This window comes from Lepisma saccharinum, chromosome 10, assembly GCF_977018435.1.
Source record: "Lepisma saccharinum chromosome 10, izLepSacc3.1, whole genome shotgun sequence".
Lineage (NCBI taxonomy): Eukaryota > Metazoa > Arthropoda > Insecta > Zygentoma > Lepismatidae > Lepisma > Lepisma saccharinum.
The window spans coordinates 26358709-26430797 of NC_139238.1; the positions used below are offsets into that span (position 1 = coordinate 26358709).

Consider the following 72089-nt stretch of genomic DNA (forward strand, 5'->3'; position numbering starts at 1 on the left):
ACACTCTGACATTCTTTACATTTCACTTCGTAGATAATCCCTTCCTCTTCCTCTTCTCTGTTTTCCTTTTTCTTGTTAGCATTCCTCGCTATTCCTAAGATGCTTCTCCCTCCCTTCCTGTAAGTTTTAATTCCCGCTTTCCTAAGCACTTTGCATATCTTTTCTGTGGTCTTCCCCATACTCCTTATTCCAAACCTTCTCTCCTCTTTTTCTTTCTCTTCCAATTCTCCCCTCCCGTTTTCTTAGTTCCTCTGTTTATGTCCAGTCTATCCTGCTTCTCATAGCCATTCTTTTCCAGCTGTTTCCATAGGCTATTTATTTTGCCTTCTTTTTCACATTCTTTCATGCATATTTTCTTGATTCTGTCCTCCATATTCTTTATAAAATTTATTTTTGTCACCTCACTTACATCACTTCTTTTGTGGCAGAATACCCCTGCTGCACACTTCTTCTGATGCCAAGCGGTTCCAATTTCTTGTCCTCTTTTCCTTTTCATCAATATATCTAGATAGCTTAACTTGTCTTCTTCTTCTATTTCAAGTTCTAATAATATCCCTCTTTCTTCATCTTGAATTTCTTTGGCAAAAATGTCAAGCTGCCTCTTCGTTCCCTTCCATATGCCAAAACAGTCGTCCACATATCTGCAAAACAGAATTATTTTTGTCACCTCCCTTTTCTATCACTTTCTTTTCCCATTCATTCATAACCAATTCAGCCAATGCTGGGCTTAGACTGAAACCTATATTTAGTCCTTCACTCATTAACATTATTTTATCTCCCATTATACTGTAACCGTTATTCCAAATGGTTTCCAGCGCCTTCACTACCCTTTCACTATCCCATTCTCCTATAATTTCCTGTCCCATTCTCTTTTTAATAATGTCCAAAACGTGTCCCCTCTTGATGCTCGGGAACATACCTTTCACGTCTAAGCTAAACATTGTCGTCTTCATCTCATTCAACTTAAGTCCTTTTATGAGGTCTACTACTTGTTCACTGTTCTTAACTTCTCTGCTTTCTTGCTGTGTTACTAACACGTCAATAACTAACGTTACGTTAGTTTATGTTTTTAATAAAATAAATTACTGCCTTGGTCAGCATATTTAGTTTTTCATAATCATGGAAACAAGGCTTAATGGTGTTATAATTGGTATACAAGCAGCAGAATTGCAATGCAGGTTGGGTTGTCTAGTCACAAGGCGCTTGGTGGTGAGACATGGATGGCTTGCTTCAGTGCTTCTTCAATAGGGTCGTTACAACCCAGCAGTGTCCGTGACTGTACATTAACATCTTTCTAATTTTTAATTGGCATTGATTCATTTAGTTCATAATTTTTAGTATATCGGAACAATCAACTCCTCTCTTTTGATCATGACAAGTTTTCAAGTTTTAAATTTTGAACCTTATACATTTTTCAAATTGATTTATCAACTTTATCAAATAAAGAAAGGGCGTAAAAATAGGTAAAGTGTTCCCCTGTGCTTAGCACCACGCCATGAAGGCGTATAGGGGGGGTGGGGGTAACGCGTAACAAAGTACACTAATTAACAAGACGTTTGTGATAGTGTAAGTACGAAAGGATTGTTGCTGAGAAAATAGTATTGTCAAACTCTGAAAAGTCCGGAATGATACTTATCTATTGCTAGTGTAGGAAAAATGCAGCCCAAGCGTGCAGGCTGTATGCGTGACGGCATTTGCGCTCGGCTCTGCCGGCAGGCATAGTGAAGGATGCGCCTTCACGCTCAACTTCAGGTTACATTTACTTGAGAACTACTTGACGTATTACAATGTAACAAAATCCATGCTTAATGAATTTTTCATACTTTCAAATGAGCTGAAAATAAAATGGGGTTACCACTTAAATAAAACTAAGTTTCTTTTTTTTTTTTTTTTTTTTTTTTTTTTTGAGAATCGTACTTCCTTACGTAGTTGAACCTATTGTGTCCACTAATTTCATGAGCCCTTCTCATACCTACATATGTGCGGAAAGTGTTTTTCAATATTTATTGTTGTTCATGAAATATCTCCGGTGGTAATTTTAGGTGACTCACCCGGTATATATAAATTATATATATAACAAACATGCCTGTATTCATTTTAATGCAGCGTGCGATTTGAAGGAGGGATAGGAGGAAATCTCCCTTGTTTTGAACAATCAAATCTCTGGTTAGGAATAACACATGTCAACCAGGAATCATTATGTCCAACCCACTTGTAAACTATATTGTACTCATGGTGTTCCAGTTGAATTCAATTAAGTTTACAAAATTAATTGAAAATTTAAACATAATAAAAGATTCATTTTTTTACAATTTATTGACAGTTTGAACCGGTTGGCAAAGGAATTTGTTTGCCACTTCATAAATATCTGATAAACATAACTTTATATAGTATATTGATTTGATTTGATTTGGTGTTTTAAGTCCACTTTGTACACAGTAAGGCTAATAAGGACTGGACCTACAGTTTAAAGTGGGATCCGAACCACAATGTGCCTCCACCGGGTATCGAACCGGGACACCTTGATTACAAGGCAACGACGCTACCACTGCGCCATGGGTGAGGCCCCATATAGTATATTGAATAATACATATCTATAAATATTTAGTAATTTACTTTTATATGTAAGAACATAATAGATAAGTATGCCACACAGTATGTGTGTGTGTGTGTGTGATTGTGTGTGTGTGTGTGTGTGTGTGTGTAAATTAAGATCTTCCTCCCTCATCAGTCTTCAATAATTTCGATTTCTGGTGCAGGGGTATGAATACACACACGAAACGCCAAAAATCACAAGGGAATATATTTGCTTTCTTGAAGAGGCGAAGAACATTTTTTTCCATCATGCTTTGCTGTTTGAATCAAGAAATGGATTTCGTCATCTTTAACATTATGTGTATGTAAATTGTTTCCGGCAGTGAACATGTAGCAACAAAATCTGATGCAAATTGTTCTCCGAACTTTGACACTTTCTTACGACACAGGTTACAATGTCAGATTATCTGTAATTTTGACAATGAACCTCAAGGTAAGCATTCATCATCTTGGGACCAGAAAGAACTGTTTGTAGCAAGCTGCTCTATATCAAAATGCGACGTCCCATCTTCATTGCTGTGTGCTGCGCCATCTACCCGTTCTTGGTTCATGGAGACGTTGAAATACGTAAGTATTCATATTTCTTCTCTGTGTGGATGCGGAAGACATCTTTTTCTTCACAGCGTCCAGAACTGATCCTTCCAGACTTTACAGAGAAGAGAGTATTGAGTGAACAATTTAATGACCATCTATTCTAAGCCAAGCATTCCTCAGGCATTTTTAAAAATGATTTCTAGTCTTATATTCAATATAGCGGTTGGTCACAATTACAGTTGCTCAACTCTTAAATCTCTGGAGCCCTATCGATGCAACGGATAGATGCTATGGAGACCATGGGGAAGTGAATGCCGAGAGAAAAATAAATAGTTCAAATTTTCACCACCAGATTGAAATGTGGCGCTGAAGTAACAACCACCGGTAATTAAGTTTATGTCGGTACAGCTGTGTTGAATATGCACCCTGTCATCCTGAATAACCCTTTGAAAGCGTAACTAAGACAGTGTGATCAACGAAGCATTTCCCGGGATGTTCTTCACTGTGCACCAGATTTCAGCGCCATATTTGCACCTAGTGGTCACAATTTGAACTTTTCTCGTCAGCATTCACTTCCCAATGGTCTCCATATAGCCTTCATGCCAAGTTTCAGCGCAATCCATTCCATCGGGCTCTGAGTAGGGATACTTTAATTGTGGACACCCGGTATGAACTTACGGATAAAATATAGATGGATAAAACACAAACATTTCACTGATTTCATGTGCAAATATTAACCGAAAAAAACCCAAATAATTTCAGAATTTTCCTGGCCTTACTAATTACCAAATTACAAAGCACGTTGTCATCACACAGCTCCTTTCTTTAAATTGCAAGGAAAATCAAAGGCTGATATCCAGAAATTAACATACGCCAGGTAGAACTTTTGATCAAACCCGTAATGAGGGCTAGGCTAGGACGTTTGAAACCTACGGCTCCGTGCACACAGGGCGCCATTCAAAGCTTTTTTTTAAAAAAAAAGACAACACAGAATATGTGACGGAGAAATTGGCACTTGTCAGAGGTAAGGGGAGGAGGAAAACATACAAGATGTTACTCGACCCTTGTTCCCAAGCGTGCAGATTTTCAAGGGATGAAGTCACCCTAGATACTACCTTTGGGGTAGGGGTCACCACGTGAAAATAGATGTCATCATTCAACTCGGCACATGACGTTCCCTGTTCGACCACGTCACGAGATCACTATCATGAATCCATCTTGATTTATGAGGTTCATACGAAGTTACAGACTTACCCTGTATATAGATATATAGTTTACATTATGCTTGCTTACTGACATTCCCAACTTACCCCGAAATTGTTTCCTCTGTGATCTGTTTCCGAACAATAAAGTCCTCAATATTGTCAACTGAAAAAAGAAATTGGAAAAATGGTCAATTTTGACAGAATAATTGATGATTTTACTTCATTTAACCCTCTGTAACTCGCGTGGCGTCACTGAGTGCCGCCTTTTTTAAAATTTTGAATTATTTTCTCTACCAGCGCAATAATGGGAGAGGAAGCACTAGGTAGCTTATCTTCACTATTCCCCCGAAAACATAGAGGCGTTGGCGCCTTTTTCTGTCGTTCTTTCAGTTGCTTACACGCCTCTGAAGTGACCGGTCCCCCATTGGCGGCACTCAGTACCGCGCGCGGGAACGTTCCATATCTTAAATCACAGCACGCCAGCCATGCATTTGGGGGAAATACGAAGAATAAAATCACGGTACGTTGTTCGGAATGCAAATAATTTGTATGCAGAAACCATAGCAGTACCCATACGAAATGTCGGAGTTGTCAAAATAACGATATTAAAAAGGGACAACATTCAATTCCTTATATTTGAGTCGGTATGTCTTTTCTTACGTATGCCTCGTAACAGTACGAGAAACAAATTGAGATTTGAACATTATAAAAATATTTTGTAAGTTTCTTCAAAGTGTGTTTTCTACATTTGATTGTTTTTTTTCTGCGAGTCAGTAAGATTTTGACAGAGAGGTTTGGAACAAATAGTTCCTTTCTACACCCATATAAGTTGTAAGATTTCAATTCGATTTGAAAAATACGTTGAAATTCTTTGAAAAATAAGTTGAACATTTTTGGAAAATACTTTGATAATTTTGGGAATGGTGAGTTCATTTTTTAGTGCCTTCATTATATGGCAAAGTTTTAATTACTTTTAAAATAATATTTTGGTGCATTTCCTTCAAGAGTCTAAGCTTGTAATTCTATGAGACACTTTCATTTTTATTTTATCTTTTACTTTTCTTCTAATAGCTGATAAAAATGTCCTAAATTGACATGTTTGCGTTCATGTATATTCCGCTTGATTTCCAAAAAGTGCTAGTGTAATTCAACCTTGATTTGCATCAATAATTCACTTAAATAACGTTGGATTTGATGAGGCGGCACTGAGTGCATTTGTGCTGCAATGAGGAATTATTATTATTAATTATTCTCTTTCTGTGATACCAGTCTGGTTTTATAAATATTTTGTAATTTTACTTTATTTATTTAGTAAATTTACTAATAATGTGCAATAGGTCTTTTTTTGTTTAAGCAGAGTTGAATAATTTTAAATTACACATTTTTCTACTTACATGATACTGCAAATTGCAATATTTATTTTATTATTGTTCTTGAACCTTTTTCTTTTATACTTGTAAACTTATATTCTGATAACACACTGCTGCAATTTTCTGTTTTCCAAAGGAGAACTAATACGAGTACTACTTTTTCAAAGATGTTCTCCAGACACTTAGATATAACAGAAATATTGTTAAATATGGCAAACTTTTTTAAAAATGAGAAGTGCACACTACGAATTTTTAAACGTAAGTTACATTATTTTTAATGAGATTTTCTTTGTTCACAAACAACGGCAGAAGATGAAAATACAGAAGGATGCACATAAAATGTTGGTAGTGTACGGGATCACAAATCTTCCTAGGGCGCCAAAATATCTAGCTAGCAGCCTGTTTTTGATACAATATTCTTTCTTTCAGCTCCCTACATGAAAATCTGTCGACGAAATGACCCACATCTGGAAATATGCGTTAAAGACTCTGTCCAAGAACTTGTTCCACATCTCTCAAAAGGTATGTTCAGAGGAAATTAAGTTCCAATAATACCAAACATGTAAGACTAGTAAATAATATATTACAATTAGCTAGTATGAGTACCTGGGGGAAGATTTTATATATATATATATATATATATATATATATATATATATATATATATGTATATATACAGGGTGTTTCGAAAGTACTTTACGTGACGTGTTATGTCTTCAGTCTTGTACGTACAGGACATAAGGTTTGTTTTACAATGACCCCTTTAGGCTGCGTTCAGTTTTAAACAAGGATACAAGCGTACGATGTGTACAAACAATGAAGCCAGTGGCGGATCGATACTATTCATTCGCAATTATCTCCCAAACCGTTGGTTTACGACCGCATGTTCACCGAGACTTTTTCCCTTCTACTCTCGTGGACATTTCATCTTTTCTGTTTGTGCTATCACTTCTGATACACCCTGTATGTATGTTTGTGTGTGTGTATGTGTGTGTATGTGTGTGTGTGTGTGTGTGTGTGTGTGTGTTTGTGTTTTTGTGTGTGGATTATAAAAAAGTAAAGTGTTTAAATAGAAATATTAAATATAAATAACCATTTCCTACACTCCCAGTTCAATGTAGTCAGTAGGTATATTTATTCCAGGAATTTCCAAATTTGGAATCAAATCCGCTGATCCGATGCACATAGACAAAATAGAGTTTTCTTTCGGGACAGGCGCAGTCAATGCCAGGTTCTCTTTCTTGGATCTGGAAGCGATTGGATTCAAGGATATCACATTCACATCAGCAAGGTAAGTATCCATTCGTCATAACGAGATTTACAGAGAAAAAGATATCAACAGAGATGAGGTGTTTCAATCACAGCCAGTGGTGCATGAATGGGGATGTTTATGATACAGTGAATAATTGTAGGGAAAACGGGGGTTTCAAAATTACCCGAGTTTGGGGCTACTTTGACACCCTAGGAAAATCTGCGAAAAGAAGTTCGGGAGCCAGTGTAACTTCTGCGTGAGACACAGAAAGAAAAGGGTTTTTTTTTCTGTGCAGGGGCGCTTAAAATTCCACGTCGCCCGTGTCGAAACTTTATTTTGTGCCGCTCCTGCTTCTGTGAAAAAAGACTCAACGAAACTCACTTTTAAGAAGGAAATATGTTTGAGAATAGTACTGGAATAACTTCAAACATAATTGTGCAAATCACGTACAAAAACAAAAGAAAGTAGACACAATTTTGTTTTGGTTGTCAAAGAATTACATAAGTTTATTTTAATTTGAAATTAAAGAAGTGATTTTTAAAGTCAGAGGATAATAATTTTCCAAAGGTTGTACGTACATAAAAGATTATTAATATAAAGAAAGTCCGTGATATGAAGTTATTTTAAGAAACGAATTTTCGCAACAATAACAACATAATCATTTAGAGCAGTTTTAAAATGAAAAAATATATGAGTTTTTCTTTTGCTGCCTATGTATTAACTCACTCGAAATATTTCTAAATGTGTTGATTCGAGTTTTTTTTAAAAAAAACAGCTATCAAAATCAAGTTCTTGAAGTAAATAATATAATCAAACTTTCACGCGTGCTCTGTGTTCTGTTATTGATTATAAGCACTTAATCTTCTATGTTTTCACTTTCAGCGTGGACGTTCCAAAATATCGGTTCCGATTCGAGTTGAAAATGCCTTCGTTTGCGCTGATCGGAAACTACGTAGCGAAGGGGAACATCATTCTTCTGCCTCTGGACGGAAGCGGACAAATGAACATCACAGTCGGCAAGTGAATCCAAATCACTCTTTTCGAATATTTTTGAACTTTGTACAGACACCGGCAATAATAGTGAGACACATACATCCTGAAATACACGGTACTGATAGAAGTTGTCATTGAACATTTGCTATTAAGATCCACTTGTCGCCGTGGAGTTAGGCAACACGCAAACCGCCTTGCAGAGTAGCGAGCATTTCAGGATCAAGGTATTACATTTTTATTGTCGGTGATCGTACATTAATTGCCCTAATGATTTGATATGTAAAACCTGGAAAAGTCAATTAATTTTGTTTTTACGATATTGTAGTCACCCTGTTTCCATTAACCGAATAATTTCCATTGTATCGTCTGCAGTCGAACTCCTGGCGGAATGGGACATCAGAGGCCACGAAGTAAGGAAGGACGGGAAGAGATACATGGAGGTGGACTACTTCAACATGGACTTCGTAGCCGAAGGGATGTACATTTACTTAGAGAACCTTTTCAAAGCGGACCCCAGCATTGGTAAGTTCGAAAAATCTTGAACTCCACTGCTATATTACGTAGAAGGCCACATTCCATATTATACCAAGGAGATGTAATCCCGAATCCCGCGTCCTTTCTTCCGTCCCAAATCCCGAGATTGCAATGTTCATAGTCCCGGATATTGTAGACCAATTACGCATTCTAAATGTATTTTCTGTCTATATCCATTCATGTTGAGCATAAGCTACATTCCTCTTTCTGGTGCTACTGCATTTTTGTCTTGACCTCCTATCTCGAAATAACTCGACTTATTATCACTACAGCTACTGGCGTACGCAGGGGGGACTGATGAGGCGGGGCTACAGCCTCCTCCGAAATGTTGGGAAAAATCAACATTTTCAAATAAAAGCATTGAAGAATTTGAATAAAAACTAGAGTAATAAATGCAACCCCTACTTTAAAATGAGCATAGATTGCAATTTTTGATATTAGAAAGTTCCAAATATACTTTCTTCTTCTTCTTCATTCTCTACTCCTTACGCCATTATAGCGTCGGGGATGCCTCAACCCAGTCTTTCCATTCTTCTCTCTTCTTGGCAATCTTCTTTATTTCTTGGAGTGTCTTCCCTCTTTTCCTTCCTAATTCTTCCACTATATTCTCATATGTCTTCCTTGGTCTGCCCCTGGGCCTTCTTCCTTCTGGTCTTGCCTCCAACAACTGCTTGGTTTTCTCTTTCTCTTCCATCCTGGTTGCGTGGCCAAACAATTTAATCTGTCTTTTGATTTAGATATTTTTCAATTGATGTTTGTTCCAGCTCTTCCCTTATCCTTTAATATCTTACTCTATCTCTTCTTGTTTTGCCTACTATCTTTCGGTAGCACTTCTAAATATACGAAATATCTAATTGTGTATACCGTCCCCCCTAGAAAGCAGCTATGCACTATCCAACTTTATAATTCCAACCCCTCCGGAAAAAAGAATCCCGCGTACGCCATTGGCTACAGACGCATTATTCTTGCCAATACAGGACAACAATGTGCCCACTATGCAAGTTTTAAATAGTCTAGACCGATTTCCTAGAAATTAGTGGCCAAGGTATTTAATACGATTATTTTCATTAACCAATTATCGTTTACTGCAATTTGTTTTGAAAATCCAATAAAAAATGGAAGAGAGCACAATTAAGTTATTTGTAATATGAATATTGTTACGTGTTGAATAGTGTGAAGACTGTCTATCCTCTGATTTCTTAGCTTTCTTTCCATTATGTTATATGGGATTAGCTATTCAATATACTTGGGATTGCATTCACTACTTTATACTTTGTATTTATGTGTACATATATATATTCATATACAAGGGCATTCCATGTCACAATGTTTCTAAATTTCAATTTTTAAAATTAAATGCAATGCTGTAACTTTATCCTATCTTGTGAGTGAACAGTCTAAAATTGTCATTTGCATAAAAATTCAAGTGTTACACATGATTAACTTAGAAGTTAGTAGTATTTTAGATATTGTTAGTTTATTTTAACTCTTTACCTTTGTTTTCTATTGTGTCCCACCTGTGACAAAAAAAAAAACAATTAATTTCTCCTTTAACTGTTGCATTTTCCACTCAAATCAACTCACTCTTTTTGTCTTAAATAACTTATTTTTCATAATTTGACAATTCGCTGAAATTAAAATAAATTTCTTATTAAGAAAATAGCAATTATAGCTATAAATTTAGGAAAGTTTTTTAAGGGTAGTTATGTGTAATCAACAGTGTTCAGATACATAATTCGTTCCACACAAACTGTATGAAAAATGTTTCTTAACTATCTACTTTACTATAGTAGTAGTCGCTTGTCCTACTCGTGACAATGGAATGTTCCATTATATGTATGTATGTATATATACATTCACACACACACAAATAACGAGATACTCACCCTGTCACAAGATGAAATAAATTATTTCCTAGATTTTCTCTAAACTATCCGTTATTTGTTCTCGTACTGCGAGTAATGAAGAGTGGTCCTATGTGTAGGTTGATTTATCAACCAACAGAGGCGTGGCGTACATGTAACCGGTGTTACCGCAGGTAACAGAAAAATGTAAAGAAATTAAAAAAAAAAATCTCAATAAAATAACAACAATGTTAAATAAGTTAACCGACAGCGTTGCAGTTGAGTGTATATTGCAGAGGACATTTTACTGCAGCCGATAAAAGCGAAGAGACAGGCCGTTCCGCTACCCTCAAGAGGCAACAAGAGGAAAGGGCGCCCGCCAATGCAAGGGAACAGCGGGGAAAGACTTGGAGGCAAGTGTGCTAGGGGGTTATTCATATGCCTGTTTAGGGGCCCTGTTGCCGCTGCGGCCTACCAGATCAGCAAGTGTTGTCACATTGGATTTCCAGAAAAGAGCTAAATCCCGCCTAAAACGGGGATACTATTTCTCTGAAGCAACAAGAGCTAGACTGCAAAGCCAAAGCTGGATTTAACTACAACTGAGACCGTTTAGTAATAGACGAAAAGATAAGTACTTGATGCGATTCGTGAATTGGACACCTTGCTCCAAAAAACTAAGGTGGCAACAGTAGAACGTATGTCTGGACTTCCTCCCACCGTTGGAGGAGGGGAATTCTGTCGTCCGCTCGCTGCAGAAACGTCAAACTGACCCGAATGTGTGGTTCTTCTTCCCCTTTCCACCTCTTTGCATAGAAACAGAGATGGTTGACAAGGCTCGACTACTATCCACTGGATTTTCGCGGTAACTCTCTCATGAATGGAAGTTCTTTGTAGGAGTGATTGTGGCTAAATAAATCATTGAGCGGATTAAAAAAAACATCAAAGGCTTTTTTTTGTGGGGGGTAGAGTGGAGATGATAACGTCTGATGGCCGGTAACACTTTTGAAACAATCACGCCACGCCACTGTCAACCAAATAGCCAGGTTGGGATGCGCAGGGAATATGTATTTGTCTCAGAAATACATTATTTACGACTTGGTTAAATTAATGTGAAATTTTGTCCTTTCAGGTGAAGCGACACTGGCAGTCCTGAATGAGAACTGGGACATCCTCCTGGATGAGATGAAGCCAGTTCTCCAGGTTGAATGGAACAGGCGACTTCTGGAAATGGCGAACGGCGTGTTCCTTAGCGTTCCGTATAATCAGCTGATTCCAGACAATTAACGAGTACATCCTACAGATGAATCATTGTTCCAATAATAATCCCGAGAAATTTTGTGTGTTTCTGTTCAAAAAATTTTTGTTCCATATTGCTATTATGTTTTGAAGCTAATGGATGATATTTAACTTGACGTCATACACAGCAGGGTTGTAGTCGAGGGTATACGGCGGTATATGTGTTATACCCTGTAGTTAACCTTACTCATTAGCGTATACCAACTATCTAGTATCGAATAAGTACCATGCGGAAGTCTCAACAATGTTCTTATTTCTCTTTTCCACAACAATTGGTGGCAGACTATAAAGGCTCAAATCAATAAGAGCAAAATATTGTTGATATCTTGTATTACAGTTTTAAACACACAGAGAACGAAACAGAAAATAAAATTGCTGTTTTTTCTCTTCATTTTTTTCGGTTCTTTTATTTAACTATTTTCTAATTTTCTCATTTTTAGTGTAATTAGTAGTATTAAAAGTAACTGATTCACAAAAGCAATATTAACTAGAAAATAAAATTCAATAACATGTTACGCGTTTGATATTTTTTATTTTTAAAAAAATCCCTTTTAATGAAAGTATTGGTATAGTATCATTATCCTCATTATTATTCTACCATGAAAGACAATTTTTGTAGAATTTAAATCATTTCATCCATACATTTAATGGAAACACAATAGAATGTTAATGGAAGCATAGTCTCCATTAAACTTTCATGAAATAGCTTACACCCTGTAAAAATTTTGGTACTACAACACTGTCACTTTCGGAAGAAACAGTTGAATACCAATGAAAATCGGCAAACAGATTCGAAGGTGTTAAGGAAAGCGTATTAGAAGCCTTCTTACAGCGAGAAATTTGCGATATTTTATACGTACACATTCCTCATATGATTATTATAATTATACCTTGAATCACTTCGGTAAATAACGCAGGATATGATCTGTTCGCAATAAATATGGCGCGGGCGTGATTTCGCGCAATGGATTGTGGGGGAAGTTGTTAGCTGAATATCATCCATTAACAGTTACGTGAATTCTTTACAATGTGTGACTTTCAGTAACTCAAATCACTATGTGAATTGTACTCAATGGCTACATGATTGCTCTAATCCTTGCATTGTGCTCAGTTTGTTCAGGCATGAAGATTATCATAATGATATATATTGTATATTTTAAGTTAAGGTAGTATGTTGTAGGAAAATATTCGTTAAAATTGAAGTTGTCTTGCGTGAAATTCTTTATGACTTCCAGCAATTGTTATGGATCACGCTGACCTTGCATAACACTTCATTGAAGGTGAACTTCAAGGTCCTTGGTTTTTTCTCAACACTAACACTGTTTTTGTGGAAACAAGCAATTAATTAACAGCCAGTTCCGCCCCTAACAGACGTAGGCAATCCTACATCAGAACTTACTACGGATCACAACGAACCTTAATTTATAAAGAAAGTATATTTTAAGAACAAGTACGAAAATGTTGAAAAAGTTCTCCACAAATTTAGCTAGATTTGTCATAAAATTTATACACTTGTATATGTTGTATAATGTATGGTTTTCGAACCTATTGTATGAAACCGAAATGAGTATTGTTTTTCTTGGCCTCATAATCCTACTTTAACATGGTAAATATAAGTGCACTATTTGAGCAAATGTGTCTCGAATGATTTAAATTCGTATAACGTAGGAAAACTCTTTCCAAAGATTGAGAAAAATGTTTTTGAATTATTCCTAAATTATTATTGTCACATTTTCTACTGTTTTCAATTGAAATCAGAAACTGTTTTAGAAATTATGACTTCCTATTGACTTCAAATTGGAACATTACAGCCCAGAAGTGTCAGTGACTGAATGGAGATGAATGACTTACACAGAAAAACATTGCGGTGTATTTTATGTCTAACCTTGAAGTAAAAATATTGAAAACTACATTCGCATTTACTTATTTTCGATACTCCCTTTGCGTTGGTAGTTTAAACCACCAAACAATACGTTTTATCGAACTATTCAACTACTCTCTTGTAATTTATGAAAAAAATCAAGCTTTCATTTTAAGAGCGACAATTATCTAAGGCAATTATTATTAGTATTATTATTTACCATTTTACGCCATTTTCTAATAATTTTAAGCAGGGTTGTTAAAGGTCGAGGAATTTTAAGGAAATCCAATTCCGGTGCAGGAGATAAAATTAACAAGCGTAAATGTGTTCTATTGGGTTCCGCTGCAGAATCGGAACCTCTTTTTCTCGAACAATTTAAATTCGGTGCAATTTGCGTATTGTTTAACTGAAAAAAGTTTCCTGGACCGTATTTGAATTGATTCGGAAAAGAAGGTTCCTGGACCGAATTTAAATTCAGCTGGAATAAATGTTCCTGGACCGAATTTAATATCAGCCGGAGAGAAGTTTCTGGACCGTATTTAAATTGATCCAGGGAAAAGGTTCCAGGATCGAATATAAATTCAGCCGGATAAAAGTTCTAGGACCTTATTTAAATTGATCCGGAAACAAGGTTCCTGGACCGAATTGAAATACTTTACAGATAAAAAGGTTCGTTACGGCCCGGAATCCATTTGGTCTAGTTGACTTTCTCTTCTGGACCGGAATTGAATTTCTTTAAAATTATTGGACCTTTAACGACCTTGATTTTAAGGTCATTCTACAGGTTCTTTTTTTATAATTTTTCATGTCATCAACTTCCGAGACCTAATCATCACTCATCCTCATCATCAATTGTAATATTTTTTTTTTAAAGGGTTTGTTGTAAGAACGGCCCGCGAGGCCGAAACACGCCCTCTCAATAAAGACGATATTATTATTATTATTATTATTATTATTATTATTATTATTATTATTATTATTATTATCACGATTAGCCAAACGTGGAAGAGAAGCGAAGTAAAATAAACGAAATCAAATCAAATCAAGGCTCGTGCTTAAGAGGTGTATGATTCTATCTGAAGGAAAAGAACCCAGTTTGTTCTTCTACCAAAAGTGGCTAATTAACTTGCGTGGTAGTTTTTCACACAACGAACAGGGAGAACTGGTCTGGGAACCTCGTATGTGCAATTCAAGTTCAAGGTCTGCCATTTTTTTTCCGGTGGCTAAATTGCGAGTTTTCTGGCGTTTCGTAACTTAATCTACATTGGGTGTCGAGTTTTAGTTGAAGAGGAGACGGAGCAGTTGGCAGACATGGCACGTCCAAGTGTTTACCTCTCCGTATTACTGTTAGCCGCGATCCACACGAAAGCTGTGAAACTACGTAAGTGTACATTTCAAATTTCAACCTTTTTTAATGCCAGATTACCGCTTACGGCAAATGTTAAAATATTTAAAGCTTTCTTTGTGAAAAAACGCCTCCCCGATGACACGCTGGTAACGTCGTCACCTCGTATCTCGCTTTAAACTGTAGGTCCAGTCCTCATTTGTCTTTCTGTGCATAAACTAACTCAAACTAAATTTCTTTGTAAAACAAGTGTTTTAGTCTACTTCTTTAAAAGTCAGTTTTCGGAAGAATATCATAATCACTTTTTATTGTCCATATTTCCTAACAGGGGAAAATATTGTAATCATTTTTTCATTATCCATCAATAATTTTCAAATGAACTTAATTTTAAGGAGCAAAAGTGACAACTGTAGTGTCATTTTTAAAGAAAATTAAAGTCCTGTACGTTATACAAAATTGTATATTTTAATTAAAATTACCTCGGCTTGCAACAAATTCAAATTTTATTTAAGCAACCACTACGTTGTGTCAAATTTATTAATGAAACACAACTCCAACTAATATTTATATGAGTATTTTCATAGTTGTACGAGTAGATTTCTTGTGAAAGATGGAACTACAACAAACCCTCGTTAACACAAACTCGCTTAAGACGAACACTCGGTTAACATGAACAAAATGTTGGTCCCGGCAGGGATGTATTCTATCTTATAGAAAGTTTTATCGGTTAACGCGAATTTCGGTTACCACGAATTACGAACTGTTTTTTAGTTCCTTGTGTCATTAGATCTCATTTAACACGAACTTTCAAAGTTTTTCATAATTCTTTTCTGTTGTTCCTCTGTCGTTCCTCTGCTAGGTATGTAAGAAATCGCTCAACAATCTCTATCATCTTGTCAACAATCAACTTATACAGTATTGTAACCAACAGATTCAGATCAACAATGTGTTCAAATGTGTTTTTCTATTCTTTGAAACATAGCCGGTACGAGTAATATCCAGATTAAAACTTGGGTGCAATTGCTCGACAATCGCGATCACCGCGTCAACAATGAGCTTATACGCATTTAACCAACAAATTCAGTTGTGTGTGTCACAAATTGACCGCTAGTTTAAGCTATAAGTACAGTTGGCTGTGAAGTTACCAGGTATTTGTGTTCCCGCCTGAGACAGCGCAATATACAGGAATTTTTCACCAGAAAATGATCTGCGAGTACTTTTCTTAAAAGTTAATTACCATAGTATTGTACTAGTGTTTTCTATGATGGCATACATAATACGTATTGCAACAATAAAATTTGAGTCCCTGGTTAGCACGAATTTTTTTAACACGAACTATTGATTTTTCGGTCCCTTGGGATTCGTGTTATCGAGGGTTTACTGTATTCAAACACTTTCTTTTGTTACCAAAGGAAATGTTTCCTTTGGTCCTGCTGTTGCTGGCAACAACAATAGAAATTCAATTTTATATATTAACATATTTTTTGTTATTAATTTTATTTAGGAAAATAAAAACTAATTATGTAGTATAAGATGAAGCCATTGGGGGTGTTTGCAAAAGCCATGATTGAAGTTTAGTCGGGAAAAAAGCAATTACATTCCATCTCATTGATTTACAAACTATGTAGTGATGTATAAATAGGATGGTCTTGGATGGTTCCGGACTCCACGAAAATCCTTTTCCTGTGTACATTGAGTGTAATTTTAGGCGTAATTATATGCATGATTTAATACTTCAGAACTCCTATGTACGCCGAGTATAGAAAAGCTGAATCTAAATATAATTTAAGACTCTTCTAAAAATGAAACTTTCTCTACTCACACGCTTGTCAGCCCCCATTTTGTTTTTGCTGCATATCAAGGAAACCATGAAGCCAAAATAAACGTCACTAGAACCTTAAATAGTAGGTTATGAACTTATATAGTATGTCTCCTCCCATAGCGAGAAAAACATGGCTTCATTGTGAAAATCCTATTCTTTCGAAGAGATGCAATTTTGAAGATTAGAAAAAAAACGTTCCTAAAGTGGGTCCCCTTATATTTACTTACTCACTTACTCCTTGGCGCTAGAGCCCATGTAGGGCCTTGGCCTCCATCACAACCAGCCTCGTCTATCTGTTGTCTTTGTCCTCCATCTCTGGACTCCCAGTCTTCTCAGGTCTTCCTGTACGTCGTCAAATAATCGTTTCCTAGGTTTTCCTTTCCTTTTTCTTCCACCTCGTCCCCTTCTTGGGCACTCTGTAATCTTCCATTCGCCACACATGTTCTAACCGTCTAATTCGTCCACACCTAATCTCTATTACAATATCCGAATTATTATACAGTTCTTGTATTTCTATGTTTGTTCTTATCCTCCAGATTTTTTTTATTCTCTCTCACTGCTCCAAAAAATCTGCTCAAAATCTTCCTTTCCAATATTCTTAAAAGCTCCTCATGCCTTTTCACTAAGATCAAGGTTTCTGACCCATATGTTACAACTGGACGTACTTTTGCTTATCTTTTTGTAAGAGAAAACCTTCTTCAATGTAACTTAACATCTATTTCCTGCAACTATTCTTGCCTTAATTTCATCAGATATGTTGTTTGTTTGGTTTATTATTGGTCCTAACTACTTAAAGTTATCAAATCTTTCAAATTCTTTACCTCCTACCTTTATATCATTCTCTAGTTGTATTTCCCGTCTCTTCTTGATGTAAGCATATATTTATTCTTTTGTACATTTACATGCAGTCCTATATTCTCGACAGCTTCTTCTAGTTTTTGAAATTCTTTATTTAGTTCTGCTTTGTTTCGAGCTATGAGATCTATATCATCCGTATATGCTAGGCATTGACACATCTTATTATAGATTGTCCCTTCTGGGTTTATACTCAAATGTATGATAGCCTTTTCTAGTGCTAGATTAAATAACAGGGTTGACATGACATCTCCTTGTCTTACTCTTCTCTCTATTTGGAATTCTCTTGATAATTCTTCTTCAATATTTACTTTACTTGTTGTTTCTTTAAATTTCATTCTTGTTAATCTTACTAGTTTCATTGGTATTTTCAGTTATTTCGTGATTGTTAGCAGTTTGCTCCTCTTGATGCTGTCATAGGCCTGTTTGAAGTCAATGAAGAGGTGATGCAGGTCAATATCGTATTCATAGCACTTTTCCATTATCATTCTAATTGAAGAAATTCGATCTGTGTTCGATCTGTTTCTCCTAAAACCCACTGTTATTATCCGATCATCTTCTCTACTACGAAGGTAAGTCTCCTGAGTAGTATCCTTGCAAATACTTTATATACCATATTGAGAAGTGTAATTCCTCTGTAGTTTTCACATAGCGTTGTATCTTTACATTTATGTATTGGGCATATGACCCCTCTTCCCCATTGTTGTGGCATTTTTTCATCTTCCCATATTTGTTTGTACAGTTCTTCTAATTCGTCCACTATGATGTCACCTCCTGCCTTCAGCAATTCAGAGTTTATGTTATCGTCTCCTGGAGCTTTATTGTTCCTTAGCTCTCCAATTGCTTCTTTAACCTTTATTTTTGAAGGGGGTTTGATCAGTTCTGACTGATCTGTGTCCTCCATTTCCATGTCCTATTCTTCTCCTTCTTCTACCGTCAAGCTTCTTTCTTCCTCACTTTTTCCCATGTCTTCATTCTGTTGTTCATTATAATCTCCATTCAACAGTTCACTAAAATACTCTTCCCATCTATTTAGTATGGCTTCCTTCTCTCCTATCAGATTGCCCTCTTTATCTTTGCAGAAGGCAACCATGGGTTGAAATCCATTATTTTCTTCTTTCAGTTTCCAGAAGTACTCTATCCTTTCCTTTCTTTTCCATGTCTCTTCTATCTCCGCTCTTTCTTTTCATACTCTCTTATCTTTCTTCTGCATAATTTATCTGCCACATTTCTCTTCTCCTTAAACAGTTCTCTATTTCCTCTTGTATTTCTGTTTATCATTTTCATCCTTGCTTCATTTATTTCTCTTATGGGTTTATCACATTCCTCATCCCATCATTCTTCTTTTCTTTTTGGTTTCTTCCTGCCCAGTACTTTTACTGCCGTATGTTGAAAGCTGCCTAATATTGCTCTACATCAGAATTTTGTCATTCCTCATACTTCTCTTCCAATCTCTTCTTTAATAGCTCTTTATATCTTGCTTTCTACATTTCATATTTTATTAACTTTGTTCAATCATATTTTTCTTGTTTTTATTTCTTTGCTATTTCTATAACAAGCAATTTTTGTCTGTATTTAATTAAAACTAAAAAGTGGTCAGATCCACAGTCTGCACCTCTGCAGCTAGTGACATCTATTACATCTGAAGAATGTCTGTTATCCACGTGGTCTATTTGGTTTCTTGTGGTTCCTTCTTGTGAGATCCATGTTTCCTTCGTAATGTTTTTTTTCTTTGCAACTGAGTACTTTTAACTAACATTCCTTTGCTTACAGCAGACCATTGTCGTTACTATCACTGTGTAAGCTTTCTTTGCCAATTATTTTTCTGAAAGCTTCTTCTTTTTCTATTTTCGCAATTACATTTCCTATTAATAGTTTTACATCATATTGTGATGTTGTATCATAAACATAGTACAATTTATCATAAAACTCATCTTTGATCTCATCATCAGTTTCTTCAGTTGGTGCATTTACACAGATTACTGTGATGTTAAACATTCTTCCTTTGGCCCTCATGGTGCACATTCTCTCATTTATCGGTGTGAATTTGAGTACAGCGTTCTATATATTCCTATCTTCAATGTAACCTGTCCCATATTCCTTCCCGTTTCCGCCACTATTAAATACTATGTGGTTTCCTGACTTGTCCGCCCTGGTATTTTGATTGATATACCTAGGTATATCTAGTGAGCTATCCTCTATCCGCCACCTGTGGAGGCGCCCGATAGAAGACTAGGAATTCCACACGGGTCTTCCTTACATTTAGTATAATTAATAAGAGCATGAATTATAGTATAATGCGATACATGAAAGGCTGTGGAATAAAATAAAATGAAACGTTTTCTGACATCTTAAACAGACAGTATTGCAAGCTTTCTTCACGATCAACGTTTTCTTGCGTGTAGAATCTATATGGACATCTTATCTTGATTTCCCGTTCTTAGTTTCTCCCCTGTTCTCGTCACATCTATTCTCTTGGAACCTGTGCTAGAATTCCATGATTAGAATTTGGGTGAACGCATTCTGTGCTTGTTGCACAACAACAGAAAGGCCCCACTTTAGGATCACTAGGGGTTATTTTTTTCATGATAATTATTTCTCACGCATTTGCATCCATTGTATCCTAGTTACACACAAAGATAGTTCCTATATTTAGGATTAAGTACATTGAAGAGTTGGCGCATTTGCCTCTCAATTGACCGAAGTAAGGCAATTGAACGTGGGAGTAATAAAAACTTTCGACTTGCACATAATCACTCACGAGCTGATTGGAGAACAACAGACGCCGTAATCAACATGGGCGCAAGCACTGCATGCGACAATAACGTAAGCTACCAGCTCCAAGTATTCAACCATGCTACGGCATCATCCAGAGCAGAAATGCAGGGGGCCCGCTTTAAGAACGGGACTTGCATTATGGTACACTTTCTCTATAATAAAGCATATGAAACACTGTTCGTTCAACATTAGAATGAAATTCTGAAGTCTTGCGAAAATATCCTATCCTACAATGTTAGCCTTCGATCAGTTGGTACAAGAATTTTAAACACCTCCATTTTGTCACTGATCCTTCCAATTATATTGGACATAATACTTCGCCCCTTCCTTGTTGCTTGGACTTTACATCGGCCTGAAAAAGCTTAATCTTTTTTTAAAGAGTATAATATTGTTCATTAACTCCGGTAAAATCACTCTACTCTGACTTTCTAAATGAAAAATATAAGGGATCAACTGCGCCCCCCCCCCCCCTCCGTGCGCACGCCAATTTAATAAATGGTAAATCCCACCCTCCCGTAAGCCATGGATTCATTTTCACAGACTATTTGGTCTTCAGCATATCATTATATACATTTTTATAAACTAAAAGTATAATGTCACGCTTAGTAGGCACTAAGACATAACTGAAATATTCTTAAATATGCTAATTATTTAAAATTCAGAAATGCAAATTAGTAATCTTTAAATATTATTTTTAATGAATCTTTATTTGCTTTCTCATTTCAAAATTTGTAGGATGCAAATATCACAAACCATGACGTAAGAAGAAAATATCGAAGAACGCACATAAAATTTCGGTACTTGGTAGTATGTGTGTGTGGGGGGACACACAAAAATAGAGGAGAAGTGAGTGCAGCTACCAGCAGCACTTTGCTCCACCAACTCGCTTTCTCCACTTCTCTTCCGTTATGCGCGGCCCTGCCAGATTTCAGATATAGAGTATAGTTTCGAATTGTGATTAAAATGTTCCCTCATTATACGTTCGCATCGTAGCGAATAACGTACTGATTTAGAAACACTGCATACAATAAACAAACATATAGAAGGCAAGTTTATTCACATGAAGTCTTGAAGGCGTATTCCCGATTGGCCTCTGTAAAGCACACTTGTAATTTTATTATTCCAAAATTTCCACGTACTACTGCAACAGTGTTGCAGACCACGTAACCATAATTTTTAAAAAAAAATCCCTAAAGATAACAATTTATGTAAAATCAAATGCATTGAGATACTCACGTAAAGAGGTGGCCGCGGTGGCTCAGTCGGTAACGTGTCTGACTACCATGCTAAAGGTCCCGGGTTCGATCCCCGGCCGGTTCAAATCCGGGAACTTTTCTAACGATGGAAGCGGCCCCGGCGCCCACCCAGCGTCGAATAACATGGGTACCTGGGGGAAACCCTGGGGGGTAAAGGCGGTCAGGGGCGTGATGCTGATCACATCACCCCCACTCACGACCGGATCAAGAAAGTGTGGGGCGTTACCCCCACACCCCCTATACGCCTTCATGGCGTGGTGCTATGCACAGGGGAGCACTTTACCTTTACCTTTTACTCACGTAAAGAACCAGGCTTTGTGTAAAAAGTGTATAATAAAATAGGGCAATAAAATATAACAAATTAATTCAAACACGATTCGTTCTACTGTAGTTCTACAACTCAATTATTGTTCTTGGAATAAAACGAATAAGAGGAAGAGGTATTTTAAGGTATTTCAAATTTGTATTTGCACAACTTTCTTAGGTGAAATCGGCACGTTATTTGCACTCTTTAGCTGAATACAGATACATATGTTTTTTGCTGAAAGCTGTAGTTAAAAATCTGGTCATGTTCACATAAAGGCTAGTCAGGACTGGACCTACAGATTAAAGTGGGATCCGAACCACTATGTGCCTCCACCTGGTCTCGAACCCGTGGCCCCTTGAATACAAGGCCACGAAGTTACCACTGCGCCATCTCGGAGGCCATACATTTGGTGGAAAATTAAGAAGAACGAAATCTGTAAGACTATAAGAACGTATTTATTGTTATCAATTATCCTCTGTGCTTGTAGACTAAGATTATAGTTAAAGTTTTGGGCTAAGAAATATTCTATGACGTCAATTCATCTTGTTTGTCTTGAAGATGAGAATGTATAACATATGGAGGCTTCAACAGGGAAAGAAGATAAGAGTACTATGAAAGATATAATTAATGTACACACTTTTTATAGTTTCACATCGTAAACAGACAACTGCGCATCTGTTTGAGATAAAAACGTTGCTATTCAAGGCTTACACGTGATGGAATATTCCTCATCCAGCTTCTAAACATAGTTGAGTTTCGTTAATCGCGATTTCTTCCATAGACACTAAGGGGAAAACCACATTCTCCCTTTATTTGTCGAACTGATAGTGAGGATAATTTAAATCGCAATCTCAAGGTCGTGTTTCACCGCATAGTTAGAACCCGATTTTTGAATTTGAGGGTTTGACTAGCCTATAGTTTTTCATGGCTAATCGCGACGATAAGGATGAGTAATGATATGAAGGGACACTAACAAGGAACACCCATGTCTAGCCGGGATTCGAACCCAGGACGATCCCAAGGTCGTGTTCCAGTATCAACTTCGAACCCGACTTTTGAATTTGATGGTTTTTTTTCTAGCTCATAGTTTTTCACTAATTTGCACCCTTTTGCACCACAAGGAAAAAGTTTTGCACCCTACTAAATTATGGTAAATTACAATCCGAAATTCGAGTTTGAGCGTCATCTGTTGCTCCACAAAGAAACATATTGCAACCGTACAGAATTACGGTAAATTACGATCCATGAAATAGTTTAGTGTCACAAAGTCGGGTTCCTACTTCAGGGGGCTGAAAGGAGAATAGTAATGTTAGGGAAAGGTTGCCATGATGCCTACTATTTTCAATTTTCTGACTTCCGCAATAAGAAACAGAAGAGCAGATCTACGAGTATAAGATTTTACTAAATCAGAACCTGATATCGCTTTCAATATATGACCCATCAACCTGACGGTGGAACTTTCCGAGCAATCGACACATATCGAAAGATTCTCTTGTTCTTATAAACAGACAGAGAGCCAGGTGAACATCTCTTGTATCATTGAAAAGTTCTCTTGTTCTTATAAACAGACAGAGAGCCAGGTCGACATAAATTTTTCTTGTTCTTATGAACAGACAGAGAGCCAAGTCGACATCTCTTGTATCATTGAAAAGTTCTCCTGTTCTTATAAACAGGCAGAGAGCCAGGTGGACATCTCTTGTATCATTGATAAGTTCTCTTGTTCTTATAAACAGACAGAGAGCCAGGTCGACATAAATTTTTCTTGTTCTTATGAACAGACAGAGAGCCAGGTCGACATCTCTTGTATCATTGAAAAGTTCTCCTGTTCTTATAAACAGGCAGAGAGCCAGGTGGACATCTCTTGTATCATTGAAAAGTTCTCTTGTTCTTATAAACAGACAGAGAGCCAGGTCGACATAAAGCTCTCTTGTTCTTATGAACAGACAGAGAGCCAGGTGGACATCTCTTGTATGGTTGAAAGGTTCTCTTGTTCTTATAAACAGACAGAGAGCCAGATCGACGTCTCTTGTATCATTGAAAAGTTCTCTTGTTCTTATAAACAGACAGAGAGCCAGGTCGACATAAAGTTCTCTTGTTCTTATGAACAGACAGAGAGCCAGATCGACATCTCTTGTATCATTGAAAGGTTCTCTTGTTCTTATGAACAGTCAGGGAGCCAGGTGGACATCTCTTGTAACATTGAAAAGTTCTCCTGTTCTTATAAACAGACAGAGAGCCAGGTGGACATCTCTTGTATCATTGAAAAGTTCTCTTGTTCTTATAAACAGACAGAGAGCCAGGTCGACATAAATTTTTCTTGTTATTATGAACAGACAGAGAGCCAGGTCGACATCTCTTGTATCATAGAAAAGTTCTCCTGTTCTTATAAACAGACAGAGAGCCAGGTGGACATCTCTTGTATCATTGAAAAGTTCTCTTGTTCTTATAAACAGACAGAGAGCCAGGTTGACATAAATTTTTCTTGTTCTTATGAACAGACAGAGAGCCAGGTCGACATCTCTTGTATCATTGAAAAGTTCTCCTGTTCTTATAAACAGACAGAGAGCCAGGTGGACATCTCTTGTATCATTGAAAAGTTCTCTTGTTCTTATAAACAGACAGAGAGCCAGGTCGACATAAATTTTTCTTGTTCTTATGAACAGACAGAGAGCCAGGTCGACATCTCTTGTATCATTGAAAAGTTCTCCTGTTCTTATAAACAGGCAGAGAGCCAGGTGGACATCTCTTGTATCATTGAAAAGTTCTCTTGTTCTTATAAACAGACAGAGAGCCAGGTCGACATAAAGTTCTCTTGTTCTTATGAACAGACAGAGAGCCAGGTCGACACAAAGCTCTCTTGTTCTTATGAACAGACAGAGAGCCAGGTGGACATCTTTTGTATGGTTGAAAGGTTCTCTTGTTCTTATAAACAGACAGAGAGCCAGATCGACGTCTCTTGTATCATTGAAAAGTTCTCTTGTTCTTATAAACTGACAGAGAGCCAGGTCGACATAAAGTTCTCTTGTTCTTATGAACAGACAGAGAGCCAGATCGACATCTCTTGTATCATTGAAAGGTTCTCTTGTTCTTATGAACAGACAGAGAGCCAGATCGACATCTCTTGTATCATTGAAAAGTTCTCTTGTTCCTATAAGCAGTCAGAGAGCCAGGTCGACATAAATTTTTCTTGTTCTTATGAACAGACAGAGATCCAGGTGGACATCTCTTGTATCATTGAAAAGTTATCTTGTTCTTATAAACAGACAGAGAGCCAGGTGAACATCTCTTGTATCATGCGAAGCTAGTATTAGGTGCATGCTTCTGCTTACCGAATTTCATGTTTTCATCTTTTGTAGTTTCCAAGAAATTGATATGTGTCGAATGGTTTCTATTGTTGTCTAAAACACCTCCAATCGAGAATACAAACAAATCTCGAGAGTTTACGCAGAAATTTTATAGTCCGACTGGTTTAGATTGTTTACAAATATTAAAAATATATACAAATGTATTAAATTTGTATCGCAACTATGAGAATGTGTGATGACGTGATGAAATTAATGAAGGGATACTCACAAATAACATCCATGCACAGGACGAGATTCGAACCCGGGACCTCTGGTGTCGTGTGCATTGATAGCATGGGGGGATTCTACGTAAGTGTATTTCACATTTTACCAAACATTATACTTATTTGTATAATATACAGTGCTTTTTTTTGGAAGACAAGTTCCGGTACCCCAGGGGGGGGGGGGGTCAAAGGTGGTCGTTTGCCTCCCTCTTTAAATTAAGGGAAATCACGTACTTCTGCATTCTCTCTTTCTTTTCTTTGTAACCCTTTCGTCTCTTTCTTTCCATGTATCTATTTTCTAGCTTTTAATCTCTTGTGTTATACTACCTATTCATTAGTGTCTACTTCCCCTCTTCTTTTTCATTTTTTGTCTTCCATTTTCTGTCAGTTCCTTCTTTATTATTTCTCCCTATCGATCTTCGTTTCCTCTTTCTTCTGCATCTCCCTCTCCCCTTCATTCTCTTCCTCTGCCTCCCTGATTTCTCTCTAAATTTCTCTTTTCTTTTCTCTTCAAATTTAGCTCTTTCTTTCTTTCGTTGTCTCGCTTCTTTATTTATTTCTCTCCATCTTCTCGTTATCTTGCTCCTCTTTCTCTCTCTCTCTATCCTATTATATCTCTCTTCTTTTCCATTTCTTTCTATCTTTCTGGCTTCTCTTTCTCATTCGATTCTATCTTTGTCTAACCCTTTCGCTTCCCATTTTCTCTCCTTTGTATGTGTTTTCGCTATTCCTTTTTCCTTCCATTTCATCTACCTCTCACTTATGTTTTCATTCTCCTTCTTTCCTTCCTCTCTCTCTCTCTCTCTCTCTGTGGCTTCCTTTCTCTCATTCTCTACTGTTTCTATAATCTGTATATTTTTAAATCTCCCTTTGATGACAAGCAAGTATGATGATCCATGTAAGAACTACTCAAAATATTGTTGTGTGTTCATAAATGATCGTGTATCAATGTAGCTATATATATACACACGCGCGCGCGCACCACACACACACACACACAAATTTATTTAATTAAAATAAAAGTTATTAGTTTCTATTCTTGCTCATGAGAAGGTACCGATACTGCGTACCGCCAGAGAAAAAGCACTGATAATATCTAATGTGTGTGAAAAGAACATCACTTTTAACGATTCAACTTATCAAGTTTTTACAACATTCAATCATACTCCACAAGTTTCACTTTCACTAACTCCCTCCCTAAAAAATCGTAATCCCTTTCGCAACCTAAGTCACAAGATGTATAGGCTCAGGCAAATCACTATTATCTGACGTCATCAGAAGTAGACTAAAACCTTGAACATCCAAGTAACAGAGATCACGAAATAACAAAAACTATTTGTCCAACCGGAAAGAACGACTCATCATTTACAATTTTTCATTAAAGAAAACCATTTTAAATTTTGTGTACTTACTGTATATTGTCAATATTTAATTTTCATTACATTCTTATTACTTTGCAGCTGATTACGTGAAGAGATGCGGTCTGAATGACCCTGAACTTCCCTCCTGCCTCCAGGAGTCCGTGCAGGATCTCCTAATAAGAGGTTCTGTTCGTAAGTTAGCACTTATTTATTTATTTATTCATTCATATTGTTAAATATGTGTTTTCATTATTAACCAGTTAAATGAAATCAAGAATAAAAGTATGTATCATCATTACATGTAAGGATAACATAGCACGATAAATTTTCAAGAAGCAATTTTGCTCATACTTCAGTCTGAATACACAATTAAGAAAGCAACAGTGTTGTAGATAAACTCAAGGAAATGAAAACTATTAAACGTGAATTACCAACGCTACTACGTGTTACAACGACATTATACAAATGAAATTTCCTATTATTTAGTTAACATCTTTTGAGTAACTTTTATTGCAAGTTTCATACTGTATTTTTGATGTTTTGTATGTTGCTGATACGACATTCATAATAAAGTTTACGATTTTCATTGTCATTTCACATCACTCTTAGTATATAGTAACGATTGAAGATGAGTATTGCAACGTACGCAAACAAATAAGCATACTTTATACAGGATTCAAGCCAATGTTTCTGTATTCTTTAGATATCATGATCGCCACAGAGTGCGAATAAACTTCGCCTTACAAACACTTCCTAATGTGTCAATAAATAATTTGAGAATCCAATATTAATCCAGATGTTTATTAAGGATTTTTGCAATATGCTCTAAACGCACGGCCATGAAATTATACGGTGTACGCTTTTAGAAGGAACATGAGTTCAGCCAATACGCAGCCAGTGCTGTTCCATTATTCAGCGCTGTTGCCAAACCAACTGCTAGCGGAAGGAAAACACAGAGAATTCGTTGTGTCCAATACTCAACTTTATATATATAATGCATGCACGTGATATTTGAGTAAAATGAAATATATAGTGAAGAATTCTACACAGGATTATATCATATCACTGCAGCATATAGGAGATGAGAAACTCGTACCTGAAAGAAGTTTGAAGGTATTTATTATAGAGGAACTGCAAGGTCATCATCATAACTCTAGTTTTTGTTTTCTGGCATGTTTCCCAGGAGATTTGAATAAAGGGTTCACAGATTTCTGTGGTAGATATTTTACCCTGTTTTATAATAAGCAACACAGTATGCACACATACACCACACGCTTTAGCCGTAAGTTCTCGACTATGAGGAAACACTGTTTCAGCAGGCACTTCTTCCGACGCCAATTCCTTGAAGTAAGGAATAATAACTTTAAAACTAAGAAAGATTTCTGTCTTGTGAACGTAATATTTTACCTTTGGTGCTTGTACTACTAGTACTACGTAGGTTTCGAGAGCGGCATTATTAATTTGACTTGATTTGCTTTATTTTACTTCGCTTTTCTGTCAGTTTTGGCTCATTGCGAAGATGGAAATGAGTAATGATATAATGAAATTGATTAATGGACATTCATAAACATCCATGTCCAGGCTGGGACCTCTGGCGTCGTGGCGTGATATGCAAACCACTCCACCATGGGAGCCGGCGCGATATTATTAAATAACACTCACGGAACGCACACTATTGCACAACTATCGAACATGAGGGCTGTAATGCACAACGCGCTACGACGCCAGGGGTTCCAGGTTCGAATCACGGCCTGGGCATAAGTGTTTGTAAGTGTCCCTCCATCAATTTCATCATATCATCACCCATCCTCATCTTCGCGATTAGTCACAAGTGGCAGGAAAGCGAAGTAAAATAATCAATCAATATATAAGGGCTGTATTGAATCGTCTCACAACTGTTCTTCGGGGAGTACGAGTAAAATTATTTTACGCCGCCCTTGTTACGAAAACGAGGAACTCAAACTGACTTAAGTGATTCGTATTATTCGTGAACGCCCACGACAATGAAAGGTCATTGTGCATATTCAGCCGAATTTAACACCCATAGCTTTACCAAAACACAACAACTCAGCGGGGTCAACACGGTGGCAACGAAAAAACAGACGGAAGGAAAATCAAGGGTTATTTATTATGTGTGTGTTGAGACGTGCTGTTTCCCGTGGTTCTTCAAGAAACGATAACTCCGGCTGTAGGCGACGGAAATTCATGGGACTTGGACAGTCAGGTTCAAAATGGCGTACCCCATCTTATGATGAACCTTAAAGTGGCGAGTTTTATAAAAACGTCTTGCGCGCTATAAAAATACAGAACATGGCGTTTAACTTGTGCGCTGCAGTTTCCTAACTATACAACGTTGTACTCCTGCCATTGGCTGGTCGCCAAGGACACGCTCTCCGTAGCTCCGTCCGATACCGCTTCTAAAACCGTGCGTCGTTTAGACAGATGGCAGAAGTTTGCGTTGTTGCCACTTCGAACCACAACCCCGTGTGTTTGGAGGTTTAAGGGAATGAAAGATCTCGTTGTGGAGTTGGTCTTTGTAATCTATGTTGTACAAACTGACAGTATTTGCTTGAAAGGTCAGGGGTGACACAAAAGTGCCCCGGAGAGATGTCGGTCTGACGCTTGAACTAGGCAACGCATCCCGGTTGACGTTTCCACGAAGGGCGCGGGAACCAGCGACTTTTGTCCCGCTGTCGCTTTGCTTTTCCATATGTGGCAACAGCGCAATTCTGCCCAGTTGCCTAGTTTCATGTCCATGTGTTTAGTTCAAATTTTGTGATATAATTTGAACACTTTTACCAGATCTGCTACAGACACGCATGAAACATTAATCGAAAACACCCATTTATCTTTCACCAACAAAGAAATTCTTTAATTTTTGTTTAATTATTATATTATTTAATGTATAATTAACGATTCAATACTTTTCACTATTACAGACGGACTTCCTGAGTTCGGCATCCCTGCCTACGACCCTTTATTCATCGAGAAGATATCTGTGCAACAGGGCAGCGGTCCAGCCTCCCTCAACTTGGAATGGTCCAAAGTGAACTTCTACGGATTAACCAACTCTACCCTATCCTTCGCCAACTTCATCGAGTATGTATAATTTTAGATATACGAGGGTCGTTCATTATATGTTTTCTTATGCTACAAAATTTCTATTTCGTAATATACGCGGAAGCCTCCCTGATGGTGTAATGGTCACGTCATCTCCTTGTAATCAAGGGGTCTCGAGTTTGATACCCAGTGGGTTTACATATTTGTTCAGACCCTACTTTAAACTGCAGGTCCAGTCCGGACTAGCCTTTCTGCGGGTAAAGTGGGCTTAAAAACGCACCTTAACTCGTACACATGAAAATTATATACTGTCTCTATAGTTACATTCGTCGCGCCCATTTCACAACTTAATGCGGTCGCGGTGGGTCACTGTGACCAGCAATTATAAACTTTTATATTTTTAACATCTAAATATTTTTCTTTGTTTTGTTCTTCGGATATTAGTTTTAACCTATTTGACAAATTAATAAATATATATATATATATATATATATATATATATATATAAATTTATGTTTCGTGAATTTTTTATTTCTAATGTTATTTGGAATTACATATTGAATAAATGCAACATTTCTGTGATTGTCTCAAGTAATCACTAGAGAGCTTTAAAAAAAAAAAAGAATTACAATTTTTTGAATAGTAATACAATAAGTAAAGATGTACAGTACATTTTCATGTGAAATACCTTAAACTTTGTTTCTTTCCAAACAGTCATCACAGCTGATTTTTCCATGTTTCCCGCAGATTGGCAACTGACAAAGCGGGCAGCATGGAAAGTCTTATTGCCAGTTCTCGGACATTTTCCACATCTTTTTCTTTTACTTGAAGTTCCAGACGAGACATTATCTCTGTTTTCTTCTTCCCTGCCAACGTCACTTCCAATATCGCTCTCGTCACTCTGACTCTTGGCCTTCTTCGTCTTCTGACACCACTTCGTTCAGCAAACTACGAATTCGATCTATAGCTTTTGGAGCCATCACACCGAAATTCAAACAATGCACGATGCAACAATGCCACGCTACTGCAACAAACTGAGCATTGACTATTTGCGCAAACGTTAACGGTCGCTGCGGGTCACTGTGACCCGCACACACCCTTTCTTGCCGACACCTGAACGCAAACTAAAGATCGTCTGCAGGTGGGTAAAGGACAACAGAAGGTAGGAAGCTACTACAAGCACCAATCGCTTATTGCGGACCCTAACGGAATTGTAAAGAAAGAAACTTGAAAGAAAACCTCTCCTGGGTTAACTAGTTTTACACATAGCTTCCACCAACGTTGAGATATTTGTCCCAACGCTGCACTATCAAACCTCAAAACCCAGAACTCACATTTGCGATGGTTTCAAACGTAGTGGTAGTGGAGGGACACCCGGATGAAGTATCGTCAAAAATGTCCACTCTGTTTTCAGCGAACATATTGCACCACCTTCTTAACATTTGCGCAGACATTACGGGCTCACTATACACAGCAACGAGTGTCTTGTGCATGTCACTGGTCGTGCAGTTATTTAGCCACTCGCACTCGGACGCAGCACCAACTTCTTCCTTACGTCACCAATCCACGTGACGTACCCCTACACTCTGTAACGAGAATCTGTGGAGAAATGCCGCGCATAACGGTAGAAAAGGAGAAAAAGCGAGTAGGCGGAGCAAAGCAGTGCACGCTGCTGCAAACGGCTGGTAGCTGAAGCCACTTTTTTTCCCTTCATGCATTAACTTCACCCCTCGCGCTTTCAAAGGTCGATCCCTCTCGAGAGAACGAGTGTAAAGGTCCGTTTCTTTTACCAGGATGCCCTTGATTCTTGCGTGACAGCGCCTGAGCGTCCGCATCTACCGGGAAAATAAGGACTGTTCTTACAGAGGATAATTATATGGTGCTAATAAACATGTGAATATCATGACTTCAATATTTATGTAATGAATTTTAAAGGATAGGGAAACTTCTATATTGAACGACCTACGTATGCAGACAAACCCACATTAAAATAATAATAATAGTATGGGGTCATTGTTCACCTAAGAGGCAGTTTCAGAAACCAAACTTTAATCATTGTAAAAAAATAGGTTAGCATCAATCAAATTTATGACCAGTAAACGAATTGGTGCAAGCATTTAACCGTTGTAAATGTTGTTACACTATATTGCACGTTAGTTTAAACATTTAAACATTTTAACATTTATAATAGTAATAAAATATTGGGGTTCAATTTTGGAGATTTTTTAGTGAACTTTGTGCCATTTCAAATAATAAACGTTCCCGTACCATTAAATAATACTATTATTATTATTATTATGTCATTATTTTTATGTTACTCTTCCGCTTTTTTTTTTTCAGGGATGAGATCGAAGGAACAAGAAAACTAATATTCTGGCTGCAAACGCCGGTCTTGAGGCTTGAAGCGAATTACAAGATGGAAGGAAGAGTCCTTATATTGCCTGTCAAGGGAGAAGGAGAATGCACCAACATTTTGTGTAAGTGGAGTTCTGTCTTCTTTTTCCACGTCATCAACCACGTACAAAGTGAATACTGTGGAAATGTCGCTTCAACTATTCGCAAGAAAAATAAACATTTGTAAAACATAAGTCTCTTTTCAGTAAAACTGGAGTTTTGAAAAAGAAAAGAATACTGAACAAGGAATTTTCAAGATAGGAATATGAGTTAAAGTATGAAGAATAAACGTGAATACGATTACCAGTTAGGAGAGACATACGTATGAATGACACTGAATTATTGGAGATGGATAAATTCATAATATAATATACTAACTAACTCTCTGAGCTGTATTGTCGCATCTATACATTTGTATAAGCCTTTGTATAAGCTACCTGTACATACCCTTGATAACGTTAATCTAATCTTTACTGTCCTTGTCAGTTTTTCAAATTTCAATTCTTTATTCCCTGAGCGAGTTTCCCTGAGGCTGTTCTGGTACCTATCCCAGTAGTAGAATACATTCCTGCTTGTGGTTACAATATTAACAGTACAATGCACAAGTATTGCTCGGCAATATGTCCATTGTTATTTTAATTATTTTTTTCTCTAGCATTCTATGTGTTTTAAGTAAAATATGCTTATGTATGCTGGTGCAGAAATTGACTGCAGCTTGTTTATTGATTTGTTTCAATTCCTGATGCTCACATTGGTTAAAATAACATGCATGAACATATGATGGACAATTTGCTTGGTAGTACTTATGCATCTCACTGTACAATATAAAATGTACGATTTTGCTACAAACTATTATAGTATCTATCAAATAATTGCAATAGTTATTATATAAACAAAAATCATAAAAACAAAAGCATCATAATGTGGCTGGTGCCAGCATACAAGTGCTTGAATAAAGTCTTTCTCTGCCAGAAGTAACGCCCCAGCATAGCCCTTGCACCTTAGTTTTGTGTACATTAACGATAAAATATCTAAGTTTCTATCATCATCTTTATTAAACAACGAACATTAGTGTAAATGTATGTTGTGTATACTTACTGCTAAATATTATGTTTGCTACTTTGTCGTTAGATTTGAAAAGTTTTAGAAATCATGTAACTTCAACATTTATATACGTTTCCTGCTAGCGGAAGCTCACATATATGCTGTGATGGAAGAAGAGCCTTTGATGAAGAACGGTGAGAGATACATGAAGATAAAAAATGTAGAAGTGGACTTCGATGGACAGAAGGCAACCTTCGATTATAGAAATCTGTTTGCTAACGACAGAAGATTAGGTAACTTTTTTTTGTTTCTTTTTACTAATTTTACTGTGCAATTTTAATTTATTATTCAGGTTCTTTTAATTCCCTAAAACAGCAAATGAATACTTATATCTTTCTTACAAACTATCATACTAAGAGAAACTGCATTCATTGTTAATTCGCCATACGTCATCAACCGTTCCTAACCAGGACTTTTAACATGGCCAATCGGCTTCTCAGATAGTAACCCAAAGAGTGTATATACGCTCTTTGTAGTAACCTAAGGCAGATGAATTGAATCTCTAATTAATTAAGGTTTAGATCAACCCCGACCGCGGTGGCTCAGTCGGTAACGCGTCTGACTACCATGCTCAAGGTCCCGGTTCAAATCCGGGAACTTTTCTAACGTTGGAAGCGGCCCCGGTGCCCACCCAGCGTCGAATAACATGGGTACCTGGGGGAAACCCTGGGGGGTAAAGGCGGTCAGGGGCGTGATGCTGATCACATCACCCCCACTCATGACCGGATCAAGAAAGTGTGGGGCGTTACCCCCACACCCGCTATACGCCTTCATGGCGTGGTGCTAAGCACTTTACCTTTTTTTACCGGTCGGTAGCTAAGGAGTGCTTCAATTGTTTTTTTCCTTGCTCGTGACGTATAGTGGGAACCAATCTTCAAATCTCACATATGAGAAGTGTGTAATGCTCTGCTTAAATGAAGATTCATGAATGAAAAAGTTCGTTCTGTGTTCATTGTTCGTAACGAACATTGTAATCGAAGTTGAAATATGACAAATTTTCCTTCGCATGATTAATTTGTTTGATATTTGATACTGAAAATTGTGAATATTTTTAGTGTTGCATTTTATGGGAACGTGTATTTTACAGCATGTATGGATTAAGCAACCACAGACAGAAGAAAAATTCACAATGCCTGATATGTTGTGGACTCTACTTCATACAAATCCACACTTTTGTTGTTTCTAACACCAGACAATTATCTTATACGAAATGTAGGATCACACTTTTGCGTTGAAGCATGCATTTCTACATGTATGTGAACCTATAAACAAGATGTGAAAGAAAAGTGTTGCAATATGCATCCAGTATGCAACATTCTTTTTCGTACACACGGATTTTCAAAGAAAATGCTTTAATATCTGAAAGGAAATACACTCTATTGAAATTGTTTCTTTACAATTCAATAACTAATATCATTAGGAACATAAAATCTTACCCAAATTCTGTATAACCAATGACAATAATAAAGTAAATGAAACTGAAAGAGAAACATGACATTTTTTGTACAACTTTTCTATTCGTACACTTAATAATATAAAAGAAAAAAAAGTATATTCAGAGCAAATTGACTGACAGTTATAATACTTTGATGCGTATCCTTTGGCTTTAATTACTGCTTGACACCTGTTCTTCATAGAATTAACCAGTTTCCGACATGTTTCAGAGCTTATTTTATTCCACTCGGCTTGCACAACAGTTTTCAATTCTTGTTTCGACTTGACGCCTGCTTTATGGACTCGTCTCTTTAAAATTTCCCATAAATGCTCAATGGGATTTAAGTCTGGACTTTGAGCTGGTGTTTGTAGTAGTTTGGGCACATTAGATGTTAGCCAATTCATGTTAACTCGCGCCTTATGCTTACTGTCATTATCTTGTTGGAATCTGTAGATAGGCGGCATGTCCATTTTTTGGGCACTCTGCTTTACATTGTTCTTCAATAGGTCCAAATAGACATATGCATCCATGATACCATCATTAAACTGGATGGTACCAACACCTTTGGACGACATACAGCCCCAAATCATTAATGACCCACCACCGTGTTTAACTGTTGGAACTGTGTTAATGTGATCATTGTCTTTATTTGATTTTCTCCAGACCCTATTTATCCCATCTGACCCGTATATATTAATCTTGGACTCGTCTGACCATATGACACTATCCCAAAATTCCTGGTCCTTGTGGATGTGCTCTTTCGCTAATGAAAGTCTATTCCTGCGATTCTCCTTATTTACATACGGTCTCTTTCGTGGTATTCTGCCATGATATCCATGCTTCTACAAGGCACGTCGGACAGTTTGATCGGACATCATCTTGCCAGCAACATTTTCTACTAACGGTCGTAACTGAGGAACACTTAGTCGGGGGTTTTCTTGCACTCTTTTTAAAATAAAGCGTTCGTCACGTTTATTCAACCGTCTCTCTTTTGGTTTTCTCGGCACATTTTGTGTTGAACCTTCCTCTCTAAATTTGTTTACTATGTATTGAACTGTGGAGTTTGATTTATTGACTGTTTGTCCAATTTTTCTTAACGAATAACCTCTAAGAGCCAAATTTATAATAACATCCTTCAGATCGGAACTAAGTTCCTTCACCTTGCCTATTTCGAACACGCTGATAGATAGACGATAGGCCTTCAACAATACCTACGCCAGCATACCGCTTGACGGGGAGCGCGCCTGCATGTTCAAACTTGTTACGAAGTTGCAAAATGCACGAAACCGCCCGAATAGCGGTGGCGCTGTATGCGAGGAAGATTGAAACACTTGCCTGTACGAATAACAATGTTGCATGAAACAGCGTGTTTTTCTCTTTTCACACAAATTATATGCTCTGTTTATACACTTTGAACATACATTTTTATTGACATTTGTTGGTGAAACCTTCATTAACATTAATTTCCAGGTACATATGAAAATGATTATATTTACTAGTAAATATGACATTTTTTCCTCGGAAATTCTATGTGTACGAATAACAATGTTACGTACTGTATATAAAGAACAACGAACACACATACTCGAAACAACTGTGAGGAACAGACAAATAGAAAATAGTTTATGCACATACCTAATGCTAATATAAAGTAGTAATATTTTTACCAGGCCTGCTACATTTTTACAGATTCAGAATGGAATTAATGTTGCTGTATTATAAATATACTGACAAATGGATTATTATAGCGTGAATGACAGACATTCAAAGTAATTTGAAAAATAAAAGTGTTCCTCTTTTGGGTCGGGTGATTGTGTTATTCCCTGTCTAATCTGTTACTCAAATCTTTGAAAATTTATATTTTGTAACATTAGATTTCAATGTATTCTTAGCTCTTGAAGATGGAAATGTTAGTTAATTAATAATTTATGGCTTGTACGAAACGAAATTTCTTATTTAGGTATAATATTATTTGTTCATCTATTACATTGAAGCAGTTGTGCATTCAAGAGGTATTAAAACTATCCTGACATTTATTATTGGGCGTGACTTGCTCGGAAACTAATATACAGTAGTTGATTTGAAGACGTTAATCCAAATGGATGTATTTTATTCGAATGAAAAGTTTCGGTGGCTTAGATATATTATGACTTTGAATCAAGGTGTTCTGAATTCGATTCAGAGGTTCATATCCTAATTTAAACTTTAGGTTGAATATCGAATAAAAATACGAACTTAAAACGGGAAGAAGGTTATTCAAAATTACGTACAGCTGGGAAGTTAATAGATTTATCTAAAATTTATTTCATACACTATGATCTTGTTAATAAGTTGCGAATAGACTCATCATACATAACACAAAGAAAACACTTCAATTACTGATAATTTTTTTTCCAGATATTTCTATGATCCTACACAGAATACATTATTTCTGACTTGGAATAAAGGAAACGCCAATTGTGAATGTCGACATGAACGACATGTGCCATTAAGGTTTGGCTGTGCGTTTGGCCCCCGCCAACAAAGCAGTCTTTGAAATTTCTTTACTTTCGAAGACCTAAAAAATTCGGTAAAAAAAATAAATCTACTTAGAATTCCTTATAGAACATTCAGGCGAATCTTTGTGTGGTTTGATTTCCCTGGTGTCTAGAGGCCACGAAACTATTGCAAATATCTAGACAACAACAAAAGTAAACCACACGAGAGACTCACGTGAATACTCTGGAAGGAATTCCAAGCAAATATAATTTCTCAGATTTTCGGATATCATAGCGCTTTATAAAAGTAAAGGAAACTTCGAAAAGGGCTTTGTTGGCGTCAGCAAATGGTTCAGCTTAGTCTTAAGTACTTCTCTAAATAATCACCCAATTTTCCCATAACTTAGTTATGAACTTTGTCAAAAGGTGTCCGAAAGAAAAAAAACTATACTTACACCTATATAGGCCTATGGAGATTTTGTTGGAATTGGAGAATGTGAGGAGATGAGACTAATCTCGTTTTTAACTTAGTCCCGTCTCGAATTTTGAGAGGAGTTGCGTTTTTAAAACTTGAGACCACAATGAGTCCAAACATTTCGACACTTTTTTGAGACGAGATCGACGAGAGCCACTCTCTCTTTCTCTCTCTCTAAGAAAATCTAAGGATTGTTAATTCAAATAATTAATATCCCTAATTCGTAGATACGTGAAGTCAATACTGTTCACATTTCCTGTATAAATACACGTTTACGGACATAACGGAAGAGAAAGCGTTAGGTATGCAAGTCTTATTTAGAGAAGGTGTTTATTGGCCCAGCATTAGATTTTAAAATCATCTTAAGCGCTAGAACCTTTATATTCCGCCATTGGTGTACGCAGAGGGGAAATTTTGAGAAAATCAAAATTGTTACGTGAAAGCAATAAATAATTCAGACAAATGAAAGTGATAAATGCAAGCTCCTCTTAAAATGACACCAGATAACCATTCTTGTCTTTGAATAACTCTTAAAATGAAACCCTGTTCCCTAAAATCCCTCCTTTATAATTCCAACCCCTCGAAAAAATCCTAGTAGATTCCGGATGTAGTCTTCTGCATTGAAATATAAACCACACACATTTTGTATGTTTCACGACATAAAGATGTCGTATATTGACATCTTTACGCTTGCACGCACGAATCCTTTGGTCACAAAGCGACAAATCCTTTGGAAAATAGCCTGTCCCCGTGGCAGAGTGGTTAGCAAATCTTCTCAAATTAGCCAAAAGTGGCATAAAAAGCGAAGTAAAATAATCAATCAATCAAACAAACCTTTGGAAAATAATTGTAAGAAATGTTTGTATCTTTGAACATACGACTGTCAGCAACAGCAGAAGCTAGTAGTATTATAACTTGACCATTTGCATATTAACAAAACAGCTTAGTGTATTTATAAGCACAATACAAATTTTCCCATGTGTAAAAACTGGTTATGAATTGTTGATATGGAATACTACTTGAATGCTGAAAAAGTCACATCAAATTTCATAATGTAATCTGGCTACAGGTAAATCACAATTTTCAAAGTCTTATATATTCGGAGAAAACAATTAAGCACTCTTTTATGATACAACAGAAATAAGTAAAAACATCAGTACTATATTTTTCCGCAGTTGAAAAATTGAGTTCTAAGGCCATTCCTTTTTAGAAATGAGGTATTAATTTCACAATTACGTAATATTATATACTTTTTCACGATTCCATAACTAATCATGTTACAAATTATCACGTAATTATTTCCACCAGTTTTCACTAAAATATACATATATTTAATTTTTTTCGAGTTATGTGAATCATACAATGGTTCATGTCAATATCATGTTACGCGATACAATTAAAGTGACGGAGATAATCAGAATGAGCGAAATACAAATATGAAAAGAAAAGGTTTCCGCTATCGATACCACTGGGCTAATTTGCCACAACAAGACATGTGTGTAATGAATGATACATATATTTTCTATTGTTTTTAGGTTTGAACTAGAAATCGAAAAACACTGATTTAACAACTTACAATTGATTTCAATTACGAAACTTGCCTTTGCACGTTATTTTGTTTAATGTGTGATACTAATTGTGTAAAACTATTGCTCAAAACATTAATTCAGAACATCTATAATGCTGAAGCGTGGCCTCGGATTGCATATTAGATAGGTTGCATATCTATCTGAAAATAAGCTATTTCAACCCGCTTAAAGTGAAAACCTCTAAAGATTTTTAGTAATTACGAACCATAAATGAACTGTCACATCAAGATATAAGCATTTCTGTGCTCCATTTCAAGTTTTCACTTTGTGCTCTTTTTCGATATGTGAATAATGCAACACTTCTACATGTACTTTCGGGGGTTAGATTCACTGGATCCCACGATTCGTCATCAGATCGCATGCATTTTGAGTAAACAAGCTTACGCCCCAACCATATATAATTCTAATAACTTTGGTTTAGATCACATATGTTGGGTTAGTTTCTTTGTGATTGTTCTCTGTTACGTTTCATGAATTCACTCAAAATTGTGATAAGTAAATTAAAAGACAGAAAATTTTTAAAACGTCATATAAATACTGCATATTTATTTCCATGATAGTACTGAGCATTTACGAACAAATGATTTCGTTAACCGTTCAATTTTTTTAGCTCATGAAATAAAATTTATACTTGGGAATGTGACAATTCTGTAATTATTTCTGTTGCGGCATTTTAAACGTAAATTCTCATAAGTATTTAATCTATATTTGAAAATATATTATTATTAAAAATATTAATCTATATTTGAAAATATATTATTGAAAGGTGTTTGTTCGTCTTAAATGATTACTACGCTTATCAATTAAGAATTTTAATTTTATAATTATTTATTCTTCTTGAATCTAGTTTGCACATTTTTGACTCTGTGCAAATGGACGTCACGAGAATTTTTTTCTAGGGGATATGAGGCGGTTGATATACAATCAAGTTATTATTATTACTGAAAAATGTAAAAACTATAATAATTATTAAAAACTAAAAAGTAACTTTAAACAATTTTGGTGTCAAATGTTCTATTTTAACTTTGGAGAGACATCACGTTATATTCATTGGGTTAATTGCTTTTCTTCATTTGTTACACTTCACACTGATGAAATGTGCTGACATGATATTTTGTTATTAACTTTTATACACTTAGTTCACGCTTTAGAAGTCAGGGGAACATGTTTATCCTTAAATTTTCGCTCTGCGACCTCTCACATAAAAATCTCATTTCTGGAATTTGGAAAACTTATATAAACATTTATTTGGATTCACTGATTGTTTTTTTTATATTACGGGTACATCAGCACATAGGCTATTTCTGCCCGTTACACAATATGGGGATAAGTTGAGTACAGGACATTAACAAGAAAAGGAAATATGTTTGTTAAAAATTCCCTAAATCAATTGCTAAAATTAATAGTCATACACTACTAACAAGAACTTCAACCATACTGTCTCTGAGGATAAAATCTCCATACCGTAGTTAAAAGTTGAGGCTGTAAAGAGACACTTAGCACACATAAGGGCAAACACAGGACAACACGAACCCATACAGGATTATGCTGGCCGCAAGTCAGGAAACAGAGCCTCTTTGGCCTGCAAGAAGTTACCGGGGTGAAGTGGAGCTGACTTTTGGGTGCCTTCTCCAAAGGTCACCCCTTACACCCCATTTGTTCTTTGGAATAAATGGTAGAGAAAAACAGAAATAGCTTCTGACTTGGCTCGTGCATTTTGCACCCAATTCTTTGAGCTGACCCATTTTCAATTCTTTGTGCTGACCCATTTTCAATTCTTTGTGCTGACTCATTTTCAAATCTTTGAGCTGACCCATTTTCAATGTTTTGAGCTGGTCCATTTTCAATTCTGTGAGCTGACCCATTTTCAATTCTTTGAGATGACCCATTTTCAATTCTTTGAGCTGACCCATTTTCAATTCTTTGAGCTGACTCACTTTAAATTCTTTGAACCGACTCATTTTTTTGTTTTGGATATTCTGGTAGAATGCTAATTAATCTAGATTTACTGCTTTTTTTGTAATTTAACATTAATAATACGAATGTCCAGGGAAGGGTCTACCAATCGGTATGCGCGCCGACTACGTGGGTGCTCCGGGGCTCGAGCACCCACAAGATTTTTAGTTTGATAAAAACAAAATAAAATAAATAATTCTCACTTGCCATTATCAAAAAATAATAAGCAATTAGAACATTGAGATGGAAGTTAAAATTTCTAACCTCTAAAACATAATTGTTTCAAATGTGCAAAGGCAACAGACAAATATTTTTTGAAATAATTGATGTGGCTGTGGATTCGCTAAATCGTAGATTTCAAACAAAGGTTTTGGAACTTATTTCACAACTTGAAGCTTTTGCTATCGGTCAAATTGGTGCTGATTGAATTCTGCAGTTCTATGGGACAGACTTTGATAAAGACAAGCTAACATTGCACAGGGACATGTTTCTAGATGTGTGCAGAACGAACAAACAAAAAGTGGCCAACTTGTCAGACATTACAAATATTTTAAGTAGAGAAAACAGTGGTCCCATGCGTGAAATGCTCACAGAATTTGTGAAGTTTGTACGGGTGATTTTAACTATACCTGATACTTCTTGTACCTCTAATCGGTCATTTTCAGCACTTAGACGATTGAAAACGTTTTTGCGGTCAACAATGTATGACGAACTGTCATAAGGTATACTGGAAACTTAAGTTTCGTGTGTGTTTTGTTGAGGTAAAATAGCCCAACTCAGGTCCAAAGACGATGAACTCGTCTAGTGCAAAGAATTCACGATAGGTGGAATGCCTATGCAATATGAAAACTTTGTTGCTTAAATAGTTACGCGAAGAATCGCTAGATGGCTCTGACCGTTCTGCGCAGTTGAATTGTAAATTCCTTTGTTTGAGACCCGATTTTCTCGCGGTTTCCTTATGCACAAGGACATTTTGATGTGTCGGTCACTGCACGCATGGGCAATTCGCTGTTATGGCGCAAAATCATAAAACATACAGCGTTTTGGTCTAGATGCCTTTGGTTAATTATCAGCAAAAAGTTTATCTTATTGAGCATTACACTGGGTTCTTTAACGCATATACATATCTGTTATCGTGTGGTATTTAAATCATAAAAAATTGTTGTTTGGTAAAGACAAATGTGCTCTGCAAATATGACGAACAGTGATCGATAGGGGTGTGCAGCGGTGGAGAAGGACTTCCGGAAAAAAAACATGGAGTGAACAAAGCAATGTCACTACAGTGGAGGAAATCAGAATTGTTTCCGTGCTTTAGGGAGGAATCTTACATCTGCAGTTAGGACAAAACGGCAGTTAATAGCTTGAAGTGAAAGCACATCGCAAAAATAAGTGTTGGAAAGGAATGGAGCTCTCGGGAAGAGAGAGGTAAGAGTGGACTCGTGCGTACTGGACTCGTCGTTCCCGACACACCAGGTGAGGAAATTAATTATCTTAAGTGACTTTGAGAGAAAGAAAATTCTCGAAGATCGTGTTAACAACGTTTAAGCAAAGTTGTTTATGAGATAGCTATCTCGCGTGTGTTGAATTTTACGGGAAACGGTACTAGTACGCGTCACAGACCATGCGTTATCTACAAAATGGCCATCGACGCCATGTTTGATAAGGGCTCTGTGCACACGTAAAACGATTTATTTTCGTGCAAGAAACGCACAGCTCTAGTCAAAATATACTAGGAACATGTTCCAAAATTGGTTCAATGTCAAAATAAGAAGTAATTAGGACTTTTGTAATTCCTTTTATGGTATTAATGGTGCATGTTAAATGACTTTGATGGGTAAATTTTCGTTCATGTTTCGACAGTTCTTATTTTATGCCTCTTAACTTAATAAGGACAAATTGTCGATGCTTTCATACGCAGGTAATATGTGTTAAATTGAAAACAATAAACAAGTTTACTGTTTCTGGTGTTCATATTTACGTGCTAAAACATTTTCTTCCATTTGTACTTGATGTTTATGAAAATGTTTAACTGATTAATTCTTCTCTTTCAGAAGGGGGGAATTTCACATGTGTAATTTGGGTTAATGCTGTTGCTATGAAAAGGGGTTATTGTTAGTTGTAAATTATTTGAAATCCTATTTGAAATCCGAAGGTATAAAATTTTAATCTCCAGCGATCTGTACGCGTCACCAGCGTTACTAGGCAAAGTGTATCAAAATAAATAATTCAAACCAATGACATTTTCAACGTTTCAGGATCGTTGAGACTCAGTTATCGAGTCGTAGTTGTTGGGTTCAATCTAATAAATTTAATCTAATTGAATTTAGTCCGTCGCAAGATTATGAGACTCAAGTGCAGAGGGGCTGCGTTATTGAATTTTTTGTTGGGTTTCAAGCAGGTTAATCTTTAGTTGGTTAATTGCTGTTGTTAAAGCTAATATCAATAATGGCAACTGAGCAGGAACCGGTTACATTAGATTCCTTGTTCGCCTTTATTAAACAGAGTGAGGAAAGGAACAAGGAATGCACTGAGTCACTCAAATCAGAACTCAGAGACAGCAATCAGTTGCTCAAATCAGAACTTGCAGCTCATACAAGTAAGGTAGTGGGGAAACTGCAGTCTGATCTGGAGGGCACCAGTAAATGCATATTAGAGCTGCAGCAAGATGTTATAAAGACAAGTGAAGGTCTAAATGATCTCACGTTGTCGGTCTCTCAATATAGGGTAGAATGTATGAATAGGGCTGAAGGGTTGGAAGCAAAGTATGAAGCACTAGCAAAGAGGTTGGATTCAGAAGTACTGGGAATGCATGAGTCCTTGGATCAGATGAAAATTGAGAAGGCAAATGATATTAAGTCACTGGAAGGGCAAATTGTAGAGAAAGTGTTAGACAAGATAGGGAGTAGGGATAGGAATTTAGATCAAATATCATCGAGCTCACAAATTGGAAAAGTTGTCAATGAAAGTGAGTTAGCTGCGATGAAAAAGGAATGTTCTTCTTCATCTCAGACAGTAGGACAGACATTCTCTCAGAATGTAGATTCCGGAACTACTGTTCTTAACACGTTGCCTACGGAGGTCATGGTGACATTGAAATCTCTTGAAAGCTCCATGGATAGGTTCAGTAAAGTTCTGACCAACTGGGAACAAGATGGTTCTAGTATTACTCAACATCTTCGAATCAGTGGCGGCAAACAATTGAATGAAAAGGGTCTCAAGGGTTTGGGGTCTGGGTTCGAAAGGGTGGATTGTGTAGATAAAGCTACCTCAACGGACGACTCAGACGTCGTTACTGTTAAGCAGAATAGCAGGACTAAATCATTTCCTTGTCATGATGTGGTGAGCACCGAATCTACATCTGATGCTGAAAAACCATGGAAGGTCAATTCCACTTTCAGCAAGAAAAGCTACATTAAGACTAGGCACAAAAGAGCTAAAGTTTTGGGGTCTCTAGTAAAAGCCGAGAGTGAGGGGAAGGTGTTAGAAGTTGTCAAAGAACGGTCTGATCGTAACCAGAATCAGGACGCGGTTCGTACCAAAGTGTACAGCATAAAGCCTCAAGACTTGTTGAAATTTCCGAAATTCAATGGGTTGATCACCACGGTAACTCCATCTGAATTTTTGGAAAAGGTTGAGGAACTGTTAGAATTATATGGTATAGACCCGATGCAATACATAAAGTATGTTCCGAAATTATTAACGGATAGCGCGAAACTTTGGTTTTCGGAGCGGAAAGCTCACTTAGTCACTTACGAATTATTCAAAACTGAATTCATTAACCATTACGAGAGTTCCAGGTGGCGTAGCTCCTGTCTTGCAAAGGTATTGAACTCGCCCTATCAAAGGACCTCGGAGGAGAGTGTATTACAATTCTTCTCGAGGAACTTTAAGTTGTTACGTTCCATTCAACCTAAGGCGGAGGACTCTCATATCGTGGCTCAAATTGGCACGCTCTTGCCTTATAAGTTGAGGGAACACATCGTGATGCAGGATGTTTCGTCCTTCGCGGAGGCGATACACATAATAGAAAACTATGAATCTTTACAGGATGTAAATGTTAAACGAGACGCCGCTCCACTTCCTAAAGGCAAAGGGTTTAAGGGTGGGGTGAGCAAAGTCTCAGTCACATCTGAGGTCTCTGAAGAGAAACTTAGACCAGGGTCACGGGAAATGATCACTTCACCGACGAGCGTAAGGAAAGAGGCTTACGTAAGTCCAAATTCGAAGCGACGCTTACGAAATAGAAAAAATTCTACAGAAGATTCCTCGTTGGGAAACGAGATTCTACCCACATCGTAGGAGGTGATGTGGGTTTGACCTTCAATAATCCTCCCGTAAATAAAGACACTTCCGCATTACCTTATAACCATCCAAGGGGTAAAGGCTGGTTTAATACTCTTGATCCTTTATTGGAAGGGAAACAATTAATAGGTGACAGCATGTTTGTCAGACTTGCGCAAAGGTTTGGTAATTACCAACTTTGCATTGACGAGCGAGGTAATCGGAGAATAGGGTTATCTGTAAGTGGACAAACCACAGAACAGTTGTGTAATAGGCTTAGATTGAGCTCTAAATTAGCTGATTCTGTAGTCATAATGATAGGGACAAATGATATTCTGAACTTTCAGTCGGAGGAAACTATTAAACGCAACCTGCTGGAAACATTGGAACTTTTGTCGGAAAAAACAAAGGAAATTCATTGGTTAACCTTACCTCCATTAGCAAGAATAATGCGAAGTGTGAGTTCTAACGTATGGTTGAAATGGCGAGGAATTAACGAATACATTGTATCGTTCCATAACGGTAGAAACGTCAAGGTGCATGATATTTCGCCCATATTTTTTAACAGTCAAGGTGGATTACGCATTGATTTATATGAAGAGTATCTGGGTAATCCTTCGCGGGGAAGAACTGATCTCATTCATTGGAATAGGGAAGGAATGGTTCAGGTGTTGAATTTCCTGAGAAAAAAGGGCATTTTTACCATGGCGGGTCGTTGTAGTCCTGAACCTAGTTCTCAGATTGTAGTCGAGGCAGAGATACATGCTGTCGAAGAGACTTCCAATGGACCAATCAGGTCGGAAAACGGGAGAGGAGCTCTTACCAACGGGCAGGGGGTGAGGGTGAGGTAAAATTTCCTGCTATACAGTTTGTAAATATAAATGATACGTGGGAAGAGGAGAGTGATTTTCTTGATGCAATGAATTCAACAGTACCTGTTAATGTGGGTTACCAACGACATACGTCTGCTATGATTAAAATTACCATATTGGGTAAAGTTTTTAATGCTCTCTGTGATAGTGGTGCCGAGGTGTCTCTCCTCGAATTTAACACTTGGAAATCGATTTCGTCTTTGATCTCGAGACCAAGATTGGAACCAGCATCCAATATTAAATTAGTAGATTATACTGGTTCGAGGTCTAAATCTGTTGAAGGAATCACGAAATTGATGATCAATTTGGGGGGGCATGATTATTATGTACAGTTTCTAGTGGTGAAAAAATTAAATGTACCCGTATTGCTAGGTTTAGATGTGATATATGGGGTTCACGGTGAACTAAACTTCGACGTAGATGCTTTCTTTTATCATACTCCCAATGGTAAAGCACTTTTGAAGTTCACACCTCTTAGAGAAGTAGATTCTTTGGGACCGGACTTGTCTTTGATGAACGTTTCAATGAATTTAGATCTTTCAGCAAATGAACAGTCGTCTTTCATGCACAAAGTGAAGGGTTCGCTGAACTTAGAAGAAAATTTAAATTCTCGATTCATAGACATGTTAAGCGCCTTTGAACAGATGTTTACTGACACACCGGGATTATGTAGAGAGTACGAACATCGGATGGTATTGGACACTGTTGAACCAATCGTGGCGAGGAATTACCCCATTCCTTATGCTTACAAGGATCAAGTTAGGAATCATTTGAACCAAATGTTGGCTTGGGATGTGATTGAGCTTTCACAGTCCGAATATCGTTCGCCCCTACTGGTGGTTCCCAAACCAAATGGGGGGATACGATTATGTGTAGATTTGAAAAAGGTTAATCAACACGTTAAACTCATGCAACTTACGCCAATGAAGATTAACGATCTGTTGACTTCATTTTTAGGCTGTAAATTCTTCACCTCGCTGGACTTAGGAAACGCTTATTGGCAAGTATCTTTACATACGGACAGTCGTAAATTCACGGCATTTGCATTTGAGGGTATTCTGTACCAATTTAAAAGAGTTGTGTTTGGTTCGGTGAACGGCACGGCTGTGTTCGTGGATGTCATGAATAGGGTACTGGGTTCATTTTTAGATTTTGTTGTGGTGTACGTAGACGATATCATCATCAAATCTAAAGATTTTGATTCACATCTAAGACATGTCAGTCTGGTCTTAGAAAGATTAAAATGCGCGGGTTTTACGTTGAAGCTAGAAAAATGTAGGTTTGCAGTGCAAGAGTTTAAGTTTTTGGGACATATAATCACGACACAGGGTTTCCAGAAAGATCCTTCCTACGTCGAAAGCATTGTTAACCTACGCAAACCTGAAAACTTGAAACAGTTGCAAAGGGTTCTGGGATGTTTTAATTGGTTAGCGAAGTATATTCCTAATTATGCCATGGTGGCACAACCGTTATATGAACTAGTGAAACTTAAGACGAAGTGGCATTGGACCACACAAGCTGAACAAGCTTTTATGCACCTGAAGGCGTTGGTAGTCCATGAAGTGACCCTTAACTTTCCAGATTTTGAGAAAACGTTCTATATTCAAACGGATGCATCTCTTGTGGGGATAGGGGGCTTTTGTTACCAGATTACGGATGGGGAAATGAAACCCTTAGGATTCGTCAGCAGGTTGCTTAGAACGTACGAAAAGTCATATACGTCAACTGAGATCGAAGTTTTGGCTATACTATATACGATCGAAAAATTTTCCACATTTCTTAAGGGTAGACAATTTGTTGTTGTCACTGACCACAAATCACTCACGTGGTTAGAATCTGCACATTCATGGAATGCCAGGCTGACAAGATGGTTTATACAGATCCAACAATATTCCTTCGTGGTGCAATATTGCAAGGGTTCGGACAACCTCTTGGCAGATACCCTTAGTAGAAACTTTCCAGATACACCTGATTCTCAATTTTTGGTAAATATTTCTGTAGTTACGCATTTAAATCAGAAGATTTTCACCAAGGAGGAGTTGATTGATTTACAGAGTGATGACGTGGGTTTGAGAGAAATTATTGATCATCTTAAGGGGATAAGTCAAAGGATCAATTCTCGCTCAAGATCTTGGAATCGAACATACTGCTTAAATGATGATGTTCTTTATATTAAAGACTTCCATGATGTTTCGCGTCACAGGATATGCATTCCTGTCAAATTGATAAATAAAGTTTTGGTGGCTGGACATGATGACATGGGACACTTCGGAGTTGCCAAAACTTTATCTCACTTATATCGGGTTTTCTACTGGCAAGGGATGAAATCTGATATTAAGTCGTATTTAAAAAACTGTGAGTTGTGTCAGCGTACAAAACCGAATAAACATCCGGCTAAAATTGTTGCTAGGTCTCATTTCACAGACATGCCGGGGGAGATTTTGTTTATTGATCTGCAGGGTCCGTTTGCGCTGGGGCCTAAACGAGAAAGGTTTTTGTTTACGGTTCTAGATGCAGCAACAAGGTATTTGGTGGCATACCCGGTGGTTAATAGCAATGCTAATACCATTGTGAATAAATTGTCAAAAGTATACTTTGTTCATTTGGGAATTCCTCAGAGGTTAGTTTCGGATAATGGGCCACAATTTAAGTCGAAAATTTTTCAGAATGCAATGAAAACATGGGGGGTACAACTTGTTTACACTCCGGTGTACCATCCGAGCTCAAATTGGGTAGAGCGCTATCATTCGGAATTGAACCGTTTGATGAGAATACTCTGTAATTCCAATCACAATAAATGGCCGGAAAAAGTACCTGAAGCTCTGCGCCTTCTGAATGGTTCCATTTCGTTACAAACAGGTTATTCTCCGATGGAGTTGAGATTAAACATGACAAAGAGTTTGACCGATATACCGACGCTGGGGGTCGATGCTAACAATGTCACGTGGAATGACAAGCTAGTCATGGCGAATCTGTCTAGTCTTAGTAAAAGGCAAAATAAATTGAAGCAACATAATGCTAAGATGGATGCTAAACCTGTAGTGGAAGAGGGTAAGCTAGTCTTCGTTAAGAATCAGACCTTAAGTGGTACCGGAGATAAGGTGATAAGAAAATATTGTGACCTCTTTGTCGGCCCTTACCTTTGTGTTAAGAACAGTAAAGATTCCACGCTTTCATTGATAGATTGTGTGACAGGAGAAAAATTGGATCACCAGTCGATAGAAAATTGTAAAGTTTGGAATTGTTCAGAGGACAAGGTAAAAATGTGGGTGAAAAGATTACTAGATTTGAATTTGGAAGGTGTGGATGAAATGTTACAAACGATGGGGTTTAGCTGTAAATCAGACGTTTTAGTTAAGGACAGTGTAAATAAAGAAGGGGTAGGGGAAGAGCAAGGTTAAAATTTCTCGTATGGGTAAAGTGAGATTGAGCCTGCGGCGGGCGAGTTGACCAAGTAGGTGAAATTTCTGCGGCGTACTAGCATGCGAGATGAGCCTGAAATCTTCCTGATTGCTCCAAAATAAGGTGAAACGTTTACAATAGTTATTAGGTCAGATAGAATGAATCTAGAAGCGAATTAAGAGTTGTTTAGGTAGTTCCATGGGGGTGTTGTTGAGTTTGCGGGTGGGGGCAGGTATGATGCGGTAGAGGTCAAGTTAGGTTATGCTTGCGGCGGGCTAATAGTCAAGTAAGTATAATGTTGCGGTGGGCCTAGGCATTCATTTGTTTCCTGCTCCAACCAAAAATATACAAGCCACTATGTTCTGCAAGACGCCAAAACACATGCGGGGTTCCTTCTTTCTGGAGAATGATGGAGTCACCAGAGTTGGTGATCCGGGATGTTTCATGTTGTAAACAATAAAGTAATATGTCTGTATATATCAAATATGTATATTAGTGAATATGTAGAATATGAATGTTTATTTGATGAAAGTCTAACTTTAGTATTGTAACAAAAGTTTTGTGTGAGGGTTCAACCCTATGTTGGGCGCCATTTATGACGAACTGTCATAAGGTATACTGGAAACTTAAGTTTCGTGTGTGTTTTGTTGAGGTAAAATAGCCCAACTCAGGTCCAAAGACGATGAACTCGTCTAGTGCAAAGAATTCACGATAGGTGGAATGCCTATGCAATATGAAAACTTTGTTGCTTTAATAGTTACGCGAAGAATCGCTAGATGGCTCTGACCGTTCTGCGCAGTTGAATTGTAAATTCCTTTGTTTGAGACCCGATTTTCTCGCGGTTTCCTTATGCACAAGGACATTTTGATGTGTCGGTCACTGCACGCATGGGCAATTCGCTGTTATGGCGCAAAATCATAAAACATACAGCGTTTTGGTCTAGATGCCTTTGGTTAATTATCAGCAAAAAGTTTATCTTATTGAGCATTACACTGGGTTCTTTAACGCATATACATATCTGTTATCGTGTGGTATTTAAATCATAAAAAATTGTTGTTTGGTAAAGACAAATGTGCTCTGCAAATATGACGAACAGTGATCGATAGGGGTGTGCAGCGGTGGAGAAGGACTTCCGGAAAAAAAACATGGAGTGAACAAAGCAATGTCACTACAGTGGAGGAAATCAGAATTGTTTCCGTGCTTTAGGGAGGAATCTTACATCTGCAGTTAGGACAAAACGGCAGTTAATAGCTTGAAGTGAAAGCACATCGCAAAAATAAGTGTTGGAAAGGAATGGAGCTCTCGGGAAGAGAGAGGTAAGAGTGGACTCGTGCGTACTGGACTCGTCGTTCCCGACACACCAGGTGAGGAAATTAATTATCTTAAGTGACTTTGAGAGAAAGAAAATTCTCGAAGATCGTGTTAACAACGTTTAAGCAAAGTTGTTTATGAGATAGCTATCTCGCGTGTGTTGAATTTTACGGGAAACGGTACTAGTACGCGTCACAGACCATGCGTTATCTACAAAATGGCCATCGACGCCATGTTTGATAAGGGCTCTGTGCACACGTAAAACGATTTATTTTCGTGCAAGAAACGCACAGCTCTAGTCAAAATATACTAGGAACATGTTCCAAAATTGGTTCAATGTCAAAATAAGAAGTAATTAGGACTTTTGTAATTCCTTTTATGGTATTAATGGTGCATGTTAAATGACTTTGATGGGTAAATTTTCGTTCATGTTTCGACAGTTCTTATTTTATGCCTCTTAACTTAATAAGGACAAATTGTCGATGCTTTCATACGCAGGTAATATGTGTTAAATTGAAAACAATAAACAAGTTTACTGTTTCTGGTGTTCATATTTACGTGCTAAAACATTTTCTTCCATTTGTACTTGATGTTTATGAAAATGTTTAACTGATTAATTCTTCTCTTTCAGAAGGGGGGAATTTCACATGTGTAATTTGGGTTAATGCTGTTGCTATGAAAAGGGGTTATTGTTAGTTGTAAATTATTTGAAATCCTATTTGAAATCCGAAGGTATAAAATTTTAATCTCCAGCGATCTGTACGCGTCACCAGCGTTACTAGGCAAAGTGTATCAAAATAAATAATTCAAACCAATGACATTTTCAACGTTTCAGGATCGTTGAGACTCAGTTATCGAGTCGTAGTTGTTGGGTTCAATCTAATAAATTTAATCTAATTGAATTTAGTCCGTCGCAAATGACCCAAAAAAGATTGAATGATTTGGCAATTTTGCATGTTCATAAAGAAATGACTAAAAATATTGACATTACCAAAATTGCAAACAAATTCATAAGTGCAAATGACGTAAGAAGGAATGTGTTTTATATTGAAAGTTAACATGTCATGATTATTATTATTATTATTATTTGGTACATGAAGTTAGTCATTTTGTAGTTTCTGTTCACAACAAAATCCTTGCATAGTTCTTTCTGCAATATAATTAAAATTATTTGCATTTATGAAGATTTTTTCATTTTAATTTGTATGAATGTGGTGTTTTCTTTTAGTAACGTGTTGATATTATCATTGCCTCTTGCAATTATTGTGCATGTAAGTTGTTTAAAGTATACAATACTTAATAATTACAGATCTAACCGCCATTGATATGCATGCACCCACAGAAATTTTGGAAAGTCGGCGCCCTTGCCAATCGGTTTGACAGCCCCTCCCGTCGCCCATGATCTGTGCACAACAATTTTATACAGTTATTATTTTACTTGCTTTTTATCAAAATGCATTTTCTTGTTATTTTCAGGAGACACAATGAACCAGTTCCTGAACGAACACTTCAGAGACATTTTGGACGAAATGAAGGAACCCATCGCAGTTGCTTTCAGTGCAGTCATCAAACAGTACGCCAACAGGGTGTTCACAAAGGTCCCGTTAAAAGATTTGTTTTTGTAATAACGCTCACCTATCACGTTGCTACTTTCACTGTGTTCAGTGCTTTCTTGAAATAAGAAATGTGCAAGTCATAAGACTAATAGACAGTGTTCATATCGAACTAAATGTTGTACCTTGGTTGTGCATTTGATAAATATACTGAAGGACAAATATTAACATTAAGAAAATAGAAAGTATATTAGATTCCTATACAAATATCATTTTGAAGATAAGTTTAGAATCAAGCAACATATTTCAAGTTAACTACTTTGTAAATACAATTAAAGATCTCAACATTAAAGTTTTTTTTTTTACGATGAAAAAAGTATACAAGCTAAGATTAAATACGATGTACCTCATCCTTATTAAAGAATGAACATTAGCGTACAAGTATGTTGTATAGACTTACTATCAAACATTGTGCTTGCTACTATGTCATTCGCCTTGACAAATTGCAATTTTAAAAGTTGAAGAAACCTTGCAATTTATATTTGCGCCATAAATATAAACATAAAATGTGTCTATAGTATCGTAATGCAATGTTAATACTGCGTTGGGATCGAACAAGAGATCCTGAATATTCTCTTTGGTGCTGTAGATATTCATCATTCATCTTCCAAATGGTTATCACTCGCTTGGCCTAAAGTATGATGTGCGAGAGGTCGCACTCTAGAAGAATGGCAAGAATTGACATGTACATGTAAATGGGTTTTATACTCTCCACGGCTGAACCAATATGGACATTGTTAAGAAGGATATTTCTCCCGTTTGAACGATGATTATTCCCACAGATTGTCCTTCAATAAGGGAAATTGTCACACATCTGACCTCCCTGTCAGAATTCACTTACCTCATGCACCACTGTTCAATAATCGCCCCCAACTTCCTTGCTCTCTCAATCCGCGATCCTCACTCCATCTCACTAACTCGACAACTGTTCCCGCTCTCTCTCGATTCCATCTGTCATTCCACAACCGCCTCTCAAGTCAATCACCTAACATTTACCTAATTACTTATTCAGCATTTGTTTCTCTGCTTACTGCTATGTTAAGGATAGTAGCAGACTTGCAACTTCTACCCAACGCCTTGGGTACGATACGCTATGACTGCAACTTAAATAAAACATAAGGGCATAGTAAAGCTGAAAAGGGTTAGTTAAAGATCCATGAATACTGGAATAATTATTTATATCACTCTTCATCTTATCTAAATTTAAAAAAAACTATTTTTAGGGGATTTATTTGCATGATTGCACCACTTACAATGGTATTATGTAATTAAAGTCTAATATGTCATTTCAAAAGCTAAAAGAAAAGCTAAACTTCGTTGGGTGACATGTGGTCAGCGTATCGAGTCCCATCGCCGCTATTTTATGACTTTCGAAACAGGAATTCGTTACTACTTCTTTTCGAATAGCTCCTCAATAGTTCTCACCGTGCGGAGTTACTACCGAGATAATTGGGACTTGCACCGGCAAACGAATCAAAGAGAGCTCGCACCAAAGGTGAAAGCGCTTAACATTTGGCTTCGTGGGCGTCAGAATTTGTTATCACCACAATAATTATATCAGAATAAGATGTAAATAAGTAAGTACCATCTTGCATGTACACAAGAAATACTTTCGCTTATATTGCTCAACTATTGTGGAAAGTACATTCACATTACTTGATGGTTTTGTTCTGAAATATTTAATCTTTTGATCAAATAAACATCTTTGATGCATGTTTTCAAATGGTAAGTTCGAAAAAGTACTTCGTTAATATCCTCATTACAAATTTCTCCACCTCTTAAATCAAGAATTTTGGCGTAGCTCTTCTCACTTGACTACCATCTGAGAGGAAGGTTGTGTAAATCACTGATAAACAAATTTTAGCTCTTTGTTCTTTTACAAAAACGACTGCCAATTTACTTTAAAGATTTTCGGTTGCTAAATCCAAATAGGACAGAGAAAACTGTTCATCTCTCAGTGCACCATTGTCTTCTGGGAACAACTTAGTCACAGGCGCCTCAACGCACGGTCATGAAAATAGGCGGCTGGGCGGAATTGCGCTGGTGCCACATGTGGAAACAGCAAAGCGAGAGCGGGACAAAAGTTACTGGTTCCCGTGCTCTGCGTGGCTAACGTCAACTGAGCATCAGACCCACCTGTCTCCGGGGTACTTTTTGTCATCCCTAACCTTTCGAGCAAATACTGTGAGTTTCTATCACATGGGTAACAAATACCAACTCTACAACGATATATTTCATTTTCTTAAACCTCCGAACGACGTGGCAACATCGCGAACTCTGCCACCCGCCTAATTTGATTGCCGTGCGTTTACTTCAGGAGAACAAGGCACTTTATGCAACCCTTCCCCCATTTCTCAAGAAGTATACAGTATCGCTTATGCCAATCTTCCCCTCTCAATATTTATGTTAAGTTGGATCTGCTGATGCGAGTTGTTATAATGCAACTTCTGTACCATGTTACAACAGAACTTATCATAAGCTCTTCCACAAGATGCTTGTAATTGTCCGACCCACTATTAGCTACCGTTGATGCTTTACGAAATGATGGCCAGGCAGAGAGGATAAGAATCATTGACTTTTATTTAAAAAATAATTTTTGATATTTTTTTATTTCAATCGGATTTGATTATTTTTTGAAAAAACACGCTTAAAATTGCTTATGTAATTTTTGGCACCATACATACAGATACATGTTTATAGAAAGGCTTTTTCTGGTAAACGGCCCTGTAAAATATTTGAACAGTTTGATTAAAGCAAATACAAAAATACATGTAAATATACATTTTTCTGTTTTTTCATACTGTAACTACTACGGAAATGTTTGTTGAGTGTGTTAATGAAAGTGTAATAATTTCAGTAACTTTTCTTTCAGTGAAAATAAAACATTGTGATTGTGCTATATAATTGAAACTAAATATATTTTTTATAGCGTTTTTAACTCAATTTTGGCAAAATATCAGCTGCCATGTTGATTTACAGTTTAATGATAATGGTACTGTTTACGGTTTAACATGATTAGTATTTTGTATATTATTCTAAACAAAATATTTGCTATTTTTTCCTATAAATATTATTGAATTTTAAATCAAGATAAATGTAAGTGTGTTTACAGTTCACATATTGCATTACCTGCCGTATGAGCTTCACCCCATCAGTACATATATTTTGTTTAATTTCTTAGAGCCTAACAAACACCATTAAATGATTACGATAATAATGTACTTTCACCAATAGTGAATCTGATATCTACAAAATCCTCATGTACATTATTCTACAAATTATTTCTTTAAAGTAATTTAAATAAATGATTTTTTTAATCACCTGATTTAAATCAACATAATCTCTATGGTCTAGAGCAGGAATTTCCAAACTTTTCGTGTCGCGGCGCCCTTAGTGTTTCAAAATTTTTCCACTGCGTCCAAATCAGAATGTTGGCCTATCTAATACTTGCTTTGATTGATTGAATTGGTGTTTTAAGTTCATTTCATGCACAATAAGGCTAATCGGAACTGGACCTACAGTTTAAAGTGAGATCCGAACCACTATGTGCCTACACCATGTAACGAACCCGTGACCCCTTTATTACATGGTGGCGACTCTAACACTACTCCACCGGTGAGGCCCTATCTAACACTTGTAACGATCTGTTAGTGTGCTTAGGTTGCTTGCCTTAAGTTAAAAAATAAACATATATTTCAAATTCAGAAATATTTTTATTGTAAAATGTTCTAAATAAGAACATGTATTTGGAACAATCATATCAATGACTGAATTTCAGTGAAAATATTGGAACATCTCGCGGCGGGGCGGCCCCGTACGCCTACAGGGCGCCGCCACGCACACTTTGGGAACCACTGGTCTAGAGATTACAATTTCTGTAAAACTGAGTCCGAGGTTTGAATCTTGAAGGAGATATTATTTTCTTTCACAATTACAATAACTGATCCCATTGTCGTCGTAATTAAAAATAGTTTAAAGTCCATTTTATGCTCAAATAGATTAATTGGAACTGGATTTATAATTTAAATTGGACTCCGACCCATTATGCAATGTGTCTCCATCGGGACCTGAACCTTGCACTCTTTGGTTACAAGGCAACGTGGTAAACCAGACCGGGGAGGTCCGCTGTGGTAAACGTGACGTTATAATAAATATGCAATATAAAGAAAAACGTGAATTTATTCTTGAGAATGTTAAAAACAACAACAAGAAACAGAACATTTGAGTCGCCAATAATATTCTGCATATTACATATCATAATTGTGAGTTTTCCTTCATTAATCGTCATTGATGATCGTCAACATTGAGATTAACTAAAAGTAACAGGAAAGCGGCACAAAATTTAAAAAAATATAATATACGTAGAATAAAAAAAAAATGTTGTGAAACTGAAAAAGAAAGGCAGTAACAAGTTGATATTTACTGCCTATTTTTTGTGCTTTTTGAAGTTGTCAAATATTGTCATTTTTGGCGCCAATTTACCTGTCTATTTAGCATGCTTTGTGGCTATTATAAACCCGCACCCTACTGATAACACGAAGTCAGACAGAAATAAACAAAGTGTGAAAATACCTACTTCAGTGTCTTCGTGCATGATACTTGCACAAACCATCAACGTCGTTTTGCGAGAATGCAGGGTGCAAGTTAAGAGGTGCACAATTTTCGAAATTGCCGCAAAAAAGTGGCACGCATCTATTTTTCCTACTACATCTCGAGGCACTGGTGTACACATGGAGGAGCTCATGCGGCTATAACTCTCCCGAAATTTCTGTCTTTGAACAACTTTCAAAAGGAAGCTTAAAAGTGGTAATTATGAAATATTTCCCCCCCCCCTTTGAAAAGAAACCTGCACCCATTAGTGTCTAGAGGAGAGTTACAAATCACTTGCATAATTTAAAGTTCAAGCTCTGAAGTGCAGTGGCGCAGGTACATTTTTCATATGGGGGGGGTACATTATTCAACCTCCCATATTATATATATATATATATATATATATATATTACTTAGGTATTACCTAGGTAAAATGTGAAAGCATGGGAAATATTCTATTTTAGAACAGCACACACAAATTTCTAGTTATTTAATGCAAAATTTGCACAAATAATTTTTATTTATTGTTTTTCTTTAGAATTTGATTATTTTAAAAACAGATTTTAAGACCAGATAATAATTCCGAAACATGTAAAGCTCTGAACCTTGTTCTGGGCTATTTTGAATTTATTGGAACGGAAAATCAGGAGTTCGAAATGTGAAAATTGTGAACAAAGACACATCTATTCATTTTAATGCAGGTTTCGATTTAAAGGATGTGAGAAGGATTTGTACCCTCTCTATCTTGAGCCATTCCAATGAGGAATAATCATCTCCCACCTACTGGATATAAAAACCATATTATTGAATATATCATACTTATAGAATTCCACTTCAGTTTAGTTCATTTTAATTTTAAAGTCCCATGCCTACGTATAAAAAATATCTTTAAAAAATCATGGCAAAGCATTTATTTGTAATATAATTAATTATCTGTACCTAATGACACTCTTCAAGCACTGAAAGTACTATTATTAGACATAACCAAACTGAAATCCTTCATATCTCAGAGCAAGAAAGGAAAACCACACGCTCACAAGTTTCTTTCTTTTCAATCTTTGGTGTACTTGAAGAGCCAGCCAAGGTTTATTTTTGCATGTAGTAGCATTAAATGTAGATACATGCATGCGTGTGTTTAGGGTGACAAGTCAATTCCTCATTCTCCGTGGCGGAGTAATTAGCATAGCGCGCTACGATGACAGAGGTCCCGGGTTTGAATCCCGGCCTGGACATGGGTGTTACTTCTGTGTCCCTTCATCAATTTCATATCTTATCATCACTCATCCTCACTTCGCGATTAGCGAAAAGTGGCAGAAATGCGAAGTAAAATAAATCAATCAATCGAACATTCCCATCTCACTCAAGGACCTTGTGAATCCAATCCAAAATCTACCAATATCTACAATTGAATGTGAAAGCGGGTTCAATGCAATAAACCTAACCTTAACTGATTAGATAAATCATTTAGAAGTTTTAAACCTACTCTTCCTTTGAATAAATAGATCCACAGTGCATTGTTTCCATGCAGAAAAATTTGCAAAAAATTGGATTAAGTCTAAGCATCACAGTGCCCTTGACAAGCCAATTGGCAAACCATAGAACCTGTAGTGAATCTCATTTATCTCGTGCATTCATCTGATTTTCTTACAGTTTGACTTTAGGGTTTAACTTATAATGGCATTGTGTTTTTGATTCATTCGATATCAAATTAGATTTCTAGCAATTAGTGTCTTAATTCTAAGTATACCTAATACATAGGTAAAAATAAGTTCTCCTTCCTCTGATAAAATCAGAAATCGCACTCTGTTTTAATGGCTGGGGAATATTTCATTTCACCTTGGAATGATATTGCGATGAGACGAGTAGAGAATTATCACAGCCACATATCGTCTCCTATGTGGTGAGGTCTTTCTCGTTCTTGTTTGTGCTTATTCTTGTCTCGGTTTTGGATCAGAAGTTATTACAACTTTTTTCTAGATTCACTTCATGCTCAGACAGGCTATTCGGGACTGGATCTCAGGGGCGTGCCGTGACCTTTCGTGATAGGCAAGCGATGGGCGAATTTTTCGTTTCGGTTAATTATAAAAATTTCAAATATAATATAGGCACATCCCTACTTACAATAATGTGCATAATGGTGACGTATCGGACTTGAGTGTGTGATGTGCATACGTACCGTAAAATCAAATCTTCGCTGCACAGTTTTTAAAGAAGGAAAACAGCCTTTCGGTATAACTTTTAAATTCCAACCATGAAGAAAATTATGATTTACCTGATATTTGAGGGCAACTGTAAATTAAATTACGTTCTTCTTTAACCCTGAAAATAAGAAACATCCTATTAGCATAAAGTTTCGATATTAAATAAACGGACGGGTTTCGGGTTCTTACTTGGCTAGAATTATGAATCATGACTTGTCTTCAGTTGGGTGCAAGCGCAGATGTGATTCTACAAACGTTCATGTCTTTGCACTGCATTATAAAAATTGCTCAAGTCGCTCAACGTAGCCTGTATAGTTCCATCAGTGGCGTGCTCAGGATTTTCGAAAGGGAGGGGTTATGTATACTTTTTCTTGGTAGTCCCCTCATTTTGTCATATTTTCCTACCTTTGACGTTCTTTTTAAGGAATACTTGTCGAAAGTGGGGTTATAACCTACATCAACCCCCCCTTGGGCACGCCACTGAGTTCCATGGTCCTAAATTTGTATTGAATAAAACGCATGGCCAACAAAATAATTTATTAAGATCATTGCTGCCACATAACCACATAATATTGTTGTACCGAGATGTTTTAAACTGCCTAATGAAAACTTTCCCATCCTTCTTAGTTGGTTTGGTTATGAACAATTCAGGACATGGTCGCTCATGGTTCACAATCTCCAACCTTTCACCTTATGTTCTCGAACTGAATGGTTTTGAAAGAAGGCCCCTAATAATCAAGTCCTTACCTGCAACACTGCAAATCGATGGCTCGTCTGGTATGTCAACCATGGCGAAAATTTTCAATGTAGAATCATACTTTTACATCAGGTACAAAAACACTACACAAAGAAGAGAAAAACACAGCACAATATCACAGTAAAAAACAACACGCATCCGCAGCACCCACGCTTCTTCCCTTTCACCCTACCTGCAGTGTTACATACCCTCCATATTTCCGAGTAACTGACTACATGACGGATATGTTCAAGTACCGGCTGTGATTTCATTTCTTATAAATAGCACACGACTGGTGATCACTGGCTAACTTCATACTGTAATTTGTTAATTACTATAGAGTTTCAAACATGAAAATCGTACCGCGTGGGGTGGTGCTACAGACGCACAGAAAATTCTGGAAGTTAGCAACCTTGTGGCCAGTGTGGACGCATTCTTTCCAACACCTTTGCCAAAGACAGATGCGGGCTTGTTGTCGCTTGCCCTCGGTCTTTTTTCTTCGTGAACGGGGATCGACAGTGACCATGCATCTCTCCTTCTAACGCAGTCAGTCGTGCCGCATCACCCAGCGTCGTCAAGGGTGCAGCCGGTTTATGTTTCAAGCCAATAGAACAGGAAATAGGGGAAATGAAAATTCTGTAATGTAAATATCTTATAGTAAATAAATTCCATTCTAAAGTGTATAAAGGCATTGAAAAACACATAAGATAGCAAAAGTGTTTTAAAAAACAACGCAAGCGGCGCTTGCCCCGCCTTTCCTTACCGCACGCTTCTGCTGGATCTACAGTTTAAAGTGGCATCCAAAGCACTGTGCATGTGGGGCCTCTCAATTACAAGGCGAGATATCTCGTCCTGATTGATTTGCTTTATTTTACTTCAATTTTTGTGCCACTTTTGGCTAATTTTGCAAAGATAGGGATGAGTGATGATATGATGAAACTGATAAATGGACACTCACAAATATCCATGCCCAGGCCGGGATTCGAACCCGGTAACCTGGCGTCGTAGCGCGATGTGCTAACCATTCTGCCACGGAGGCGGCATATCTCGTCCTGACTCATGAAATGTTTAGTATAAGCAATATGTACATTGTGTCACCACTCTCACAACGTACAATATGTAATTAAAGCAAAAACTTTTTTTTAATAACGTTTGTCTGCTTTACATCTCTTTTCGAAACTGCGAACCGTCGAAATACGGAATTTTATCCTGAATAGATGAAATGGGGCAGCACAGGCTCGTAATTGTCACTACTGGATTTACTTTGCAATTAAAATAAATAAAATATTCAGCTACTTTGAAAAATCAATGATATATACCTACACTTGATATGTCTGAATAAGACATAGTATTTTAAATTTATTTTAACCAATATTTTCAAATATGATAACCAGAGTTTCCAAGGAGATCGTCTCGGACATCAAGTATCGTCTTGCTTTGATTTTGCAGAGATTTATTTCATTCTCATCTTGTCATTTTGAGAGGAGAGACTTTTCTTGTCTTAGTAACATCTCTATTTTTAACAAATCTTTTAATATATAGTTTTAAGTATAGTTTTCCGAGGTGTAGCTACATTGTACCCCACCCCCCAAGTGTCTAGTCTCGTTTCTGTAAGTATTTAGTTTCGGAAAGTTCCATTTGAAAAATTGAAAAGAAAAGTTGAGTCATATACTCTTCTGACGAAGATTTGTATCTTATCTTCGAAACAACGTGACCGTTTCTTAAAAAATGTGTACCCCCTTACGCAAAAGAGCATTCGCCTGGAGAGTGATTTTTTGAGAGTAGACTAAACTTTACCTTATTCCACTGTTCCACACATATTTTGAACAATTTTCATATCCTTAAAGTTTCCAAGAACACAGGTCAATGAACTAAATCGTAGCAAGCACAATATAGTAGAATAAGTTTACAATAGTTTGAATTTCTGTGGTAAGGAAGATAATCCTTATAAGTTATAAACAATTTAAACTTTTTTTTATTGAGCTAATTGAAAATAGGTTATTTTAACAGTAGCATCTTGTGTCTGTCAAGTTATCTAAGGGGGTACAGGGGGTACAAATAGATTTACGGATTTAGGAGGTACAGTAACCCCCTTGAAAAATTTAGGGGGTACAATGTACCCCTGCACCCCCCCCCCCTCCTCCGTTCCTGCGCCACTGCTGAAGTGCTAAAATATCATTATCTACATTTGGTTCAACTCTGAAAGATAACAGGGCACAGCTTATCTGTGGCTGCAATACATTAGGATGCTCGATATTCGTCGGAATTTCATTAGAGCCGAGCGAATTGAATCAGTTACGCAAATGTTCTCCTTTTGCTGCATCAGGGGCAACAACTGTGCTACAAGTGCACGTCTGTATGTAGAGGAAATAATGAAATTTAACATGTTAGCACCAGGTATCTACGGAAAATTCTGCAATGGACTCCGAGGCAAAGTGACCGGTTTAGAACGTATTTTACCGTGTCATATTAGTTCAATGTATTGACATTGGCGGCGATTAGGGGGTAGGGGCATGGAGAGCAGGCCCTCGCACTATGGCCTCTTAATGCTAAGCCTTGTTTACCAGTGGATTAGACCCAAAAATATCTGCAGGACTTCCATTTTCAATACGCTTCTTTCTAATTGCAGTCAGTAGAAAGTAAACTCTACCCCCTCCCCCCCCCGGCTTGCACAGTTAAGACACCTAATCGCCGCCACTGTGTGCATACATTTTTAAACAACAAAAGCAACATGTAAGTAACAAGCGCCACATGAACGAAACACTGCATAAAACAATGTATTACGTTCTCACCAATATCATAATCGAACTACGACAATAAGGGTCTCTGATTCGAATCCCGACCTGGCCATGGATGCTTGTGAGTGTCCATTCAGCAATTTCATCATATCATCACTCATTCCCATCTTCGCAAATTAGCCAAAAGTGGCACAAAAGTTAAGTAAAGAATATCAACTCAATCAAAGAATCAACCAATATCATAGGAAATGGAACACGTAAATTTAGGGAAACACATGACTCTGCATTAAACTACATATCTCCTCAACCCCTGACTCTCAAAGCACGAAACAAAAACCAATTTCTAGACGAAACCATAAGCTATGAATTTGGTTCTGTGATTATAGGACGTAAAGTACATAGTTTCTTACATATTTGCTGTTTTTGTGTCGGAAACCAACTTTTACGCGAATTCAAAAAATTAAGGAAAATATTTGAATCTTTCTAATTCAATTAAAATTTATGGTAGCTCTATCAAACAAAAACATAATTTATCAAATTTTCTGTTCTTTCATTTTGGTTATCTTCAATTTTTGTGTACAATGCACCGTTTTCGAGATATTATTTTTTTTTTAATTTTAAAGTTGAATTTTTGCCGCCATTTTCCAAGATGGCGGATTTTCCCCAACATTTGGATGTCGGATTTTTAATATATTATTCACTATACCATTCCACACAATCTGGCACAAAAAACATTTGTGTTGCAATTATTTCCGGGTGAAATCGTATATTTCCTCTACTACTAATTACACGTGAAAATATCATTTCATAAATATCCAATTTTTAATCCAATTTTAATCAGGCATGAAATATATTTTTATATCCAAGGTCCTTTTTTTGGTGTATGATAATGATGACAATAATATAGAATCCATACAACGTCATCAAAATGATTCAAATCCGAGGGGTTGAGTTTCGATACTTGCTTCATCTATCAGGGACATGCACGTTCGGTTGAATTAAAAAAACATCTCGGATGAAAGGAGCTCAATTTGTTCCAAATTGTCTCATTAAAATATATCTATAATGTAAAGTGACATCCACACTGGTTGAAGGTTTTTATTAATCTTAATTTTAAAAAGAAAGTTCTAAATGCATCTGCTGCCCCTTATACGTGTATTTATATAAATATAAATAACGTGGTATTCCTAAGCATATTTTTCGACAATTTCTATGCATTCATAAAGTACCTAAATTGTACTTGGCGACACATTTTTGCTTTTTATTAATCTGTCTCCTGCTTCGTCTTCAAATGCCCTACAAACAAACAATTTCAATCTCTACAACCCCCTTCTCTAATGAACTCCGTATTCGTCAACATGCATTTATCAGTTATTTATCCAGAGTTAAAAAATTGATAGCAACTTTTTACTGTCACCTAGCAGTTTCAATGGGAGAAAATGGCCTTCAGTTCGACTTTCTGTATCATGACAATGTATCCATTGACTCTTTGGCAACGTATTGTTAGCTTATCAAAATAAGTTACCAAGTAACATAGAATATTTAAACTGGCTTTGAATTGATGGGCCCCACTCTCATCACCCGAGCAAACAATCCAGTGTTTCACATATGAGCAGGCAGAAATACTGCTCCTGAGGATATTTTTTGGTCAATACCTAATTTGGATACAAAATGAAGAGAAAATTTTTGCCAGACAGAAAGTCTCCAGTCCAGAAGCGCATGAAGATGATGCGAGTAGCAGCCAAGAAAGAAGAGATTTTCGATCAGGATGTGGACATGGACATTGCAGAAGAACCGACTGAGCCGATGGAAGTTGACCTCATGGAAGAAGAGCAAGGTGCATCCGTGTTCCACCCTCCATCTCCAAAGTTGATCAAGGTGAACGTCAAAGTTCCAACGCGTAATCGTGTCTTAGAGGTTAAGCTAAATCGCGAGAAAAAGTTATTTGTACTCATGAAAGAAGTGTGCTACGCTCTTGGAGCATCTATTGACATGCTGGATTTCAAATACAAAAACAGCATCGTCAAGCCCGTCAATAGTCCAGATTCTCTTGGCATTGAGGATAATGCAACCATATACGTCAGTGTGAAAGCTAAAAAGTGAAACTAGTGGAAGGATATTGGAAAACACTCTGTTGGCTTTCAGGAAATGCCTAAAAATTGTGCAAGCCTAAATTTGGGACTTTTCAATTAACTTGGTAAACACATATGTAAACCCTCCTGTGTAAACTTATTCAAATCTTTGTATTTGTGAGCATTATATATACATTTGCAAGCTGTATTAAATAATTACTGTACAAAAAAAAATTAACTTTTTGTTTTTTACACAGGCCAAAATAGCTGATTTATATGGATTTGAGTGTGCTGAAGTTGAAAATGACAATTAAAAATCTAGATTAGCTCAGGTTTGGAAGTTATTGAAACTTTTATGTTTTTCACATATTATAATGGGCCATAGTCTAACAAGCGTAGCACTGCCTAACACACATTTACTTACCAAACAATTGACACTGGTTTTGGGGTTAATTCGATGCACTGATCACAAATATGGAGTTCGTTTTTCTCGAATGGCTCTAGTTTTTAAGATACAGGGTGTTGAAGTTTATATTGCTACTGAAATACTGATACATATATTTTTCATATTCTATTCAAAATTTTTGAATGACAAGCTTGCTGATTCCATATATCACATCATTTTTGTCAGACTAGTTTTTACAATGCAAACTAGTAAAATGTAACCTATTCACAAATCATGTGAAAAAATAAATCAAAGTGCTTTAGATTAAGTACATGAAATGCTAGTCAATTTAGTTAAATGAATGATAAATTATTATCAGCTACCTTGTTTACAACACGTGTTTTCTCTTCGCCTGCCGCTTATGAGGAAGATGAGAGTCTTTCTGCAAAGTCCAGCAGAAATCTGCCAACATTGAAGCACTGAATCTTCCTTGGTATCGATGTTCCATTACAGAGATTTCTTGGTGAAACCTCTCACCATGTTCATCACTAAACGCCCCACAATCTTCAGAAACGTCGATATGTGAGTGAATGAAGTGCATTTTGAGTGACATGTTGCATTTCAGTTTCTCATAGGCACATATAAGGTCATTCACAAGTTCAATATAATTTTCAGCCCTCCTATTGCCCAAGAACAATGACGTAACTTTCCGAAAGCATTGCCACGCGTTTAGCTCATCAGGACCGAGAATACACTCGAATTGCTGGTCTCCAAGGACCTTACGTATTTGTGGACCAATGAATACTCCCTGCTTGATCTTCTCAGCACTCAGTCCAGGGAATTTTACACGCAAGTATTCAAATGCTCGTTCGTTGCTCTTATTCACTGCTTTTAGAAATGACTTCATCAATCCTAGCTTCACATGTAGTGGTGGTAACAGGACTTTACTGGGATTTACAAGTGGCTCCCATTAGACATTTTTCTTACCAGGCAATAAAGCTTGTCGTCATGGCCGGTCAGTCCTTCTGTTTGTAATAGCCTGGTGCAAATTCTTAGAAATGTGGCTGTAAAAAGTGTAGGAAGCATTTTTGAGGAAAAGCTGGCAAACAACATTTTCTGAATGTAATTGATGTGCTGATTCCGAATATTTTGTTTGCCACTCTCGATTTTGATGTTATGTGCTTCAAATCACTAAAAAACAAAATGGCCGCCATACGAAATGATCTCCAAATAACTTTTGAAGGAACAGAAACAAAATAGTGATCTTGGTGTCAAACATTATGTTTTTGGGTATGCTGAAGCCCAATATTATGTTTTGTAATCTGAAATTTGAAGCTATTTGCTCCAAATCGCTAAAAAACAAAATGGCGGCAATATGAAATGAGGTCCTAATAACTTTTGAGGGAGCAGAAAGAAAATAGTGATCTTGGTGTCAAACAATATGTTTTTGGGCATGCTGGATCCAAATATTATGTTTTCCAATCTGAAAGTTTAAGCTATGCGCTCCAAATCGCTAAAAGACAAAATGGCGGCTATACGAAATGAGCTCCAAATAACTTCTGAAGGAGCAGAAAGAAAATAGTGATCTTGGTGTCAAACATTATGTTTTTGGGTATGCTGAATCCAAATATTATGTTTTCTAATCTGACATTTTTGAAAATTGTTGGAGTTTATTCCTCTTTTTTAAACAAAAGAACCACAAAAATTACTAAACCTATAATCTATTTTTTTTCTTTTTTTACTTTATTCCAGAATGATAGAAACATAGAACCATGGATCCACTTATAAATTTAAAAACACCTGCACCTGTGAGCCATCAACTAATGATGTTTCTTATCAGATCCTCCAGAACATTGCCATAAACAAAGGATTTAGCTACTTCAGATATTCAGGATACTCTCCTCAAAGCTGAAACATTGGACCAGGTAAAGCTAGACACCTTAGTGATGATGGCCGCTGGTAAAAGTCACACACAAGTCAAGTTAAGTGATCCTCTACATAATTCAAATGCAAGGACATTTAAGTCCCTCTATGAAGTTAAATTGGTAGTAAGTGGCAAGGAAACCATTTTGAAAACTAACAGGAATATTCTCCAGCGCCTCGTAACTGCCTATGAGACAGGTCGTAATGTGGATCTAAATCGCATTTTGTGTCATGAACTAATGCCAATTCCAATCTCCCTTGCAAACACAAACGAAAGTCTGAGAACAGGAAACAAAGCCATTCTAGCTGATGTGATGACCAATTTGTCCACCTGATATATCAATTCCGTCTGCGTCATACCTTATAATAGATGGTCAAGCATTAGTTGTTGCACTTGGAAAGCCTGCAGGAGTTTTAAACTTTGGTCAACTGGCAAATGCATTTCTTAACCTTGTTGTTTCTACGGGAAGAAGCTTTAAGAAGATTGATGTCAACTTTGATCGGTATAACGCAACTTCAATCAAGGCTGGAACAAGGGATAGGGGCTTGAAACATGCTCATTTAGTAAGGAGAGTAATAGAAAATGGATCCGTGCCAATCCCCAACAAATTCAGTGACTTTCTTGCTAACTCGGAGAATAAAAAAAAATTAGCCTGTTTTCTCTCAAATCATTTGATCAACAATGCTCCTGAAGACAAAATATTTGTGGTTTCCGGTGGATTTCACAAGGAGGATGACGTACGAACAAACAATCGTGATTTGTCTATTGAAGGATTGCAGGCAAACCACGAAGAGGCGGACACGCGCATTGTATAGTGCAGGAGGCCTTAGAAAGATCGCTTCGCGGGCTTACAGCAGACGACAATATAGGGGTGTGTCTGCGAGAACCAATCAGGTCTGCGAATGAGCAAGCCCGGTTGCCACAGCTAGCTCGCTGCGCCCTTCTGGAAGGGTCAGTGACCTCTGCCTCTTGCTACCTCGGCCTGTTTGTTCGGCTGAGGAGCAGACGACACGAGAGTATCGGCAATAGTGTGCGAGCGACGTCTGCTTTTAGCCCTCGAAACGCTCTTTCTAAGGCATCCTGCACTATAGTTCACTGTCTTAATTCTGGTGCTGATAACATTGTTGTCTCAGCACGTGATGCAGATGTATTAGTGCAATTGGTAGCGTTATTTCACAAGATTAGATGTACGAAATTGTGGTTGCGAGCAGGAACATAAAAAAAAAAATACATTCCAGTACATGAAGTCAGGCAGAAGCTTTCATTTACGGATCCTGTCTTCGAAACTCTCATCCCATTCCACGCCATAACAGGATGCGACACAGTATCCTACATTGCTGGGATCAGTAAGAAGACAGCATGGAAAATATTTAACACTAATAATAATGATCTACTAAATCTTGTTGTTGACGAATTGATGAAACAAGAAACAGCACACAAGGCAGAGAAGTTCATATGCAAGTTGTATGGTGTACCGGATGCAAGCACCTGTGATGAAGCCAGAGTAAAGCTGTTCAGCAAAGGAAAAACACCACAAGCACTGCCCCCCCCCCCCAACTACCGATGCTCTACGGTTACATGTACAACGGGTCCACTATCTCAAGCCATGGTGTGGAGGCAGTCGGTCATACCAAAACCTGTGTTACCACCTCCTACTATCTTGGGATGAAAAATGGTTGATGGACAGCTCGTTCCAAAACTTCAATCGCTGCCACCAACTCCACAACCCTGCTACGACATTGTCACCTCTGGATGTTTGGGTGGTTGTATATCCGCTACATCTTCCTGCAGGAAAGGCCAGCTTGTATGTACTGCAGCTTGCAAATGTGCAGATACTGGCACTAAGGAGTGCATGAATATCCGTGACTAGAAAAATGTTATACTATTTTTGTAGGCAAAATAAGGTTGAATAAGGATAACGTGCAGATTTATCATACACTGGTACTGTTAATATTTCAATATGGTCTTATGCTTTGAATAATATTATTATTTTGCATCTTTACTTCAGAAATGTTCTACACTTTTTTTCTGTATTAAAAACGTACTGTTACACTGTTTTATTCCTAGTTCAAAAGTATGGATACGAAACATTGCATGGATACACATAGCCGCCATTTTGTTTTTAGCGATTTGGAACAAACAGCTTAAAATTTCAGATTAGAAAACATAATATTTGGATTCAGCATACCCAAAAACATAATGTTTGACACCAAGATCACTATTTTCTTTCTGCTTTTTCAAAAATTAATAGGAACTCATTTCGTATGGCCACCATTTTGTTTTTTAGCGATTTGTAGCACATAGCTTGAAATTTCAGATTGGAAAACATAATATTAGGATTCAGCATGCCCAAAAACATAATGTTTGATACCAAGATCACTATTTTCTTTCTGCTCCCTCAAAAGTTATTAGGACCTCATTTCGTATTGCTGCCATTTTGTTTTTCTAGCGATTTGGAGCACATAGCTTAAAATTTCAGATTATAAAACATATTATTTGGATTCAGCATACCCAAAAACATAATGTTTGACACGAAGATCACTATTTTGATTCTGCTCCTTCAAAAGTTAATAGGAACTCATTTCGTATGGCCGCCATTTTATTTTTTAGCGATTTGAAGCATATAACACCAAAATCGAGAGTGGCAAACAAAATATTCGTAATCAGCACATCAAATACATTCAGAAAATGTTGTTTGCCCGCTTTTCCTCAAAAATGCTTAATACAGTCAGAATTTTCGAAAATTGTCCCAGTCTATAATGTAAATCCTTAGAAAAACTGTCCCACTCACAAATGTAGCAGCAGTACTTAGTGTATCCACCTTGTAGGCCCATAAGCATACCGATGACTTTTAAATCGGCACATATGAGCCATTGATGCTTATCATAGTCGATGATGTTTAAAATACCTCTCATCATGATGTAACTTTCCCTTGCTAGGGCTGCATATGTCACTGGGATGGAAGGAAGCACATTGCCATTATGTAATAGCACGGCTTTCAAACTAGTTTTCGAACCATGTATGAAAAGTCTCCAATCGTCCTCTTTGTATAAGATATTGAGTTCTTGCATCAAACCTTCAACATCCGTACAGTATATCATTTCGTTTGTTGTGTTGAAAAACCTTTCGAGTGGCTTTTGACGTTGGCGAAAAGTACATACTCGAGCTTTATCTTCCAGAAGATTCCACTCCATTAAATGAGAAGCTAATACTTAGGCTTTATGTTTTGGAAGGTCCAAGTCTAACAAGATCATTGAGTTCACGTTGCGTGATTTTGTGCATTTCACTAGATGATGTTGGTGTAAAGATGGGATCGTTAGATGTGGAAGGATGGCACGTATGTGACTGGTCTTCATCTTCACTGTCATTAGAAAAGTTTATTGTTGTGGCTATTGGAGGATCTTGCACTGGAAGACCCACTCCATGAGGCACTGGTCGCATCGCACTTGGTATATTAGGATACTGTATGATGCTCTTCTTTTTCTTGTTCAATCCTTTACTTAGCAGACGCACCAAGCAGAAGTAGCAATTTGTTGCGTGGTTTATAGGTTCGCGCCAAATGGCCGGCACTGCAAAACGCATGGAAACTTTTTTCCTTTCATCCATGCATTTAGAGTTGATGAACGTCGTACAACAAACATGAGGAGCCCATGCTTTTGATTGGTCCCCAGCACAGCACCCGAAATATAAGAAATAAGCTTTTTTCACTGCTTCTGGCAATGTTCGCTTACTTTGTCCAAAAATTGCATCTCCACATATATAACAAAAATTGTTGGGGTTATTAACACATCTGCGGGGCATTATAACAGCAGTTTTGATTCCACACAGTAACTCAGAAACTCACGTCGCAATACACAATGGAGCACTCCAGAAGGCAAGCAATTTCAGACTATGTTAGCTAGAAACAAAACACTGACGTAATATCACGCGGAGCACGTGTTCATCGATCGATATATCTGAGAATATGGTCAAGGTCGTCAAAACGAGAGCTAAAAAACAGAAATAAGGACGTGACAAACTTCATATAGCACGAAAACGTACGAAAGCGTACCAAAATCTCTAAGATTGTTTTTTTTACTTTATCACAAAAACGGGAGCTAAAAAACAAAAACTATTGCCATTTTCGAATTCAGCGTACCAAAATCTATAAATATTTCATTGTTGAACAGTGTTATCTGGTGACGATGTAAATTTGATTTTATACTTATGTACATGTTGTGTTTTTATTTTAATTTAAGCACAGTGAGTGGTTCCTAAAACTCTTAATCTACAGAACTTGAAATACTATCTTGTTAGAAAGAACTTTATCCCTACTAAATATTTCAGTGACAAGCACTGTAAAAATAGATAACTAGTTAATCAATCACTTAAATCAAAAGTTATTCGTTTCTAGTTTGAAACTGCTTATGTATTTTCTTGGTCTTCAACGAAAGCGTGTTGAATCATATGTATTAAGGTTCTCACTCTGCTCATTCAGAAGTGTACTTTTCTCACACACTGGGATACACATGCTGTATGTAGCACACGAGATACCATCTGTCGGCAGCGCTTTCCAATAATATGTCCAGATGAAGTTTTGTTGAGTTTCGAGTGTGTAGTTGTGTATTTCAGGACTAAAGGAGTCTGTTGTATGAGCACTTTCATGTTTTTGCAATATTTTTAATATCGTGCAAGCCAGTTGCAGTTTTCTGTGAAGTG

General features: G+C 37.1%; 1 protein-coding gene across 1 annotated transcript; it reads left to right on the forward strand.

The window, feature by feature from the left end:
- Positions 1 to 3053: 3053 nt before the first annotated feature.
- LOC145994033 (uncharacterized) lies at positions 3054 to 53037 on the forward strand. The gene is made up of 12 exons (XM_083130115.1): positions 3054 to 3162; positions 6134 to 6226; positions 6848 to 6995; positions 7839 to 7972; positions 8322 to 8471; positions 11457 to 11592; positions 14720 to 14865; positions 26876 to 26968; positions 29716 to 29875; positions 32177 to 32313; positions 33418 to 33567; positions 52609 to 53037. Exons 1-12 carry the CDS (start codon positions 3090 to 3092, stop codon positions 52755 to 52757), a joined length of 1569 nt encoding a protein of 522 aa, XP_082986241.1. The 5' UTR covers positions 3054 to 3089; the 3' UTR covers positions 52758 to 53037.
- The last annotated feature ends 19052 nt before the right edge of the window (positions 53038 to 72089 follow it).

What these genes read in the sequence shown, in the direction of transcription:
- LOC145994033 (XM_083130115.1), top strand. Translation starts at nt 3,090, where the DNA reads ATGCGACGTCCCATCTTCATTGCTGTGTGCTGCGCCATCTACCCGTTC. An exon ending in CACGAAAGCTGTGAAACTAC is followed by an intron (nt 14,866 to 26,875) that starts GTAAGTGTACAT and finishes ATTACTTTGCAG; the next exon opens with CTGATTACGTGAAGAGATGC. An exon ending in TGCTAACGACAGAAGATTAG is followed by an intron (nt 33,568 to 52,608) that starts GTAACTTTTTTT and finishes TGTTATTTTCAG; the next exon opens with GAGACACAATGAACCAGTTC.